The sequence below is a fragment of the Silene latifolia genome, chromosome 10, assembly GCF_048544455.1.
Source record: "Silene latifolia isolate original U9 population chromosome 10, ASM4854445v1, whole genome shotgun sequence".
In the NCBI taxonomy this organism is placed as follows: Eukaryota; Viridiplantae; Streptophyta; class Magnoliopsida; order Caryophyllales; family Caryophyllaceae; genus Silene; species Silene latifolia.
The window spans coordinates 149,412,723-149,484,811 of record NC_133535.1 but is presented as its reverse complement, the minus strand read 5'-3'; the positions used below and the strand labels follow the sequence as shown (position 1 = coordinate 149,484,811).

The 72,089-nt window shown below is 38.4% G+C and overlaps 4 protein-coding genes across 4 annotated transcripts; 1 reads left to right on the top strand and 3 right to left on the bottom strand.

The window, feature by feature from the left end:
- Positions 1 to 35,272: 35,272 nt before the first annotated feature.
- LOC141606323 (uncharacterized) lies at positions 35,273 to 37,323 on the bottom strand. Its single transcript, XM_074425408.1, has 3 exons — positions 37,211 to 37,323; positions 36,545 to 37,053; positions 35,273 to 35,878 (listed from the first exon to the last, which is right to left on the bottom strand). Exons 2-3 carry the CDS (start codon positions 37,046 to 37,048, stop codon positions 35,522 to 35,524), a joined length of 861 nt encoding a protein of 286 aa, XP_074281509.1. The 5' UTR covers positions 37,049 to 37,053; positions 37,211 to 37,323; the 3' UTR covers positions 35,273 to 35,521.
- Positions 37,324 to 38,510: 1,187 nt separating this feature from the next.
- LOC141606322 (serine carboxypeptidase-like 33) lies at positions 38,511 to 42,215 on the bottom strand. The gene is made up of 10 exons (XM_074425407.1): positions 41,756 to 42,215; positions 41,258 to 41,365; positions 40,989 to 41,084; positions 40,810 to 40,902; positions 40,365 to 40,453; positions 40,027 to 40,284; positions 39,791 to 39,957; positions 39,556 to 39,651; positions 38,908 to 39,013; positions 38,511 to 38,833 (listed from the first exon to the last, which is right to left on the bottom strand). Exons 1-10 carry the CDS (start codon positions 42,135 to 42,137, stop codon positions 38,681 to 38,683), a joined length of 1,548 nt encoding a protein of 515 aa, XP_074281508.1. The 5' UTR covers positions 42,138 to 42,215; the 3' UTR covers positions 38,511 to 38,680.
- A 2,582-nt stretch (positions 42,216 to 44,797) lies between these two features.
- On the top strand, positions 44,798 to 46,786 carry LOC141608494 (protein FAR1-RELATED SEQUENCE 5-like). Its single transcript, XM_074427840.1, has 4 exons — positions 44,798 to 44,977; positions 45,504 to 45,633; positions 45,731 to 45,791; positions 45,898 to 46,786. Exons 1-4 carry the CDS (start codon positions 44,798 to 44,800, stop codon positions 46,784 to 46,786), a joined length of 1,260 nt encoding a protein of 419 aa, XP_074283941.1.
- Positions 46,787 to 59,510: 12,724 nt separating this feature from the next.
- Positions 59,511 to 61,243, bottom strand: LOC141608493 (uncharacterized). The gene is made up of 2 exons (XM_074427839.1): positions 60,861 to 61,243; positions 59,511 to 60,774 (listed from the first exon to the last, which is right to left on the bottom strand). The coding sequence occupies exons 1-2, from the start codon at positions 61,241 to 61,243 to the stop codon at positions 59,511 to 59,513; spliced, it is 1,647 nt and encodes a 548-aa protein (XP_074283940.1).
- Between the last annotated feature and the right edge of the window lie 10,846 nt (positions 61,244 to 72,089).

Below are 72,089 nucleotides of genomic sequence, written 5' to 3'. Positions count from 1 at the left end.
GATAAAATTTATGAAATATGGAATAGAAATATCCGGAACATTCCGAACATTCGACTCTGGATTTAGCGGTTATCGAAAATGGAGACGGTTTTAGGCCCGGACTCCGAATGTACTCTAATTATCACAAACGACCGTATCGGACGTAGATGACATCTAAGAGGTAGACATTAATATTTGAGCAATCACTTGACGATAATCTTACGAACTGTCACAAATCGTTCCGCGTACCAAACATGCGGCCCAATCATCACCGGGTGGTTTGCGGGAGGTGCAAAAATGAGGTATCTACAGAGCCCCCACTTTGACTGAGGCTTGGACAAGGCGAAAGTCAAAGTATAGCCATCAGGTCAATCGAAGATTACAACCTGACGACTATGGCGACGCGAGGCGGTTCAAGGGGTCTGAACCAAGGACCTGTCGTCGGGAACATTTTAGAGTCTGTCGATTATCGGGGAGGGTCGTTTAAAGTCCATTAGACTACGTAAGGAGGCTCGTCAGCCATAAGAAGAGACCATACCTGAGACTTCTTTCTCGAGATGCTTCCGGGGGTGCGTAGGAGCTAAGGTTAAGCGTAGGAGCTAAGGGTAAGACCTAAAAGATAAGTAAGGATTGGTACTAGGGTGTGGGACCCTAAAGGAAAGCATCGGCGGGAGTGAGGCCTAAAGTAAGTTCAACTTAAGGGTAACTAAAGCTTGGGTATAGGAACTCTATTGGTTTGGGAACTTGAAGGCTTATGAACCTAAAAGGATTGGGATCCTATGGTTAAAAAAATCCTAATTTCGGGTCTACGAACCTAAGAAAGAAGGCTTTGGGTTTGGGAACTTCTGGAGAACGACACCTTTGCCCAACTCTGCGGGGAAACAAGAAATATTGTGAGTAGCAGGACACAGGCGGGAACTGCTGAGATGAAATTTGCTTTGGGTAGTCTTTGGGAAATAATTGCGAGTAGCAGGACACAGGCGGGAACTGCTGAGGGGAAATCTGCTTAGGTAGATGTCAATCCTCGTGTCTTGAGAGAGACAGTACGTCCGCTTACTCTCGCTAGAGACACGATTGAGAGTTATTCTTCTTGTCGTGAGAGGGAAAGTATATCCGCTTACTCTCGCTGGAGACATAACGAAGGTGTGTCGAATTCGGTGAGGGAACCAATGCTCGTTGCGACAAGCAGAAGGTCTTGGACGGAATAAATAATACGCAACAGTCTGCTGCGGGCTTGGAAATGCGGGCCGGAACGAAAGAAAATCGCCAAACGGACCAAAAGAATGAAAATAACATCGGGGAAGAGGCGCACCAAAGATGGGCCCACAAATAACGAATTCATAACGAATTTTTGAAAATCCGTATGGAGGGAACAAAAGGAAGAGGCGCAGCATGCGAGTCGCGTCTCTTGGGAAGAGGCGCAGCGCCCGTCGCGTCTATTCCCCAAATTGATTTTTCTGTGTAAAAACGCGAAAATCAGGAGGCTTTGTATTCATTTGCTCGAAACATAAATCACACATTTCTCTCTCAAATCTTCACCATTTCCGCCAAGGTTTGATTCAAAAGCTTGCATTAAACATGACTAATCGAGATATGTGTCTCAATCTTGCATTAATCATCCACATTCGTCCGATTTTGACCCGAAAAATCTAGGGTTTATGACCCTTTTGATCGAAAATTTGGGGCTTTTCCCCCAAATGAATTTGCCTTGTCAAATCGACATTAGAAATGGATAGTAGGTAGTGTTAGGAACATAACCATGTATTTGTTTCGAATTTTCATCAAGTTTTGAGCCTTTGAGTGAAATTTGAGACGGTTTTACAGCTGAACCGTAAATCGCTTCGAAAGTAGCCTTAGGAATGCCCATTTGTAATGAAACTTGATATTTGAGATCCTTGAATGATGGGTAAACTTTCTACCATCTCGTAATTTTGGTTTGTGACAGCTTTTTCAGGACACTTTCTAGGGCATAAACGCCGTTATAACGAAATGCTGCCGAAATTTCGGCTCGAACCCGAGACTAGGCTTCAAATTAGGCTTGACTTGACCTAAACTACCACATGAGTGGTCGAGTAGGTGGGAATATGGCCAAGGATGGCAAGAAAAGAGCGATTCCAGGGCTTCCGAAGGCTCGAAAATCCCTTAACCAAGGCTTGTCGTCACGTGACGCGGCCTAAATTTGCTTTAACGTTGCAGGTGATGAGGCTTCTACTTCTGGGAGAGCTCCCATAGAGATAGATGCTGCCACTGTCGAGGAGGCTTTGGAGCAGGCCTTCACCGCTGCGGTGATGGTTGCCGGGGACGAGGCTCACGAGGAGGAGGCCGTTGAGGAGGAGGAGGCCCCGAGACGGGCCAACGTCGGACGAGGAGGTCGTCAGCTGAGAGGAGCTCCCGCGTGGACTGAGACTTGGGAGAGCAGGCACCTGGTGTGGGCTGCAGAGGGTCACCTGTCCTACAGGACGGTGAAGAGTTTGGTAAATAGGAATTCACTACTCACTACTCATCCCTATTCATTTTTTGTCCAAATTTCTTTCAAATTTCATTCAAAACTAAAGATAGCTTTGTTTCAAATCACAATAGGAGGCCGGGAACATCAGGTCGTTCTCGGGTTACATGACAGTGATGGAGCACTACGAGCGACTGTCGGCGGAGGAGAGGGCCATGATCGAGCGTGGAGCGTTCGGTCCTTTGGTTCAGGTCTGGAGGGATATCGCGAAGAGGAAGTTGCGGGCTAACCTTAGCCTGGTCCGTGCTTTCTTGGACCGATTCTGGGATACGACTTCCACATTTCACATGCCTTTTGGTGAGGTGGGAGTCACTTTGGAGGATTACGGCATGATTTCTGGTTTGCCGTGCGGGATCGAGGAGGTGGTGTGGCCGGAGACTGCCATGAGGGCGGACTCGGCCGAGGCGAGGAGATTGATCGGCTGGAACTTAACGCCGAAGGCTGTTACAGTGCCGGGTTTGATACCCAGTTCCTACGTTCGAGACTACTTTATGGGAAGACCCGCGCCGGTGACGATTGATGGGAGGGAGACGGCTCCTCCTCCCCACACCGAGCAGCAGGGCTCGTCTCGTGGCTCGGTGGTTTCTGTCTTCGATTTACCTCGGAGACAAGGGCGAGAGGCTGTCGACGAAGCTTCTTCCCTTCCTTTCTAACCTGAGTTCCCTAGGACGTTGGGACTGGGTCACTGCTGGTTTCGCGGTCCTCATCCATTTCATGAGGGCCATGGTTCATTCGGAGTTGATAGAGAAGGGGACTTCTCCTGGTGCTGTCAGACCTGGACTACTGCTGGAGGTATGAACCTACCTTTAGACCAAAGTAAATTCCTTTTCTTTATCAAATCACGAAAGATCGTCATTGATTATTTTGCTTTGCAGGCGTGGGTGTACTCCTACTTCCCGAGTCTCGCGCCCAAGAGGACGGAGCCGCTGGAGAGGGCCTATCCCGTGGTGAGGGATTGGGTGATGTGCCGAACGAAGAGCAAGCGTTCTTCTCACAACGTCTACCGGCGGGACGTGAACGCTCTTCAGCTGAGTAGCGTGAGTATCTCACCTATATTTGCTCGTGCTTCTTATATTCGTTTAGTTGATCATAGGAATGATCCTTGCTTTATCTTGTCACAGTGGGTGCCCGGACCTTGGGCGGAGTACGCTGGAGCTCCTCCTTTTGTGGCTGAGGTCCTTCGACCTAGGAGCTCGGGCCGACTGCTGTTGAGGACGTCGATGGGTCCTGTGTGGTACTTGGGCGAGCGCTTGGCTCGTCAGTGCTCGCGGGAGGTGTTGACGGTTCCCGTCGATCCTCCCAGGACGATGTTTAGGGAGCCTTCTGAGGCTGAGAGGGAGGCGGACTTGGCTGGTGCCAGTGGCGACGACCTTCTTCTCCTTGGCGAGGACTACTCGACGTTTCTTTACGGGAAGTTGGCGTAGTGGCCAGTAGTGGTGAGTATCTTTTATTTTTCCTTTTGATTTGATTTTTTTTTTGAGAATCATGATGAAAGATCATCGATTGATGAGAACCATTTGTCTTTGTAGGAGGTCGAGGCGGCGGGCATCGAGCCCCAGAGTACCCGGAGACCCTCGAGTACACTGACGCGACCGGGAGGACGACGATCTCCGAGCTGCGTGACTTTGACGTAGCTGTGACGGATGCTGGCCTGGACGACTCACAACATCTGATTCAGAGGGTGAGCCTGTAACTTTTATAACCTTTGTGTAAGAACACATTTGATTGAGTTTGTTTAAGTGTTGAGAATTTCTTTTTAAAAATGCAGGTCGCGCCGTCTCGGTTTGTGGCGTTGTGGAGGGTGGCCAACCGGCTGCGAGCTACTGCCGTCGAGGCGCTTGTCGGCGGTCGAGGTCGTCAGGTATGAACCTTACGCTTATTTCATTTTTGATTTTTTGATTTTCTGATTTCGCTTGAAACAATTGACATGAGCCAATTTATTGTTTACAGGGTGACCGCGGGCTGGAGCAAGAGTTGACCCAGTCTCGGGAGGAGACAGCTCGCGTGTTAAGGGAGCTCAAGGTTCGGGATGCCGAGATCGCAGCTCTTGTGGCGAGAGTTGCAGAGTTGGAGGGCGCCCAACAGTAGTTTTGTGTAGCTTTTGTCGTATTTTGCACATTTGTACATTGATTTTGAACATTTTTGGACTTTGTTTGGGGCTCGAGCCCCCAGTTTGTTGTACATTTCCTTCATTTGGTATATATACGATGGCCTGAGCGCCTTTGCTGCTGGATTGTGTTGCTTGTACCTGCAAGTTAGTTTCGAACAGGTTTGGTAGGTGACGGTTTATGCCGTCATGCTGCCGAAATTTACATAGAAAAACACGCAAAGCATACATTTTTATATACACATGGCCTTAATTAGCGCAAAATGAGAGACTCAAAAGAACGCGAAAAATGCAAAAAAATGCAAAAATTTTGCCGAAAATTTGCCGGAAATGACCGGACGGTAGGGAGGGTTACCCCCTAAAAAAAAAGAAAAAAAGAAATCTATAAGTTTAGAAATGAAATTAAAGAATAGAAATCAATATATACAAGTTTAAATTGAAATGAAAATTATTTCCTAAAATGAAAATGAAATTTATTTCCTAAAATGAAAAAAAATACAAGTGTGAAATAATGGCAGAAATGTCGATGTTGCCTCGAAATGCGTGCCCGCGAAATTAGGAAACCTGAAACATGGTAATCTTCCCGTATTTACCAAAATAATAACCTGTAGGAATAGGAAATTATTCGTTATGGAATTAGGAAAGATCCAACGCGGATAATCACGTAGTGAAGCTCAGAAGAGGCGCGCAAGATGAGCGCGTCCCTTTGAAGAGGCGCGCAGTGTGCGCCTGTTCCCAGGTTGTTCCGTTCTGACGGATTTTTGGAAACAGCAATTAGTATAAATAGAAACGTCGATGGAGCTTTTATTCACACAAATCTTCCGTCTCATCTTCGTCTAAATACACAAAATTCTTCAAAATAAATTTTCTCATCATGAATACTTTGGAGATCCGCTTGAAGGAATGGACCAACGAATTTTCAAATATGGAGAAGCATGATATGGGCTCTTATAACTTTGGATCGTTGTTGAGTTTAAAACTCATCAAGGTTGTGAAACCGTTCTTGGATGCTTGCCTTGACTATTGGGACCCAAATTACCATGTTTTTTGCGTTCCCTGAAGGTGATATTTGCCCTTTTCCTGAAGAAATTGCTGCTATTGGTGGATGGGACCCCGAACATTTGCTTGCTATTCCTTCTACTTCTCAGGGGTACAAAAGCAAATTTAGAGATTTGCTCGGATTGACTAGACTTGAGGTGGACCGTCTAGTTACCTCAAAAGGTGTGAGAATGTTGGACTTCATAGATCGATTCATCAACAGGGCTGACCCCACCGTTTCTTATGTTGCTAGGCGGAGGGCATTTGGCTTTTGCTTGTTGCATGTGTATGTCTTCCAGGGGTATGTTGATGAAGACTTGAGAGGTGATCCCCGTCTTTTGGGCCTTGTTGAGCAGATGGAACTGCGTAGGAGCCCAGCTTGCTTATGCTTAGGAGAGATTATTTTGGGCTTGGATAATAGGAAATCCAACCGTGATCTGCCATTCTTGGGGAGTCCCGTCATTCTGCAGGTAAAAGACACCTTCTTTTTTTTTCGTTTTTTTTTTTTCGATGTCTAATACCTGCTTTTGGTAGGTTTGGCTTATGGAGCGGCTCCGATTGATCGAGCCCCCAGTTCATGCGCTTTCCTATCATACCCGTTCGATTGCGATGAGGACGCGGTTGTACATGGTGGACTTCACCCGGGTCTGTGATTATTGGAAGAACAAGCTGAAGAGTGATGATGGTCCCTTGATTAGGTGGGTCCTTCCGTGGTGGCACCTCAAGTCCGTCACTGGAGTGTCTTGTTTGGATCCCACTAGGTCGGTGCGCATTCCTGGATTGGAGTTTATGGTGTGCATCTTCCCGGAAAGGCTGATGAGACAAGTTGGGCTGAAATAGACGATCCCAAGGCTCGATACCGTCCCGCAGACTGCTATGGCGCTTACTATAGAGAGCCGAAGAGAGTGGGCTATCAAATGGGCCCAAAGAAACATGTGGTTCTTGAATTTCTCCGCCAATGCTTTATGGGTGTCGGATTCTTATCTGAGGTGGAGAAAGGCTACAACTCCGGAAGAGCGCGAGAAGTTGAGGAAGCGCGAGCCCATCGACTACAAGGTGCGCGAGGGAGAGCAAGAGAAAGAGAAGCATCTGACAGAGGGAGAAGAAGAAGCCGGGTTTCAAGTTGTTCATCCTTCGAAGAAACCGAAGACTACTCCTGTCGCAGAGATGGTGATTGGCAAGAATCGAAAAGCTAGGCCTCGAGAAAGACCATTGGTGATTAGGTCTGAAGTGGCGCAAGAGCGTCCGGCTCGAGGTCGTGACAAAAAGTATGACAAGAATGACAAGGGCAAGGGGAAGATGGAGGAATAGCCCGAATCTCTTTATTATTATTTGATTATTATTATTATTGTTGTTGTAATAAAAAGGTGGGGTTTTTAGAATCCTAGCCTATTCTATTTTTATTATGTAGCGTATTATTATTAGAAGAAAATGAATGAAATAAAAAGGTTAAGTGGTTATGAAACCGTTGTGATTTTCTATTTATTATTCTTGTCGAATTTCAAATGCGATGCAAATGTCCTTCTATTTAAATTTTAGATATAATGGGTTGAATCCCGTGAAGGATTGCCTACGTATTCACTTAAAAAGCGAAATCAAACCCTTGCGCGTAGTTCGAATAAATGTAAAAGAATAATTGTTCTAAGCAAGAGCTTGCAATGAACTTAGAAAAGAAGCATGAGCTTTTACTTACTCTGAAGGTGCGAATTTAGTTTATTTGATGATACGAGGATGACAAATTTGTCAAAATGCAAGAGCATAGTGACATTAGCTTATTTCAGCTTGGCCAGGGGCCGTTTATTTAGTGTCACAAGAGCGACACGTGGGTTTACGCGAGGCGCGTTTTTGTTCCTATTCTAGGCATAGTACCGTTTCAGTTGGTCAAGGTTTGTTGGGTTTGAAAACTCATTCCCGTCTAGGTCTGTGTTTCTAACCGCACCCCCAGGGAGTATGGATTTGACTAGAAATGGTCCGGCCCAATTAGGTTTGAATTTTCCCCGTGGGTCGACAGGTAAAAGAGCTCTAACCGATTTAAGCACTAAGTCTCCTTTTTTTATGTTTCTTGGCCTAACCCTTTTGTTGAAAGCTCGTTTGATGCGAGCTCGATATGTTTGGACATTATGTAAGGCGCGTAGCCTACGTTCATCCAAGAGGATGAGCTCTTCATATCTATCCCTCTTCCAATCGGCTTCCGGGATTTGACTTTCTAGTAAAATACGCAAGGATGGTATTTCTAGCTCGACTGGTTGTACCGCTTCCATGCCGTAGGTCAAATAGAAAGGAGTAGCCCCAGTGGGCGTCCTGACAGATGTACGATACCTCCATAAAGCAAAGGGTATCTTGCTTGGCCAATCTCTATAGTTGTCAATCATTTTCTTGAGGATTGTGACAACATTCTTGTTTGCCGCCTCTACCGCGCCGTTAGTCTGTGGTCTATAGGGCGAAGAGTGGTGATGCTTAATCTTGTATTTGGCTAGCAATTGCTCGGTTTCAGCTTGGAAATGTGATCCGTTATCGCTAATGATCTCGTGTGGGCAACCATACCGACAGATGATGTTGTTTTGTATAAATTTTGCCACATTTTTAGCCGTAAGACCAGTGTAGGAAGCCGCTTCTACCCATTTGGTGAAATAGTCAATCGCTACTAGAATGAAACAGTGACCTCCTGTTCCAGCTGGGGTTATCTTCCCGATTATGTCAATTCCCCATGCAGAAAATGGCCAAGGAGATGTCATTGTATAGAGCAATGAAGGAGGGACATGTTGTACATTCCCGAAGATTTGGCAGTTGTGGCAATGTCTTACGTATTTGATGCAATCGGATTCCATTGTGGTCAAATAATATCCCAAACGTGTGATTTTCTTTGCCATCATGGGCCCACTCATGTGAGGACCGCATTCTCCGTCATGGAGTTCTTCCATCACCTTTCGTGTCTGTGAATGATCGAGGCAACGTAGGACTACACCAAGAGGTGTTCTTTTGTATAATTCTTCCTGCATGAGAATGTATTGGGAAGCTAGTAGGCGTATAGCGCGTTGTCCCCTCTTGTCCATATCCGGGGGATAGGTACCATTAAGCTTAAAATTCAGGATTGCTTGGAACCAGGGTTCCTGCGCGATTTCCTCTTCATTGGTGATTTGGTGGACATAAGCCGGCTCTGACCGTCGTTCGATGCACAAAGGCATTTCCACCATGTGATCTGGCATATTAATCAATGATGCAAGTTTCGCAAGAGCGTCTGCAAATTGATTTTCCTCCCGAGGCAGGTGTAGGTAGGTTACGTGATCAAAGAATTGAGCGACTTGGTCTATCCTAGCCTGATAAGGTGCGAGGCTTTCGCTTCGGATTTTCCAAGATCCTGTAACTTGGTTAATGATTAGTGATGAATCCCCATGTACTCGGAGGTTTTTAATGCCTAAGCTCACTGTCGCTTGTAGTCCAATGAGACAAGCTTCGTATTCTGCGGCATTGTTTGTCACCTCAAAGTCGAGTTTGACAGCAATGGGTGTATGCTCGCCTTCAGGATAAATGAGCAACACTCCTATTCCGAATCCTCTTAAATTTGATGCTCCATCAAAGTATAGGTCCCAGGAGTCTACATCAGTTTGGAGTATATCCCCGTCTAGAAATGACCAAGTATCTTCAGTGAGTATCAGGGTCCATCTTGCTGAGAGTATAACCTTCAGTGGCACGTATTTGAGGTCGAATTCTGAGAGTATCAGGGTCCATCTTGCTAGACGTCCGTTGGGTTTCTCGAAGAGGTATTTGACTGGATCCATTTTGGAGTATATTTTGACGGAGTAGCTAAGCATGTAATGGCGTAGCTTCTTCGTTGCCCACACAAGAGCGAGGCATGTCTTTTCGAGTTGCGAGTATTTGCACTCGTATTCCAAGAACTTCTTACTAAGATAGTAGATAGCTCTTTCTTCACTTCCTACAGTTTGAGCCAGCATGGCACCCATGGCCGTTTTTTGATTCTTGTGAGATATAAACCAAGAGGTTGATCTCGTTGTGGTGGCATGAGCACTGGTGGTTTAGCCAATATCTCCTTGATCCGGTCGAATGCCTTTTGACAATCGTCATCCCACATAGTGTGGTCTGTTTTCTTGAGTTTCTTGAAGATAGGCTCACAAATCATCGTAAGTTTCGATATGAATCGACTTATATATTGCACCTTTCCTAGGAATCCTCTGACTTCTTTTTCTGTTTGAGGTTGTGGCATTTCGACCAGAGCTTTGATTTTGGAAGGATCTATTTCTATACCTCTTTGACTAACGACGTATCCCAGGAGTTTGCCAGATGTTACCCCGAATGTGCATTTCTGAGGATTGAGTCTCATGTTGTACTTTCATAGCCTTGCGAAGAACTTGCGAAGGTTCGCAATATGCCCCTCTCTTTCCTTGGATTTGACAATCATGTCGTCTACATATACCTCAACCTCTTTGTGCATCATGTCATGTAAGAGTGTAGTTGCGGTGCGTTGGTATGTAGCTCCGGCGTTGATCAATCCGAACGGCATTACTGTATAGCAGTAGGTTCCCCATTGGGTGACGAATGCGGTTTTATGCATATCTTCCATGACCATCTTGATTTGGTTATAACCCGCATACCCATCCATGAAAGATAGTAATGCGTGGTCCGCAGTATTGTCTACCAATATGTCGATGTGAGGTAGAGGGAAGTCATCTTTTGGACTTGCTTTGTTTAAGTCCCTAAAGTCAACACAAACGCGGATTCTCCCATCTTTCTTGGGTACGGGTACTATGTTAGCTACCCAGTCAGAATACTCGGAAACTTTAATGAACCCGGCTTTGAATTGTTTGTCAACTTCTTCCTTAATCTTTAGAGCCCATTTCGTTCTCATTCGTCGAACCTTCTGTTTCACAGGTTTGAAACCTGGCTTAATCGGAATCCTATGTTCAGCGATATCCCTGTCGATCCCTGGCATGTCTTTGTAGGACCAAGCGAAAACGTCTTTGAATTCATTTAGGAGGTCTATGAAATCGGCCCTTTCGGTGGAGCTCAAGGTAGTCCCTATCCTAAGTTCTTGGGGTTCTAGTTCGGTTCCTACGTTGATGGGTTCGGTGTCTTCTATTACTGGTCCCCCTTCCCCTTCCTGTAGTATTTCTTTGGCTACGTAGGGAGGTATTTCGATTGAGTCCGGGTCTTGGTCATCCTCGTATCATCGTAAAATGAATTGCACTTAAGATAACACAAAGAGTAAGCAGAACCTGATTTATTCATATTAAAATTTGAGTAAAGTTGAAACAAAGAAGCCAACTGATCCATGGTCAGCGGCGGCAAAGGGACAGTGGTTGGGGCATTTCCCGAACTATTGCGACTACTCTAGACTAAGCTAGGAGAAACGAAGGGAGTGGGGATGACGACAGGAGTAGACTCTCTAATGACTTCTTTAGACTCCGACTCTGAGTCCGACTCCGACTCGAACTCATCGTCTTCTGGTTCTCCTTTGAACATCTCTCCTTCTCCAGTGGTGAGCTTGAAGAGTCTTCCTTGATTGTTGGTCCATTTGATAGATTTTCTCCATCCTTTCTGCTGTTTCGCGTCGGTTTCTGTGATCAACGCGGTGGGGTTGAAGCGATCGTCTTGAAGTATCATGGTAATGATCTCATCCTGCGCGGCCCTAACGAATCGATCCTCTCCAAACAAGAGGCTAACAGCTTGTTCGTCTAAGCAAGGTGCTTGACAGGTTTTGACGGTAGGAACCGTTTATGTAGGGATGAAGTAGCAATCGTGAAAGATCTCGATTCCGGCTAACTTCCTCTCGAGGTAATGCCAAGGTTCGGGAAATCCGTGAAAGAGTTCTAGACTTCCTTCTTGAACAAAGTACCCATTTAAAGTAGGGAGATAGGGCCTCATTTGGACTCCTACGTGCTTGCGGTTTTGGACTTGGGCGAGCATTTCGAGAACCTCTTCTTTTGTAGGTTTGTACCGTAGTCCAAGTGGTATCCTCGTTGAGTTTCCTTCCTTGTATGGTGCGAAGGTATTCTTCCGAATAGGGTTCAAAGGCATTCCAGGGAAGTATCCCTGGGATTTGAGTATGTGGTTGACCACCAAGTTAGAGTAGGGATTATAGTATAAGGGTGCCAACTCACTTTCTATGACGCTTACACTTTGGAAGCCCCCAAGTTCGTATACGGGATCCGCAAGGACTTGATTGTTATTTGTTTTTCGATTATTGCCTTGATGGGTGACGAAGTGATCGTCACTACTTTGCCGTTTAGTGGGATCTTGATCTTTTGATGAAGGGTGGATGTTACCGCTTTGGAAGCATGAATCCAAGGCCTTCCCAGAAGTATGTTGAATGAAGCTTCAATGTCCACTATTTGGAAGCTAACCTTTCGTTCGATTGGTCCCGTGGCTATGGTTAGGTTGACAAGTCCTACCACCTTTCGTCGTGTACCGTCATATGTACGCACACCTTGATTGGTAGGGGTCCAATCCGACTCTTTCATGCCTAGCTTGTATGCCGTTTTGAGGGGTATGACGTTGACCGCGGAGCCATCATCCACCAAGGTCATTGGCACATTCTTCTTTAGACAAATGACAGTGATGTATAGAGCAAGGTTGTGACTAGCGCCAAAAGGTGGCAAATCTTCGTCCGAGAAAGTAATAGGATTACTTAGCTTTGGTGATTCTTGGAAGACCAAGTTGACTACATCTTCAGGAGTGGAGTTATGTGCTACATTTAGTTTGGCCAAAGCTTGCAGTAAAGCTTGGCGATGTGGGAATGAGCTTGCTACTAATTGCCGACCGAAAGATCACCTTTGTTTTGTAATTGCTTGAGCAAATGATCAGTGGAGTCATCTTCGTTGTCATTTGGTGTGATGACGTTGGTTGGACCATTTTGAGTAGTGCTTTGATATGGGCGACCCGAACGAGTTAGGTGGACCACATCTTGGTCTTCACCATTTTGGACTATTTCTTTGACTAGGGAGTTTTCAATGAGATACTCGTCATCATCATCATCGGCCCAAACCTCATTGATTGCAGCTAGTTCCCTCATTCTCATGATATCATCCTCTAGTCGTATGATTTGATCGACTAGTTTATCAACCACGGTGATTATTTCTTGCATAGTGGCATTTTGAGAGAAGATTAGTGGCACATGTTCTTCGGGTATTGCGTTGGGATTGCGTAAAGTTGTTACCATGTTTTCTAGTTCCCAAACTTGTCTATCTACACTCCTCGCCCCTGTGATGAAGTCGGAAATGGTAGGGGAGATAGTAGAGTAGAGCCCTTCATTCTCGATTGCATGAATTTCATTTTCGATGGGAGAAATGAGGTGTGAGAAATCTAAGGTAGATTCATCACTTGTGATCACTAGAACTCCAAGAGGATTCTGAGTGTTGTTGGGTTTACCTCCCGGTGGTATTGGTAGTCGACCATCTTCGATCATGTCTTGAAGCACGTTTTTCAACTTGTAGCATTTTTCTGTGTCGTGTCCCTTGCCTCTATGGTATTCACTGTACGAATTCTCGTCCCAAAACTTGGACTTCCTTTCGGGTTCGGGAGTAGGTCCAATGGGTTGGAGTTTACCTTACTTCATTAACCTCTTTAGAGCGTTGGAGTAAGTGTCCCCAAGGTTTGTGAATTTCCTTGGTGGGGAAGTTTTCTTGGATGGCTCGAGAAGGTTAACTTCATCGGTCTTACTAGTAGAGCCGTATGAACGACTTGTGGACCCTTGATATCCTCGGCCTACCGTTTTGGACAAGAGTCCTTTACGGATGTCATCTTCAATCCTTGTCCCTAGTACGGTCAAATCTTTGAAAGTCTTGATGTTTTGGTATCTCAAATGATTGGCATAGATGGGCTTGAGATTATCCACAAACTTCTCCACAAGAGTAGCCTCGTCCGGGCGTTCTACTAGTTGAGTGCTAGTCTTCCTCCACCTACTTAGGAAGTCGGTGAATCCTTCTTTGTCATTTTGGGTAAGAACCTCTAGAGTACGCATGTTGACTTGGATCTCGGCATTATCCGCATATTGCTTGGAGAACTCGATTGCGGCATCTTCCCAAGTAGCGACCTTCGTGTGATCTAAAGAGTAGAACCATTGCCTTGGGATGGTATCAAGAGATGAAGGAAAGATCCTTAAGAACATCTCGGGTTTGATGCCTTTGATAGACATGTAATCCTTGAAGGCACGAATGTGGTTCAAAGGGTTCTCGTGTCCCTTGAACTTAGGGATATCCATCATACTAAATTTAGTTGGCAATTTGGAATTGACGGCCTCATACTTGCGATTGTTCTCCCTATAAATGTCGTCACCCTTAAGGTACATCAATTGCTCCTCTAGGTATTGGAGTCTTTTCTCAGCTACAGTCATCCACATGAGAGGATTTTCATCCTTGGATTCGTTGTCAGAGTCACGTAGTACTTCACTTTCATGAGGAGGCAACCTTCCCTCTACGGCATAGATACGGCCCTCGATGAGCTCAAGGCGGTCATAGGTTTGTTCTTGAGTAGCTTGCATTTGGGCTAGCGCGGCTAGGATTCGATCATTACTATTTTGAAGTTGGTTGAAGTTTGTTTCATCACTTGATCCGGGCATCTTGGAAACTGGATAAGAGATCGGCGACGAATCAAAACACGATCGACCATTCTAACACACTTGCTAAAAAAAGGAAAAGTTTTGACTCGTGAAGTGGGTGTGTGCCACTTGTGTTGAGTGAGTTTTGAAGAAAGACAAGGTCTTTGAAAATGTGTGTCCTAGTCAACTATAGTGTAGTTGTAGGAGTGGACTCGAAGTGAGGTTTTGAAATGGGCTTGTGGCCCGAATTTTGACACGACAAATAGACAGAGTTTTGACCGGATTTTGCGCTAATTAAAAGCCCATTTCGAAATTTTGCTTGAAAGTGGGTTTTGATTTTTTTGAAAAATCGTCATGGTTTTGTTTAGAAATGGTGATCATGTAAGGTATACACATTTATACAAGCATTATAACGGGATGCTGAGTGCATTTAGAAAAAGTTTTGGTTTAAAGGGTGGGTTGCCATACCGAACCATCAAACCCGAAGTCTGTGGAGAGGCTTGTGCCAAACAAGAGTAAGGCCGATTCCTAGTCCATTTCCTCAAGTAGTGAAGGCCCTTGATACAAACAAGAGTAAGCATCATGGTATGGATGACGTCAATCGCTATCCATCCTTAGGCCCAAATAAGAATTAGGACCGTTTAGACGGGACGATTGGTCGAATGGGTTGGGTTGGGCCTAGGAAGGCCGAATAAAACGGTCTAGGAAAACCGAGTTATGAAAACCGACAATTGTCTTGTACAAACTATTCCCTAACCTTGTTCAAGTTTCACCCTTTTAGCTACACGTAAGTGTATTATCCCCAGCTGAGTCGCCAAACTGTGGACAGCGGGGGCCACGGGGGCGCTTGGGAAACAAGCGTTTGCATTTTGTATGGAGTCGCCACCAATTTTTATGGGAAATTGGAACCGTTCGAATACCTCGTGTCATGTCAAGACACAAAGTAAAGACATGAACACTAAGCAATCGTTACCCTTAGCATTCTATGTCTAGAATGACTCTCGTGGATGCCAATGAACATGGGTGTTCACATATATCTGGAGTAAGGGGTGAGGGTACGTATTAGGAAGCTCTTTTGATCGAACACCTAATCCCGCCCGCCTCGATAGCGGCCTCTACTAATGATTAGGGAAGTTATTCGTACTCGATATATCGTCGATTGTATGCATGCAATGCAACATCCAAGTTTTAATCCTAGCATGTGAGAATCGATACTAAGTCGGTTGACACGTAATTAGCAAACAATTGGGTCGAAGTAGGATTTAAGTTCATTTACATGTGAAAACATTCAAGCAATAAAAGAAATACAATAATTATGAATTACAATAATGAAAATTACATTAATTACAATGGAATAGGCGATTTATGTTGAAAATACCTTTAAAACGGACAATTTGAGAAAATGAATAAAAGAAAGAAATAAACGAACAGGAATTAGCGTGATATTACGGTTAATAGTCGATTAATACGTAAACTAATTATGCTAGGTCAAGGCAGAAACGGAGTTTAGGGACAGAACTCAGCCAGGAACAGGCGCAGCAGAGCTGCGTCCTTCGGAATAGGCGCAGCAGACACTGCGTATGTTCCTTGGCTCAGTTCTGGCTGTGAAGCCGTAATTGCAAGCCTTTAATGTTAATTGGTGAATTTAATGATCGATTGATGATATTTACTCGGATGAAAGTGATTAGCATGTTATTTAACATATGAATGGGTCGTGAAAACAGTAAAATATGAATGAGACGGAATTGAACAAATTAACATAAGATGGATTAATGACAGAAGTGAAAAATATTAATGAGTCAAACAAATTAATTGAATTAACTAAGTTAGATATGATGGTTTAATGATGAATATGCGATGAACATGTGAAATAACAGATGAAAGCTATATCAAAGATGAATTCCAGAAACCCAATATTGATGAACTGAATCTCTACAACCCGGAATTGAATTTAATGACGAAAACCCGCAAATATTGGATTATTTGGGATTTAAGTCGGATTTATGATGAATAAAACATGTTAACGATGATGATTACAATATACATGTGAATTATATGCTATCATGAAGAATTAACAAACAAACGAAACAAACAAAAAGATTTTGACGAATAACAGAGGACGAACGAAGAAGAAAGGAAGCAGGAACTGCGGCAGCCTCACGAAGAGGCGCAACAGGTACTGCGCTCCTTCGAAGAGGCGTAGCAGTTGCTGCGTCCTTTCTCGACGGTTATCTGCTGGAAATCCGTAAAAAAGAGGTTTTAAAGCATGGTTTAGAAATCGGTTTTAATGATATTTTCGACATGAACCTTACATTTGATGATACAAAAGGTAAATACAATAAATAAATAAGGATTATACACCCTCAGACTTACATGTTGACGAAACGAGAAGGACTAAGATATCGATTAGTGATGCTCGATGCGAATGCAAAGAAAGTGCCCTCGTAAGAGGAAAACGATTAATTAATTAAGTTGATTGATGTGTAGTTGGTCAAATTGGTCGGTTATGCAAACGGGGAGGCTGGTACTCAGAAGGATCCGAGCTTACGTGGTCGAAAGTTCAAGCACGTAGACGCCAAAAAGTAAGAACAAAGTCTAGAATGCAAAGGGAGAAGAGAAGGGCGGACACTCGCGTGAGAAATATGAGGAGCAAAGGCTCCTATTTATACTAATCAAGTGAAGGAATTATGTAATACCCCGTATTTTATATTGTTTATCGAGTTGAGTAATTGTCTGGTCGTATTGATATCGTAGAATCGAGTTATGCGTAAGCTTGTCAAGACGGGTTTAACTGAATGAGATCACGTAACTAATTCTTTTACCAACCACGCGGACCCATAACATTTACCCACTTACCCAATCACGCTTACCCATGACCCATTTACCATCTAACCTAAATTTAACCTAATTTTACCCTAACATTTCTAAACCTTATTCCCTCAACCGTCCACCTCTTTTCAGCGGCCCATAACTCAGCCTTCATGCAAATCGAGAGAGGGAGAGTGAGTGTGAGTGTTGGCGGCGCAGCAGGGAAGATCTAGGGGTGGTTGTCGTCGTCCGGTGGCAACCCTGGTGGCGGCTGTGGCGGCAGAAAAGGTAAGAACACAACCCTTCTCCTCTTTCTGTCGAATTATTAGCTGTTGTTTCGTGTCTTATAGGGGCGTTTATGGTGGTTGTCGAAGGGGTATATGGGTAGAGTGGTAAGGGACGAGTGAAATGGTGGTGGTTATGGTGGTTTTAGGTGGTGCTAGTGGCGGTGAGAGGTGGCAGCGACAGGGGGTGCAGCAACGGGTTTTACACACGGGTTTCAGGCGGGTTTAGATGGGTAGCTTTGGGGTGGTGCCACCGTCGACTAGGGGGAGGTCGAAAAGGCGGTGCTATGGTGTCTGTGTGCGTGGTTTGGCGGTGAGTAGAATGGTGGTTGTTTGGCAGGGGGTAGTTATTGGTTGCGGTGGTGGTGAGTCGTGGAAATGGGGTGTTTGGTGAGGCGTGGTGGTGAACCAGGCCAATTATCGGCGGACCTTGGTTCGACTCGCCGGCGGAGTCGACCCAGTGGGGGGTGGTTGTTGGTGGTGGGTCGAAGTGGGGGGGACACGGTGGTGGTTGTCACGGTGGTTAGGTGGCGTGTGGAGTCGGGAAATGGGCTGGAAACCGTGGTTGGGGCGTGTTATTTAGCGGGTTTGTTTCGTGTCCTTATTATGTGGGTTATCGTATCCTTAATTAATTAATTTGTTTCCGAGTCATTTAAATAATTAAAGACGGGTTTAAGTTGGGTTGTGAGTTGTTCAAATGTTTGAATCGGGTTTTCTTAAAACATTTAATTCGTCTAATCTTTTATTTATCATATTAGTTATTTAATTTAATTCCTAGTCGGTTAAATAATTCAAGTCGGGTTTTGTGTCGGGATTGTTAAAAGAGAAAAGTTCCTATATCGGGAAAGTTTCTATTTTTGGTAAATTTCTATTTCGGGAACGGGAATAGTTAAGTAATTGGTTATCATTTCATTATCTTTCAGAGGGCGAATTATTGTGGATTATCACTGAGCTTCCGACTATTTGACTGCAGTTCTGAGGTAGGGAAATACACTTGACTTACCATTGTTGTTAAATTGTGTTGATTGTTGTGTTCCATGTGACCAAGCTGTAATCGTTGACTTGTTCGTGGTTGTGATTATGTTATGTTTCATATACTGGAGTGCGGTGGACTCGAACTGTTCATGTTGACTATGTTATCTCATCATTTTGATAGCTGGCATGATTTCATTCATTTGTATACATATTAAGTTGCATAGATTTCGTTGAGCATTGCATATGCATTGGAGGTGGAGGATGTTGAGGTGATATGGTGTGGTGATGATGAGGTTGTGATAAGGCCCGGGCGGGTTCTGCGGCAGACTTGCCCTGGTGTCCTCAACAAGGAAGTCGCGATCGACTACGGTCGATGTATATAGTCTACCGGGGATCGGTATGGCTGGGTTGTCCGGGTTATGAGATATGAGTTATGAGATATGAGTTATGACATATGATTTGAGGTGGAGATGGAGGTGACGGAGGAGCATGCATAGCATATTCTTGTTGTTTCATTGTTTTCCCTACTCAACCTCGTGGTTGACCCTGTGTATTCGTGAACACCTGTGATGAACCATAATGGGGAGCAGATTTGACAGGTGCTAAAGATTAGCTGACTTGGGAGCTATGGGATGCGTGAGGACTTGGCCAATCTACCTAGAAGTCTAGACCACATAGAAGACTTTATCACTTAATTTATTTTCCGCTGCGGGTTGTACTTATCTTATATTAAGTATTAGTTGGATAATTTGTAATAAACACGTAATCGTTAAGTTTTAATTTAAAGTACTTTGGTATTGTTGTACTTTGTTATTCACTACCTCGGGAACCGAGATGGTAACGGTCCGGTTTATTAGGGAACGTCTTGCTAAAGGCTCCTTCATAAACCGGGGTGTTACAAAGTGGTATCAGAGCGAACGATCCTCAGGCCTAAACCAATGAACCCAATGAACGTAGGATGTGTCTAAGTAAAATGAACCCCGGGAATAAAGCGATAGGAGCTCACGGTGCGGTTAAGAAGGCGCCCTTAATACGTGCTCTTTTGCCCTCTCAGTTTTGAACCAGGCAACCCAAGAGAAAATGAGTGAATGGGGTAGTTAGAAGGAAAACCTTGGATATAAACGAGTTGATGTATACCTTGAGACCCATATATTCTACCCATTCTGCCGGACAACGTTACAGTAAGTGTTTTGTATAAATGATGACGCGACCATATGATGTCGCGGAGATGAGAATAAATTTTCGTGTCAGTTTAATAATCAATGAAGTGTTGGATTGTGGTAATCGTGAGCGTGAAAATAATTGCGAATTGATAATATTTATCTGGATGGATGTGAATGACGTGTTGATAGTGCTATTATGTCTAGTGATATACGGTTATGTGATCCCGAAGCCATGCTAGTATAGTATTGTGATAGTAATTAGAAACTCTATTGAATTGCTTGTTTCTAGTCGAAGCAATCGTGATTAGATGTAAGGGGTAGGTCGGGATGCGAAGGGACTTATATGGGATAGATGTTTACGTAAATACAAAAGTGTGAGATTTAAGTGAGGATGAGTTAGTATCGATAGTATGGTTGTAAGAGCTTGGAACATGGAAAATGAATGATTTAGTGTTGAAATCCGTTTTGTTTGATTTTTACTCTGTAATTGATCTTGCTGTCATTTCTTTTCTGTTAATCTTCTATGGATGAAAATTTTATGAGAGATAGCCTCGTGAGTTAGTGTTCATTTGGCGTTGGTTTCATGCTTAAAGGGTATACGGATTAAGAGTAATAAATGTTTTAGTGGGCTGTGGTCGGGAAGTTCCTGTGCAGTGATGTGTTGACCAACGATTTTGTAAAAATCCTCATTTAATTTGTGTAAATGATTTTTGCATAATTCCAACTCCATCGACTAGAGGTTTCGCATATGTTTTCAAATTGATAAGCCACGAAAATTCTTGATGTCTCTATATTAAATGGTAAGCTTTGCAAACTGACCCAAGTTTCGGACCAATTGCTGTCACATACTTGTTTGGACCAACTGAGTTGTAAAATTCTTTAAAAAAAATTGAATTCTTGAACTTTCGACCTCCTTCTTTTTATCACGAACTATTAACTCTCTGTATATTATGAAAAGTAATGTAACTCAAGTTCTCGTTGAACGGCTGTTTATTCGTGATTTTTGAAAGTTACAACGTGAATCGTGACCTGTAAAATGTGCGTTCTATATTAAGTTTTCATATAGTTGATTGATTAATTCATGAGTCTTAGTAATGTGAAATTATAATGTTTTATATGGTGATAGTAGCACGCATGTTCAGTAGTTATATACCTTAACAAGTGATAAAATTTAAAACTTAGTGATAACATTGTTGGCACGATTGCATGAATAAAATTTGGATAGCTTAATTGATTCCTAATCGAGGGTGGAATGTTTATACGAGCCCAATTGTTTGCATACTTTGTATACATTTGGCATGGTGTAATGTCTCCGGGTGTGCATCTTATTTTTTTTTTTTTTTTTTTTTGATTAGGTAAGAAAACTGGGGTGTGCATCTTATTTGCATAGTGGTCGGGTATATATATAAATATAAAACTATATTGTCCTATCTTGGTAAGTTGATGGTGTTAAAAGTTAATTGACTGTTCTAATATACACGCATGAATAATTATAATAATTAGGTCTAAATGTTTACACATGAATGGTAGTAATGGTTATGTCTAAATATTACCACATGTAGGATGTCATCTGAGTCCTAAGGTCCTTTATGTGAGTCTGTGTGCCTATAGTAATACCTATTGCTTTCATTGCATTAAATTATTTCGGTTGAACCTAAACCTGTAACATGATAATAAACAGTGTTGTTATTTTTGTTATTGAATATGTTCGTTATTACAATGTCGTAAAATACTAAAGTGATTCTTGCCATTGCATGAGTGTGATATAAAGGAAACTGTTTGATATAACACGACAATTGGCATATTTATATTCTCGAGTCGTTACTACCAATTATATTAAAATAAAGATTGTGATGATAACTATGTTGACAATTATAATAGGATAACCCTTTGATGATTCACATGATATGCATTGGTTTTAATGATAGTCGTTATAGTTGCATTTAATTGAGCCTACGAGTTGCCTAATTATTTAAGTCGTGCAAATCAGAGAAGTTGTCCAAGTTGCTAATCTTTTACCATAGCTAGAATCCTACAAAGTATATGATGGCAAATGTATGTTTAAACCCTTTATGCGATATCGTTGTTTTGCTGGAAATGAGTTGTACTAAGTTGCTGGACACAGTTGAACGATATGGTTGCTAAAATGTCAAACACATGTGTGATATGGAATTAATGTTGTCAGGGATCATATGTTGTTACTTTTATTAGCGAGTATGTTTCAGAATTTATATCAAACAAATTGGCTAATTCGTGTTGTATGTCTGATGAGTCAAAAGATTTTGATTACGTGTTATGTTTTCTATGGTTTTAAGGTGTTAAGTAGTGCTTATGTACCACATGTTTTAATACTCCTAGTGATTTATTAGTGGAAGGGCGGGTCAATTGTCCGTAATTGGTAATGGTTTTGACTTGGGAGAGGAATTTGGTGGAGTCAATGTTAGATTGTATGCTGGTTTACGTGTATTCTTGCGGTTGATATTCCTAAAGTGGTTGTTCCCTGGTAGATAATGCGAACTATGATGATCCTGAGTTGACCAAAACCCTGGTATTACAACAGTTACCCCGAAAACTTGTTATATAGCTTTCGCACACTTAAACCTCGAGGATGAATCCTTTGTCTTAACACCCTTGTGTCTTAATTTGTTAACTTTCCATTTTGTAGGATGGATCCCTACAATGTACACCCGCAAGACTGTTACATGTCACTTGACGATGACTTTAATGAACATTGTGAGAGACTTTGTGCTGCCATGGACATGTATGGCCAAAATGGTCACCCTGAGTACTTAACTAATACTCAGTTAAGGGCGTATACCCTTATCGATTCTATCCCTGACTCTGGCATACTAAAAGACAGCAAATGATTTTATATGAGAGAGTTGACCACCCATTGCATGAGGCTATTCCGTGACCCCAATTCTTGCGGCGGGGCGGATACCCGCCCGAGCATACCTTTGACTTTATAGCGGTGACCCGAGATATGAATTTTACGCTAATGTATCTGATGCCGAAAGTACGACGGAACCACCCATGCCAGACTTCAGGGAAGAGGTGAACCAGGAAGGGAATGACATAGAAGTCACCAGAATCAGAGGAAGCACAACCTAAGGACCGTTAGGTTAGGGCTAGTAACACCATGATCGGTCTGTTATGAAACCGTGTAAACCTTTGGCTCCTTCTTATTGTTCTTTTAGTTTGATGTTGTGTTTTAAGTCAAGCATGAGCTAAGTAACAAGTGTTACTTGTTGACAATCAGTTAATCCCATAATAAAACCTTGTTTTCGACTTTAATGTTTCTGCGCAATCTTTTATCATGTGTTCTTTTCTGTTACATGTTGTTGACAGTGTTTTGTTACATAGGAATATGAAAGTTGAGAAGAGGTTACGAGGACGTAACCATGTTTTTAGTTGGGTAGGATTGTAAAATCTTAATGTTTATGTTCCACTTGTTTATAGATTGTGGTTTTGATCAAGTGGTAGATCGTAGTTTTGACCAAGCTGATGTTTCGTTGCGTGGTACCCACACAAATGAGTCCTCTATGTTGTGTAATTAAACCGCTTTCTTTGTTATGGTGCTCGATAGTTTGCATGAGTTCATGAGTGGTGATAGGGTTGCATGAAGTAAGTTCCGGGACGTAACTTTCTTTTTAGGAGGGTAGAATGTAACATTCCGTTCCACCTGCTTGAGTTCGTGAATCCTTGTACTAGAAAGTTTGTTTGGTAGTTGAGCGAACTTCGGGACGAAGTTCATTTTAAGGGGGGAAGACTGTAATACCCCGTATTTTATATTGTTTATCGAGTTGAGTAATTGTCTGGTCGTATTGATATCGTAGAATCGAGTTATGCGTAAGCTTGTCAAGACGGGTTTAACTGAATGAGATCACGTAACTAATTCTTTTACCAACCACGCGGACCCATAACATTTACCCACTTACCCAATCACGCTTACCCATGACCCATTTACCATCTAACCTAAATTTAACCTAATTTTACCCTAACATTTCTAAACCCTATTCCCTCAACCGTCCACCTCTTTTCAGCGGCCCATAACTCAGCCTTCACGCAAATCGAGAGAGGGAGAGTGAGTGTGAGTGTTGGCGGCGCAGCAGGGAAGATCTAGGGGTGGTTGTCGTCGTCCGGTGGCAACCCTGGTGGCGGCTGTGGCGGCAGAAAAGGTAAGAACACAACCCTTCTCCTCTTTCTGTCGAATTGTTAGCTGTTGTTTCGTGTCTTATAGGGGCGTTTATGGTGGTTGTCGAAGGGGTATATGGGTAGAGTGGTAAGGGACGAGTGAAATGGTGGTGGTTATGGTGGTTTTAGGTGGTGCTAGTGGCGGTGAGAGGTGGTGGCGGCGGGGGGTGCAAAGAACGGGTTTTACACACGGGTTTCAGGCGGGTTTAGATGGGTAGCTTTGGGGTGGTGCCACCGTCGACTAGGGGGAGGTCGACAAGGCGGTGCTATGGTGTCTGTGTGCGTGGTTTGGCGGTGAGTAGAATGGTGGTTGTTTGGCAGGGGGTAGTTATTGGTTGCGGTGGTGGTGAGTCGTGGAAATGGGGTGTTTGGTGAGGCGTGGTGGTGAACCAGGCCAATTGGCGGCACTGGTTCGACTCGCCGGTGGAGTCGACCCAGTGGGGGTGGTTGTTGGTGGCTGGGTCGAAGTGGGGGACACGGCTGGTGGTTGTCACGGTGGTTAGGTGGCGTGTGGAGTCGGGAAATGGGCTGGAAACCGTGGTTGGGGCGTGTTATTTAGCGGGTTTGTTTCGTGTCCTTATTATGTGGGTTATCGTATCCTTAATTAATTAATTTGTTTCCGAGTCATTTAAATAATTAAAGACGGGTTTAAGTTGGGTTGTGAGTTGTTCAAATGTTTGAATCGGGTTTTCTTAAAACATTTAATTCGTCTAATCTTTTATTTATCATATTAGTTATTTAATTTAATTCCCGAGTCGGTTAAATAATTCAAGTCGGGTTTTGTGTCGGGATTGTTAAAAGAGAAAAGTTTCTATATCGGGAAAGTTTCTATTTTTGGTAAATTTCTATTTCGGGAACGGGAATAGTTAAGTAATTGGTTATCATTTCATTATCTTTCAGAGGGCGAATTATTGTGGATTATCACCGAGCTTGACTATTTGATCAGATTCGAGGTAGGGAAATACACTTGACTTACCATTGTTGTTAAATTGTGTTGATTGTTGTGTTCCATGTGACCAAGCTGTAATCGTTGACTTGTTCGTGGTTGTGATTATGTTATGTTTCATATACTGGAGTGCGGTGGACTGAACTGTTCATGTTGACTATGTTATCTCATCATTTTGATAGCTGGCATGATTTCATTCATTTGTATACATATTAAGTTGCATAGATTACTGTTGAGCATTGCATATGCATTGGAGGTGGAGGATGTTGAGGTGATATGGTGTGGTGATGATGAGGTTGTGATAAGGCCCGGGCGGGTTCTGCGCAGACTTGCCCTGGTGTCCTCAAATGAAGTGGCGGATCGACTACGGTCGATGTATATAGTCTACCAGGGGATCGGTATGGCTGGGTTGTCGGGTTATGAGATATGAGTTATGAGATATGAGTTATGACATATGAGTTGAGGTGGAGATGGAGGTGACGGAGGAGCATGCATAGCATATTCTTGTTGTTTCATTGTTTTCCCTACTCAACCTCGTGGTTGACCCTGTGTATTCGTGAACACCTGTGATGAACCATAATGGGGAGCAGATTTGACAGGTGCTAAAGATTAGCTGACTTGGGAGCTATGGGATGCGTGAGGACTTGGCCAATCTACCTAGAAGTCTAGACCACATAGAAGACTTTATCACTTAATTTATTTTCCGCTGCGGGTTGTACTTATCTTATATTAAGTATTAGTTGGATAATTTGTAATAAACACGTAATCGTTAAGTTTTAATTTAAAGTACTTTGGTATTGTTGTACTTTGTTATTCACTACCTCGGGAACCGAGATGGTAACGGTCCGGTTTATTAGGGAACGTCTTGCTAAAGGCTCCTTCATAAACCGGGGTGTTACAAATTAGGGTTTCGGAGACTCTTTGGAAGTGAATCTCGGAAAGATATGAAAAAGATACGAGAAACATGCAGAAAAGGGCCTGGGAAGAGGCGCAGCAGCCACCGCGTCTCTTGGAAGAGGCGCAAAGCACTCCGCGTCTGTTCCCAAGTGGTTTCCTCCTGCAGAAGAAAGATCTCCGTGTTTGAGTTTTGGTAGGACGGAAATAATTTGGTTTTCCTTAATATCTTATGTGAATATTACGGGAAATTGCTTACTAAAAGATAAAATTTATGAAATATGGAATAGAAATATCCGGAACATTCCAGAACATTCTGACTCGGGATTTAGCGGTTATCAGAAAATGGAGACGGTTTTAGGCCCGGACTCCGAATGTACTCTAATTACTGTCAAAACGACCGTATCGGGACGTAGATGACATCTAAGAGGTAGACATTAATATTTGAGCAATCACTTGACGATAATCTTACGAACTGTCACAAATCGTTCCGCGTACCAAACATGCGGCCCAATCATCACCGGGTGGTTTGCGGGAGGTGCAGAAATGAGGTATCTACACTTTTCAATTGCATTTGGTTCAAAAAACGAGACACACAGCATTTTGTGTCATTTTGTAGTATTAAAGTATGTACCAATATCAATGTTCATTGTCGAACAATTTTTATTTTTGCCAAAAAAACTCAATTTGTAATTTTTTTTTTTAAAATAATAATTAAAATATCTTTTTTTTTTCTCTACAAATAGTAATATTGATATATATCACACTTTATGAAGATAAATTTTTAATAAAACGTCTTAACTTTTTTCATATAATAAAACCAAAGTCGATAAATTATCGAGTAGAAAATCCGGACAAATTATGAAAGTAGATTTTTAATATAAAAAATGTGTGAGTATGTTAAAGTAAGAGATATAAATGATGAAAGAGAGTGAGATGAGGAATAAGGGTAAATTATGGTTGGAGAAGTGTTTTGTTTGTAAAGTGAAATTTTTTTTTTAAGAGAAAAAAACGTTTTAACCTTTTTTTCTATGATAAAACTGAAGTCGATTAATTATCGAGTTGAAAACCCGAACAAATTACGAAAATAAATTTTAATGTAATAAATGTGTGGGGTATGTTAAAGTAAGAGAGATAAATGATGAAAGAGAGTGATGAGGAATAAGTGTAAATTATTGTTGGAGAAGTGTTTTGGTTGTAAATTGAAAAGTTGAGAAATAATGAGGTGGATGAGTGAGAAGTGATAAGAGAGAGTGAGATGAGGAGGTGAGAAAATCATGGTTGGAGAAAATCATGGTTGGAGATGAGAGTGAGATAGGACCAAAGGCAGCAGCAAAAAGTACTTTAGAGCTTGCTTGGACAAAAGAGGAAAGCTTGAAAGCGATGTCTGCATCTTTTTCCAAAACCGTATTCTTTGTGACCACCCGATTTGGTGATGTCTTTTGCATCTGACTTACACCCTTTCAAGATTAATTATCCTAGGCAAAAAGGCTCTAAACTCATCATAGAAGAGTCTTAGGCCGGAAAAAGGCATGTGTTCTTAGACGGAATTAGAGTCGGACCTCATTTTAGGAGATGGCCCAAAACCGTGGAAAATGGAGCTTGGTGTTGTTTCCAATTTCACTTTAATCCCTCCCTCTTTAAAAGGACTTGCCCTCAAGTCCTTCAAATCATCATTCTCAATCTCCTCATAGCTGGACTCAAGTCCCCGACATCAAATATGACTTGAATTCCCAAGAGATCAATCTTGTACTTGTTGGACCCAATTTGCTTGATTACTTTGAAGAGACTTTCCTCACTTGCCATGAACTTGTTTTTCCCTTTCTTGAGGACGCTTTGCTTGCTGATTTGAACCCACACAAGGTCCCCGGGCCTGAATATGTGAGCTTGTTTAGGAACCATAGACATTTCCTTGCATTTCATGGCCTTAGCATGGATGAGAGGTTCTCTTTCAACTCGTTTCTTGTCTCCTTTCCATTCCTCAATAATTTGGCTCGAAATTTTGCATTTGGGCAGCCTCATTGTCGTGGCCATTGCCACTAGCCTTGCACTCGAATTCAAATGGCTAGTTTAACTTGGAATATAGAATGTAGTAGGCTCACATTGCAAGCCTTCAAAGAAACCCTTGGTTTGAACTTTCCATTTGAGTAATGTTTGGACCTTTGACTCCTTAGTCTCATCTTTGACATGGTCAGTCCCTAGAATGCTTTCCTCGTGGTTTCCTTTGCCCTCATTGACCAATAATACTTTCTTGGGTGGTTCAAACATAGACTCGGGTGGTAGGGGTGCTAGCACAACTTTCTTTGAACCAAGCTTGAAAGTATATATGTTGTCTTGACCATTGTGCATTGAATCTCTATCAAACTCTCATGGCCTACCAAGTAGAAGATGGCAAACATCCTTAGGTAGAACATCACAATGAATCTCATTAACATAGTTCTTGCCAATGGAGAAGGACACTAGGCATTGCTTATCCACCTTAATTTCAGCTCCTTTGTTAAGCCACCTCAACTTGTAAGGATTACACTACTACAAATCCAGGCAACTACAACGCCCCTTTAACAACGATTATTCACGAAAATCACAATAGACGTTGTTGAATGTATGGCGCGAATTTTACTAAAATCAATTACAACGGGTATGGTTATAAAAACCGTTGTTATTAGTTTTAACAACGGATCACACATGCACAACCGTTGTTAATAATTTGGCGCAAAGTTAGTGAAAAGTAATCACAACGGTTATTTTTGAAACCCGTTGTTAAAACTTATTTAACAACGGGTGTTTTTTACAACCGTTGTTAAAACATATTTCACAACGGTTGTTGTTTAATAACCGTTGTCAATACCTTCCATACTATAAACCACACAAACAGAAGTCTGATGCAGCCACAAAACACAACCCTTAATACACAAACACAAACACAGCAGACAAACAAATACAAAACACACACTCTCTTTCTCTCTTTCTCTCTTTCTCATCGTCGCTTTATCTTCTCGCCGTCACTGTTGATTTCATCGTCTATTACGTTCTTTATTTACCAGGTAAATCTCGCCGTCACTGTTAGTTTCATCGTCATTATTTTCTTTTTCTATTTACTCGTATTTCTTTTGCATGTATGTGTTTTTATCGACCATTATGTTATTTGTTTAAGTATTGTTCGCATAATTAGTTAGCAAAACTATGAAGAAGCAAGATGAAGAAGCAAGATAAACATAATTTATATATATATATATATATATATATATATATATATATATATATATATATATATATATATATATATATATATATATATATATATATATATATATATATATATATTTATAAATACATAAATTAAAAAAAAATTACATATATAAAAATGCAATTCTTATATTTTCATAGAGGATCTTATTCTGCTCTATCGTATCCGTCCTCTCCTCCTTGGCTATTTGGAGGTTCCGTTCGCCAGATTGCTATATCGTCATATAGCCGCAATCGCATTTCTTTGCTCCGTCAAGCCATCTTCTTTGGCGTGCTTGATGCGGATCGAGCATCCGCAAGGTAGCTCTGAAACTTTCCTCAATATGGAGGAACCGGCGGATGAAGTTTTTGTTGTTCTCGATCATGGTAAGAGTCTTAAGGATGAAATCATTCATTTTGTTGGAGTTTTTGGAGTTTGTTTTGAAAGATTAAGTAGAGTTTGTTTTAGCGGTTAGGGTTTGGAGATGAATATATTGAGATAATGGAAATGTTAGTTGAGATAATGCAATGTATTTATACTAAGCAATGTGTGGGTTGAGTTGTTTTTTAATTAATATATATGTTAGGAAGTTGTGCCATAATCATCATCATATCTCTCAATAATGCTGCTTCAAATCTTATTACTAACCCTTCTCATTCCATATTATCCGTTCATATGTACAGTGATGTCAGTAATAATGCATGCATCGGAATTCTAACGGGCCGTAATTATGCATGCATCTAGTAATATTTAATTTAATTTTTTTTTTATTTTTTAAGAACAAACAACAACGGTTATTTACAAACAACCCGTTGTCTTTAGTTATAACAACGGTTTTGTATATTAAAACCCGTTGTTATAACTTTCCCCCCAAAATTGAGTCACACTTTCCACAACGGGTTTTCATACTTAAAACCGTTGTTAATAGTTTTAACAACGGTTTCCTTAAGAAAACCAACCGTTGTTAAAACCTTTTACAACGGACGCTTTAACAACGTCCGCTTTTTTATATAACAACGGTTTTTTACCGTTGTTATAGCCTGTATTTGTAGTAGTGTTAGGATGGTCTTGTGTAGACAAACAGAGCTTTTCAATAAGAGTATTAGAAGCCATATTAGTACAACTTCCTCCATTAATGATAAGGTTGTAAACTTTCCCTTGAATGGTGCACCTAGAAGAGTTGTTGTCTTTGGTTTACGTCCATAGGTTGGGTACTCAATGCTCTCCAAATGACCAAACTCTCTCCCTTATCTAGTTCTACAACCATGTCAGCCTCCTCTTGCATCTTAGGCTCCTTACCATCATCACAAACAAGTATTTCTTTCTCACCCCAATGCACTACCTCAAATGTGCTAAGGGCTCTCTTGGTTGGACACTCTTTAGCATAATGACCGAATCCTTGACATTGGTAACATTTTTTCAGAGATGTGGTGTTTTTGGGTGGAACCATGGGTGCTTTGCCTTTGTTAAGAGCAGGTGTTTTGTTTTGAGGGGTGGGTTCATGGACGTTGGGTTTGGCGGCAGCTTGGGAGGGGGCTGTTTTGGCTGGTGGTTTTGCGGTAATTGCTTTCCCTTCCCCAATTTCTCAACCCTCAATGATACATTCACGACCTCCTCAAAAAAACAACACTTGATGCATTCTTACTCGACTAACAATCTTAAAATCCAAACCCTCAATAAACGTAGCAATCTTTTGTTCGGGTTTCTCATTTAATTCACATTGCAAGGTTAATTGCTCAAAGTCTCTAAGGTAAGACTCAATGGGTTGTTGGTCTTGTTTAAGCTGAGTAAGCCTAATAAACATGTCTTGAGTGTAGTCTCTAGGCACAAACTTATCCTTAAGCTTTTTTTTTCAACTTAGACCATGACTTAATAGCCTCTTTACCATCCTCTGATTTTTCAAGTTTTCGTACCAAAAAGAAGCATAGCCTTTGAGTTTCAAGATTGCAACTTTGAAAGATTTGCTATCCGAATAATCTTTAAACTCAAAAACTCTTTCAATGGTTCTAAGCCAATCTAACAAATCCTCGGGGTTTAGTCTGTCGTAAAAATAAGGAATTTCTACCTTAACATCACTACTACAAATCCAGGCAACTACAACGCCCCTTTAACAACGATTATTCACGAAAATCACAATAGACGTTGTGGAACGTATGGCGCGAATTTTACTAAAATTAATTATAACGGGTACGGTTATAAACACCGTTGTTATTAGTTTTAACAACGGGTAACACATGCGGAACCGTTGTTAATAATTTGGCGCAAAATTGGCGCAAAGTTAGTGATAAGTAATCACAACGGTTACTTTTGTAACCCGTTGTTAAAACATATTTGACAACGGGTGTTTTTTACAAACGTTGTTAAAACATATTTGACAACGGATGTTGATTTACAACCGTTGTTAAAACATATTTGACAACGGTTGTTGTTTAATAACCGTTGTCAATACCTTACATACTATAAACCACACAAATGTAAGTCTCTGCTGACCACAAAACACAAACCTTAATACACAAACACAAACACAGCAGACAAACACAAACACAAAACACACACTTTCTCATCGTCTCTTTCTCTCTCTCTCTCCCCCTCTCTCTCTCTCTCTCTCTCTCTCTCTCTCTCTCTCTCTCTCTCTCTCTCATCGTCCCTTTATCTTCTCGCCGTCACTGTTGATTTCATCGTCTCTTACGTTATGTAATTATCAGGTAAATCTGGCCGTCACTGTTAGTTTCATCGTCATTATTTTCTTTTTCTAATTATTTCATTTGCATGTATGTGTTTTTATCGACCATTATGTTATTTGTTTAAGTATTGTTCGCATAATTAGTTAGTAAAACAAAAAAGAAGCAAGATGAAGAAGCAAGATAAACATAATTAATATATATATATATATATATATTTATAAATACATAAATTAAAAAAAAAAATTACATTAATAAAAATGCAATTCTTATATTTTCATAGAGAATCTTATTCTCCTCTATCATATCCGTCCTCTCCTCCTTGGCTATTTGGAGGTTCCGTTCAGCAGTTGCTATATCGTCATATAGCCGCAATCGTCGCCGCTCCGTCAAGCCATCTTCTTTGGCGTCCTTCAGTACGGATCGAGCATCCGCAAGGTAGCTCCTAAAACTTTCCTCAATATGGAGCAACCGGCGGATGAAACTGTTGTTGTTCTCGATCATAGTTAGAGTCTTAAGGATGATATCATTCATTTTGTTGGAGTTTGGAGTTTGTTTTGAAAGATTAAGTAGGGTTAATTTATTTGGAGTTTGTTTTAGCAGTTAGGGTTTGGAGATGTATATATTGAGAAAATGGAAATGTTAGTTGAGATAATGCAATGTATTTATACTAAGCAATGTGTTGGTTGAGTTGTTTTTTAATTAATATATATGTTAGGAAGTTGTGCCATAATCATCATCATTTCTCTCAATGTTGCTTCAAATCTTATTACTAACCCTTCTCATTCCATATTGTCCGTTTATATGCACAGTGATGGCTGTAATAATGCATGCATCGGAATTATAACGGTCCGTAATTATGCATGCATCTAGTAACATCTAATTTTTTTTTTTTTTTTTTTAAGAACAAACAACAACGGTTATTTTAAACAACCCGTTGTCTTTAGTTATAACAACGGTTTTGTATATTACAACCCGTTGTTATAACTTTCCCCCCAAAATTGAGTCACACTTTCCACAACGGGTTTTTATACTTAAAACCGTTGTTAATATTTTTAACAACGGTTTCCTTAAGAAAACCAACCGTTGTTAAAACCTTTTACTACGGACGCATTAACAACGTCCGCTTTTTTATATAACAACGGTTTTTAACTGTTGTTATAGCCTGTATCTGTAGTAGTGCATCCTTGTTGTGCTCTTTTTGGAAAGCCTCTGCCATGGAACCCTCCAAATCCGAGTAAAGCTCTTCATCTTGGACCCCTTGTTCATCTCGGCCTCTCCCTCTTCCCCAAGTAGCACGACCTCTTCCCCTGCCCCATGGTGGTTGTCCTCTTCCTCTTGGTGGTGTTGGAATGTTAGCCATAATAGCATTGAAGGAATCCAACATCAAGTCACATTTTTCAAAAAGTTGAGTGACTTGTGTTTCAATTCCGGTAAGCCTCTTCTTACTCATTGTTTGTGTTGTGTTGTGTTTTGAATGAACTTACAAAGAAAAGACTCTTCCAAGACTTAACACACGGTGGAATGCGTTAAAAACCTGGCTCTGATACCACTTTGGAGTGTAATCTTGTGGTATTGTCACGATTTAGAGCAACACTTATGACCAAGAATTACACCTTAATTTAGACTCAACAATGGACTCGATTTGGACACTTAAATGTACTGTTTTTTTTTTTTTTTTTGACAGCAACAAATAGCATAGCTTACAGAAGAGCTTCCTGAGTAAGATTATGAGCTATCCTATTCACTCCCCTAGGACAGAAACTAAGAGAGCAACAATGAAAATGAGACGCAATAGACTTAATATCATGGATAATGCAACTAGTAGATGCAATCGTCTTCTCCGCTCCAGCGACCTGCATAACCAAGTTAAGACAATCTGTAACCAATGGACTGTTTTAAGGACCAACAAACAACACAAGGACAAATTTAAAAGCTAACAAACGACTCAACCAAAACAAGGCACGAAGCAGCCTGTTTTGGACGAAAATAAGACCCTAATTAACTTGATTAATTTGGATGAAAGCAATGGAAATAAGATTGTAATTTAAATGCTTATGAACTAAACATTCAAATAACAATTTCCGCAATGACTTAAAGTAACGAAAACGGAAACCTTGGGATAAGAATAGTCTTTGTACGATAAATTGTTTAGTTTAGAATATTTTAGGGTTTTTTTTTTTACCTAAGCAACCTTTTAATTTTTTTTTTTTTTTATAATAAATTGTCAATTTAGAAAAATTTACAAGATGTGGATGAATAGTATGTTAAAACAAATATTGTTTAATAATGGAAGATATAACTAATTTTAATTATAATACTACAACTAACAAAGTTCCTTAATAATAGATTCCTTCATATGTCTAAATTATATTGGTAGTGTATATGAGATTTATACACTAAGTGTAACCGTAACATCTCCCAGATTTCAGTTGACAAAACCTAGACCGCTAGCAGCTCAGAAAGGGCAAATTAAGCTTACTAGCAAACATACCTGTATGTCTGCCACTCTGGCCTGTTGGAGGAGGGTTTTTCTCCATTTCCTAAAAAGAAATGGAGAGGCCATTTTCTTTCGGTGGTCCATATCGTATTATGCATCATCGAACGGCTCAAAATTAATGGGTAAAAATAAAGGGATAATGATGTTTGGTGGAAAAAATATTATTAAATAGGTTTAAGAGAGAGGAAATGAAGAGGATCCATTTTGTGTTGAAAGATTCTTCTGCATATGACGAATAGCATGGGTCATAAGTCATAACTCATAAAGTCAGAAGTCACTCATAACCTAGGTTGCACAGACACTCCTCCTAATCGGTGTTCCCTTGTCGGACACCCGTGTCGGACACGACACTCGTCGGACACACGTCAAAACGTGTCAGACACCTGTAAAGCAGTGTCCAACTTTCATCTTTTATTTGGGCACGTGTCCGACGCGTGTACATGGTATTTTGAGCCGTGTTCATGGTATTTGGACACACCTTCAAATGGAAAGTTGAATTTAAGGTAAATGACGTGAATTGTTATATGGTTGAATTTGGTGGGCAAATGATGTTCTTTAGACAAGTAATGAGATGTCGAAATAGATTGATTATAAGTTGGTTTTTGGTTTTAGAAATGAGAATAAGTTATATTTAACGTCAAATTTTACCTTCATTTATTTAAATTTAATATCAAACACTTTTTCAAAAATAAAATCACATATATATAACTACAAAATATATATTTTATTAAATTTAAATAACTTGTCTCGTGTCCTAAATTTCATGGGATGTCGTGTCACGTGGCCGTGTCGTGTCCGTGTCCGTTTTGGTGCTACCTAGCTCATAACCCCCTAAAAAGGTCCTTCTCTAACTCTCTTTATTCCATACTCCTTCCCATCCAGATCAATGGTTATAGTTGTTTTATCACACTTGTCGAGACACGTTTTGTAACGTACATATCTTTAGTTAAACATTATTAAAAATTATTAAAATTTGATATTCTCATAGCATTCATGACGATAAATCAAACAAGATCTCACATGACTATATTTTGTGTTATTGATTAAGAATAATATCAAAGATTCTCTACGACCGTAAATAGTGCCAAAAAACAACTGTAACCTTTGTTCTGGTGGGAGGAAGTATTTCTCAACAACTCAACCCGTATAAGTTAACCATAAAAGAAGAAATAAAAAAGATGAAAAAATAGAACATTATACTGCGCGCAGTGGAAGAACGCGTGGATTAGTCGGGACTATCACTTGAGAAACGAAAATTTTCAAGGTTTAGTAAAAATTGTTCAAAATTTTCAAATTTTTTTCCTAGTTTACTCTATTTCATTACTGTCAGTCTGTCACCATAAGTTTTCACAATTATTTCTGATGTATGATTATTTATAGCCAGGAAAATGTGTGACAATAGGTAGATACAAAAATTATCTGCATCAAATAAACCAAAACCACATTTCCAACTAGCCATTTAAAACAACTGCATCCCAAAATCAATCAGTAATACGGAGACCCGTGTTGTAATCTCGGGGATCAGGGGTTGGAACCCTTGTTATATTTACATACAAACACCTTTAGCATATCGAAATTTGGTACGCTGGCACAACTAAACGGCCTTCACCATCGGAAACAGACGCGACAGTCTGTCTAGCCATCTAAAAAAACTGCATCCCAGAATCAATCAGTAATATCGGGACCCTGTGTTGTAACTTCGGGCATTAGGGGTTGGAACCCTTGTATCGGAGCCTTGCATTCTTCCACGTTCAAGTGATTCAGGGCGCCTGTAGGGATCATACTGACCACTACCATACTGCCTCTGAGGTTCAACAGGGACTGAACCTGGAGGTCCGTATCCACGATGACCACGGCTCATATCGGCAGGTGCACTGTTATTTGGAGGAGTCCCAACTCCAGCAAGTTGGTACTGCTGTAATCTTGCCTGTGATTCTTTGCGGAATAGCTCTTCTCGCCTAGTTGCATGTCGAGTTCGCAAAGCTGCCACCTTTTCCTGATATTGATTATTGATTTCAATGATTTTCTGAAACACGACACATAATATGAGAAACAAACAAGTTAAAAAAAATAGCAAGCGGAAATCAGTCAGTAACTATACAATTACACACCAGACAGTACTCCAGACATTCAGCAGGGAAGAGCATTTGCGCAAAAAAAAAGAAAGAGAACTCGACCAAAACCAAACCAACCATCAGGCACCACTGAGTGAGTCAAATAAACAGGCGTATCATGTATACTGTATAACAAGTAAAGGTCGTGGAGCGTGACAAGAAATCTTGCTCAATGAACTTGACAGTATCGACTTTCAGAGCAAGTCCAGGTAAAATAAAAACCAGAAGAAATCTTGCTCAATGAACCACTTAAGATGACGGGTTTAACACGATACTCAGTAGGTTTCATGGTCATATACCAGAAGCAGTGCTCCAAACTATCAACTGAAGCAGCATACGTTCTATTTAACCGTTTCGCCGCCTTCCATCGTTTTGGGGTACATTATCCAAATCCTAATATATTTTCCTAACATTCTCATGTGAATACAATTATGCATGATATTCCAAGCCCCAAACATCAGATTATACTCAATTCCTAGACTTGAAATCAAATCCAAACAGCATTAAAATACGAAATTAATAAATAATAATTCATGTTAACATTATTTAAAACGATTGTGAGTGTCGTGTTAACTAACCTCCTTGTGACGAGCATGTTCAGCATCCTCAGTCTCGTCCTGTTCCTTAGTTAATTTAATAATATCATCTCGGAATCTCCGCTCGACATCATCAAGAGTACGTGGCACACCAGCATTTTCTTCGTATCCAATTTCCATATCTTGCTCCACCTGAGAACTGACTCTTCCCGACTCTTGGTTTGGGCCCGGAATCGGATCCGAATAAAAGGATTTGTTCACGTAGCCACCCTGCCCATCACTGTAAAGATGAGGCGACATTTGCTGTGCATCTCTATCCCACTGCCACTGCTCATCCGATTTTGCGAATGTATCACCGCCGCCGCCGTAATTGTTCTGTTGCATTCCCTGCTCAGACATCCGCTGCCTTTCAGATGCATCACCGGCGCCGCCGCCGTAATTGTTCTGTTGTATTCCCTGCCCAGATATCGGCTGCCTTTCGGATACACCGTACGGTTTCGGGTTCGGGTTCGGGTTTGTATCAACATAAGCAGACCCTCTTTTCATTTTTTCTGAATTAATTAATTAATTACGATTGGGAAAATTAGTGCAATAATGGGATTAAAAATCGATGTATTAATTCAATCAATTAAAATAAAATCAAAATAAAATAATTACAGAAATTGGAAAAGGAAGAGTAATAAAAGTGAGTGTAGCCGATTAACATACCTTGTCCACTCTCTAGTAGATTAATACACAAGAATTTGTGAAGAAAGAATGGGTTACGACTTACGAGAGTGAATTACTCCTCAAAAACCCTAGACTGGATCAGTCAGTGGTCTGAACCAGAGATTAGACCGAATCCGACCATATGGACCGGACTAGGTCGGACCGTATTTTATTTAGTCTAGAACACGTTCTACCTATTTATTTTACCTATTTATTTTAGTTTGGTTTTCGGTCCGACCTTGAATCAAATTGAATGAACCGTGGACCAGACTACGGACCGAACTTATATAACAAAAAAATTCTTTAAAATTGTAACTATGTTGATTTTATTTATTACTTTGTTTTCATTATCGGTATATATAATACGTATGTAAATCTAACAAGAAGATATTGTTGCTTATTTTTATCGTTACAAACTTCTTGAATTCTAATTTTAATATACTACCGCATGTCGATCACAATTAAATTTGGTTCAATTCGATCTAGTCCACTAGTATTTCTGGTCCAGTTCACTACAAAGAAAAATAAAGGGAAAGTAACGGATTTTTCCATCACAGATGTGCTTTTCCTGTCAGAAAATTCTGTCAGTTTAAATCGTCACAAAGAACGGACCGATATTCCATCAGAAAGTTATATCTCTGACGGAAGCCTCCCGGTCAAACAGGTCTAGTGGTGTCCCGGGTGTACCGTAAGGTATAACCTCCTCATCCTTGAGGTCCCGGGTTCGACGCCCTAGACGGGAGCACTGAGGTATTGCACGGTGGCCCTTTGGGGTCTGTTAAACGGGGTGCCGGCTTTCCGTGCTGTCGCGTATTCCCAAGGTTTGGGCTAACCGGACTCTCCTTATGATCTCTGGTGTAATGACACTCGTCATAGTTCTGACTAGGCGGATCCAATAAGGTTTGAAAGGAAGGTCATTTTCCATTGCTTGCAAAAAAAAAAAAAAAAAGAAGTCAACGGCAAAAAAAAGTCAACAAAATCAAGGGTTTATGACGGATAATCGGTCAGACGTGTCAACAGAAGTCAACATATCTAACAGATAATCCCTCAGAAAAGTCTAACATCCGTCCACAATCCTGTCAAACCTTCTTAGTGTATGACTTTAATCCGATTGATTTTGTGTCATACAGTATAACTTAAATATTTTTTATGTAAGTTGTATTATAGGTAGATGAGCTGCGCACTTGCGCGCCTGTGCAGATTATAAAACGACTAAGTGCGATTCTGCACAAGTTATGGTAATGATTATCTAGGCCGGAAATGAGGCCACTGTATAAAAGAAACCATGGAAGAAGGCAAATCACACAAAATGTGCTGTAGTATAGATCAACAGTGTTATAATTTACAAGCTGCATTTCAGCATTTGTATCTCTCCAATTTTAGTCCTCCACCTCTTCTTTACGTTTTTATTCGTTCGTAATAAAACATACTTTAGGCACTCCCACATATTTTACAAATATCAACAAACATTTAATTTCCTCTGTGTGAAAGTAATTCTTCCCCGGTTAAGAAAGAATGAATAAGAGCAAGGGCTTCACTAGGCTTGTTAAGAGGTACCAAGTGACCTGCGCCTCGCACCGTCACAAATGTTAGCCCGTCGTACTCAACTATCCTGCCTCCTACCTGCAACTCTCACCAAGTCACTGTCTCTGAAATTTGAAGTTTGTTATATCATGGAGAGGAATGGCGGAAGGTACCTGATTGTTGTGGAACCAAGTTCGCCAAGGCGTCTTCACTGGTAACCCGAGTGATTCGACACAGTATCTACTTCCGATGGCTGGCACTCGACCATCAACGTCTCCACTGTTATAAGAAACATGACATTTGATCGCGTCACAGAAAAAAAAAAAAAAAATACTCCGTAAATAAATGAGAGATATTCTCTCGTATGTCCTTGAACTTTTTCGTTTTCTAAGGTATACCCCTCGTTTTTCACAAAAAAAAACTTTCACCGACAATAATTTTCTGTTACGAGTTCATAAAACGGTAATTTTTTTTCAAACCAATTATCTCGTCAAGGCCTTGAATTTGAAAAAAAAAATTCACCGCTTTTTGAACTCGTAGCCGGTAGTTGTGGTTGGTCAAAGCTTTTTTAACGAATAAGCGTTGACCGACCATAATTTCCAACTACAAGTTGAGCAATCGGTGAATTCTTTTTCAAACTGAAGACCTCTCAAAACAGTCAATTTGAATAAAAAAGTTTATCATATTGTGAACCTGTAGCCAAGTTATTGACGGTCAAAGTTTTTTTTGCAAGAAAAGATGCGTATATCTTAGAAAACGAAAAAGTTCAGGGGTACACGAGAGAATATCCCTAAATGAAATATTCGAAAAAAATTGGAGACCTGTAAATCCAAATTTTGAGGCCTCCTTGTATCAGCTTCTTATAGATAGGTAGAACTGATGCAACTGTGACATGATAGGTGTTCAAAATTGAATCTCTACAAGGAAAATCGAGTATAATGAATAAGCTCTGGACGTACCAATAAGTTTAGTTTAGTTCAGTTTAGTTTTCTAATTTGAGATTTGAGCTGACAAAATCAAGACCGACAGCAGATCGATAGGGCGAATTAAGCTTACTTGCAAACTTGCCATTTAATACTAGCATTTGCATTTCCTGTGTTGATATTTGCATGAAGTGTGCTTTGTACGTCTGGTTTATTGAAGTACTTTTCAGCGTACGACGAGTAGCATGGATCATAACCTTCTGAAAAGATCCTTGGTCTCTTTAATCCATACTTCCCAGCCTGCAAAAGTTAACATTAACATATAATCTTAAACTGCGCGCAGTGGAGTAACGCAGGGGTAAACATTACCTCGTTATAATATGCTGAGATTGATGATGTTCTGTTCAGTAAGCAGATCGGGGCATATATGTTGTAAATATCAATCTCTTTGTATATTCCAAAGACCACATTCATGGCTATGTTGCATTCATTAGACCAGACTAACTCCTTGAAATCACATACTTCTTTCGCCTTGTTATACTGTTCGTTTGATATAACAGAATGGCTCCAAGCATGCTCTAACAACCCTTTCGAGTCATAGTAATCATCTGTTAATGGGTTCCCCACCTGCAATTTAATGCAGTAGTATGAACTATGAAGTGCCTTGGATTAACATTTACTAGCGCGTTTAATTAGAGATTACGTACTATGAAGCCTTTGAGATTGATTTTTGTATAGTTGGTCTGATCCTTATTCCGGTCCAAGATGCGTTCTGCCAGTTGAGGTATATAGTGACCTGTAACAAAAGTTAAAAAACAACTCCCAATAGATTAGAAGGTACTGAACTTTCAGAATGCATGCTACGAAATTGCTTGCAAGGTTTAAATGATTATGATTTGTGCTTCGACGACCTGATCTCAGGGTGATCAAAACTGAAACCGATATTTAGCATCATGCTTTGAAGATCACCACGATTACATTTTACTAAATTCTAGAAATCTCGGTAACAATTATTGAGATTAGGCCGCTAATAGGAATAATTATAATAGTTGAGCCTCAACCAGGAATAATTATAATAGTTGGGCCTGATGGTTGAGGCCCAACTATTATAATTATTCCTATAAGCCGCGACTATGTAATCTGTAGTCAGACCTGCATAACTTTCTCCCACCAAGAAGAAATCTTGGTTCGTGTAGTTTGGATATCGTCTCAGCCAATTTACCACGAAGTTATACGCATCCTCAGCTTCATAAACATTAAACATTTAGAAGTTACATGTATAGGAGAGATATAAGGCAAGAATATCGAAAGGGTGATCATAATAAAATTACCTACAAAGTCATCATTCAAACTGTTGAGATCTGTGGATGTGTTGGTGTAAGAGAACCCTACTCCAACAGGGGACTCCACAAATAGCACATTCGCCTCTTCGTAACATAACACAAAGCACAATAAGATGAGTCGATGAGGAAAAAAATCTCGCCAAGTGCCAAAGATTCACTATTCTTCGTCTTTGAAGGAAGACGATATATGGCAAAAATATGAGTATGTATGTAGCTCACTAACTAAAGATTAGGACAATGATGGATATGATGATGACCTTGAATCCAAGTGAAGTTATTGAAGATCAAACCGTCACCATTTTCATCGACTTTAAGAGGGCCTATTTCCACTGCAGCTCCATATCCTATTGATGAGCAACCAGGTCCTACAAAAAGAAACATATTCATGGCAAGCTTGTTAATTTCTACTGTGAAATAACAGTTGATCGTGTCAAGAAACCATCTCAACTAAAAGCTTAAGCTGATGGTTGAAGTTCCTTGATTCGTTTTTGATGAGCAACCAGGTCCTACAAAAGGAATACATATTCATGGCAAGCTTGGTTTAAAGGGAGCTCACAAGGACAATTTAAATGCTGACGAGATTTGAACCCAGGTCATGAGCAAATGAGCACCACCTCTCATGACTTTACCAACTAAGCTAGTTGACATCTACACAACATACATGACACAATTACTTTTTTAATAAGTGACATGTTTTGTTTCTTGTTTATATCTAAACTAGTTGACATCTGTACGACTGCTCGATGTATACATACCTCCATTGAGCCAAAGGAGGAGAGGTTTAGTAGAAGGTTGAGAAAGGGCTTGAAAGAACCAAAAGAAAAGAGCTCTCCCATTAATTTGGTTAACATTAATGTAACCTGAAAACTGTGAGATTGTTGGGTTTGTAGGTTGACCAGGTAAACTTAGTACTCTATCTACTTCTTCCAAAGCTGATAATTTTTGTATAACTTTTGTACTACTAGCAATGCAAAATGCAAGCAATACTAAAAATGATATAAATTCATTTCTTGTTTTATTCATCTTGTGAACAATGCATTTGTTTGTGATACTTTTTTTTACAAGATATGATGGAGAGAATTTTGTGATCATATATATAGCTTTAGAAGTCACATTCTTGCGGTGCGCCATATTCATGCCATGACTCTCATGAGAGAATGAGCATTAGACTTAGGCCAATTAATTAATTATTGCTCCTATCCTCCCACAAATTTGGTGACACGAGTAATATTATCACGACGTTGTAAAACCTGTTATTTTATTGAAATAAAGTAAAATGACTCACTAAATTGTTATAATATATGCTGGAAATTCACTTGTGAGATTTTGGAGACTCCTAGGATTCAAACTTGAGCTCTTAGGGTTATCTGGCTTTGATATCAGGTGAAGAAATTAACCGCTTATAACATTGTCATCTTAGGTCATTTAGAAACAACCTCTTTTATGTTGATAATATAAAAGGGTAAGACTCTGTATAAGACCGCATCTTTATCTTGCAATTTGCTAGAGTACTTGAGGCACTGAGCTAATGTTGTTGTCTCAAAGACTCCCGTTTATTGTTAGCCATATTATATTATATTTGGAGCCGAGTAGATGTCGGCTAATAAAATTATCTGGGGTGATATTTATGATTTGGATTCTTAAAAGCCTTTTGAACACATTATTTAAGATTATGGAATACAAGTGTTCTCATAACCCATAGTTTAGGAACGCACAATATCCCCATTATCTAATGTGGTACACCAAAGATAAAAATGGCCAAAGTATGGTGTACAGATGTTGATTGTTGAGCACTGAGTAGCCATCAGTTTCCTAAGTGGATGAAATCCAAGGTCGGCTTTAAAAAGTAACTTTGAGTGGCATGAAGTAAAGTGGTAACACTTACATGGTCACAAAGTTTTAAGTGTAGGGAATATGTTGTGCACTTTGAGAATGATAGGTTGGTCAGTTTTGTATTTGTATGGAAGCAATGAGTTATTGATCAATGCATGCCTACTTAAGCAAATAAAGCAAGACAGGTGAGCTCCATATATACTTGGTGCCTTATATGGAGAAATCACTACCAAGGGTAAATGGCTTTGACATGAGAATTTAAGAAGCTTTGAAAAAAAAATTCAATTGTTCACAATTATTTATCCAGTATATCGAATATGTCTTAGTCTAGTGATTAAGACGGAAGTATTGTAAATAATAGGTCTCAGGTTTGAATCTCACATCCCATCTATTGTAATGCGACTAAGTCCATCCACAATTTAGCCAATTAAAATTATTAACGAAATTATCTAATTTGGCTTTATTTGAGTTAATTATGCAATAAATGAAATGTGAATATATTAAATACTTTTTAACATTTTTTTATATAAGCCGTCATGAGTTCATGATATTACAATATCAGGGGCGGGAGATCTCGAACATGGATCCTATTGTTCGTCTTTATCTCTTTCTTTACCACTAAGTTAAATTTTCTTTGGTGATTACTTGATAACATGATATGATGATAGCTATAATTCCATATTTCCATAGGAACCAGTGGCGGATCTTAAGTGTCGTGGGCCTGGGCCTGGCCCACCCTGGAATTTTTATAATGTAAAAGTAATTACTTGAATGTTGATGATAAGAAGTGTGCTTCAGTGGTTTTCGAAGTGTCCTCTTGCCGCGTAGACTGAAGTTCGAATCCCATATCCTACATTAATTCTCTTTTTATTTTTAATATTATAATTTTTATATGTAAAAGCTACGAACTTTGATTTTCGGCCCACCTTGATATTTTGCTCAAGGTCCGCCACTGATAGGAACCATGTGTATTGTTGTAGTGGCTTGGGCTAGCGAGCCATATGTTTTTACATCTAACAAACAATTTAATAATTAGAATAAGAATGATACGGAGTACCATAAGACAACAAGCACATTCGAAAACTTGATGATTTTCAAGGCTCTTGAGTTGGTCGGATATGATTGATGTATCTAAGGTCTCTTAATCAAAATTTCAAGTCTTGTCAGTTTATAGTTCACCAGGAGTCCCCTGATTAAAAACTTTTTAAGAATTCATGTAACTTTGTAGCGAAATCTCACACGTCACACTAGTAAGAGAAAACTTATCTCATCGCTCTCATGATGGTTATTGTCAAATGGTATATATGTACAATAATTAAGAACCCCCTAAATTACCTAAGCTTACATTCTTACCCATGGTTACAAACTCACAATTAATAAATTGCGAGTTTTAATTAGAACAAAAATATGAACAATCATTTAACACACTCTTAGCATGCTATTAGCAAATTAGCGGAGGATATTATCCTTCCAAAAATACCTTGTCGTAGGCCCAGTCCATATCCACTCGAATATTTAGATGATTACTCAATAATTATCGAACTATGTAACACCCAACTACTGCACAACTTATCGTTTCAAGCTTGGATCATTAATTGGCTAAATTTTTCTCCAAACATAAAAATTTCATAGCTTCTACCCCTATGTTCATCCGCATTTTGTGGAAAATTTGGTGTTCCAGGAATAACAAACTTTTTAGCAGAGATAAAATGGATTATTATGCTATCTTTAAACAAATGAACCTCGATTGCGGACTACAACATCTTGGTTGAAGAAAGTAAAACATCCTTCAATGGTCTTCCCAATGGATGAAGAGATGATGAATGAAATGGAAAAAATTAGAAATCATTTCCCTAGCCTATTAATTGGCTCGATTTTATGTGATGGGCATTTTCGTTTGAAATGTGATGCCTCCTGGAAATCAAGCCTTCATGCCTCGACTGGATGGATCCTCGTCAACAACAATGGTACTATCATTCATTATGTCTTCTAAATTATGGGCAAAGACTCCTCTGCAAGCGGCAATAGTTCTCAAGAGTGCCATTTCACAGGCCCTTGTAATGGGCTATCGACATATTAATGCCACCTCAGACTGTCTGAATTTTGTACTTCAGATTAATGGCATAGGAGGTATCGATCATGAAGTGAATCAGCAATCTTTATGTTTCTTGTCACTTTTTCTTTAAGTCACCATCCTAGGAAGCTCAATAAATCGCTCATACTATAACCAAGCAAGCTATATAACTAGCAATCTTTTACTCACTATAAATAACAAAAAAAAAAAAACTATGCCCAAATTACATTTCAAGCATAATCTCTTGCTCGATAATAACAAGTCACATATTTGAATCATACTTTTCTATCATATCATATATCATATATCATATATTGTATTACGCAAATTCTTGTTTAGAACAGTTGTAAACACGACAATAGTGAAACGAACTCGGATACTGGTTATTTAAACCCAAATAACAAGTGAAATGGGTTGATTTAATTAGGCATATGTTAAAAAAAATATAATTTCCACGAAAATAGCAACTAAATAATACACATACCTTATTTACAATATTCTCTTTTGACTTTGTATTATCCCACGTTACATTTTATCAGTTTCGTCTTCTACTTCTGCCATCCCTTTGTTTTCATCCATTTTTTTTCCTGTGAAAGATGATTAATGGCAATGATGATACAATACCCGCACTCCATAACGACGATATTGTCAGCCCATCTGTAGATGAAAATGCTAATCCTGGTTCTATTATTTTGAAAGATGGATCAATTCTTTCTTTAAAAGAAGGTAATGAACGTTTTTTGTAGTCCTAATTTCGTCCCATTTCATTGATAATTTAACAATTTCATTGAACGACTATTGTATGAATGTTTTTTGTTACCAGATTTTGATAATTTACCAATTTCATTGAAGCAACTTGTAGTACACTCATATCGTCCCATTTCGTTCATTTTTTTCTTTTGTCTGCTATTTATCAGATTTTGATACCTCTGGTTCTCTCATCGGATTGAAGGCTATAAAGTGGGAATAGTTACTCACTCTGTACAATAGACATGCTGAAGCAACGGGTTTTGGTACCAGAAAAGGCACTCGTCGTATCGAAAAAAATGTCGAGTATGAGAGATATTTTGTCTGTAACTGTCATGGTGAGCATGCTAATGGCCGAGCATTGAATTCTGATGGGACACCCTCTTCGTCAGGTACCCGAACGAAGAAAGTCAACATTACTAGATCTGTTTGCAAGACTTCCATTCGGACACAAGTCAACAATGAAGGGCTTTGGGAAATTTTAAACCATATCCTTGATCATAACCATAGCTTAATGCCCCCTCAATGGCAACATAACCATAGGTCGGAGAGGAAAATAACCGCTAAAGAGGGTGAGGTGATTGAAATGATGACCGAAGCCTTGGTTCGCCCATTTGTCCAATATCGTGTTTTAGCTACTATTTCTGGAGGCGAGGAGTTTGTTGGACATACAAAGAGAGACCATATCAATTACGCTAATAGGATTAAGATGCGTGCTATTGAAGGCGGTGATGTATCAACCTTGGTTGACTTGTTGACCAAATGTCAATCTGAAGACCCAGGTTTCTTCTATCGTTTGAAATTTGGTGCCGACGGAAGATTGTGCCACGTGTTCTGGCGTGACTCGATGATGAAGGAGGATTACTTATTGTATCATGATGTGCTTATCTTTGACACCACTTACCGTACAAATAAATATAACTTGATTTGCGGTCCGTTAATTGGGATTAATAACCATTGGTCGAACATTATGTTCGGGTTTGCATTCATATCGAATGAACAAGATGAATCATTTGAGTGGTTGTTTAATGCCTTCAAGGAATCAATGGGAGAAGATGTCCTTCCTGTAACTATTTTTACCGATCAAGACCTTGCGATGACAAATGCAATTAAAGAGGTAAATAACACTTAACTGGTCATATATTCTTAGGTAAATGGTTACATTTTATAATTCAGCTGTAAATAGTAGCATATTCTCACGTAAAATGGTTACCCTCATAAGTAAGTTATAAATAGTTACATAATATTAGGAAAATGGCTACAATTAACTCAACATGTGCATATTTTGTAATGAAATATTTATATGGGACCAACATTGGTCACATTCTGTTGTTTGTGACCACTCTGATGAAATTAGTGGCCATTTTTTGGTTCTGAATTAAATCCTTTTTTTGTATCTTATTAAGATCAGAATGTGACCAACTTTAAGCTATGTGTAGGTTTTGATTAACTACTATATATAGAATTGTGTTAATTTGTGTTGTTTGTGACCATTCACGCTAAATTAGTGGCTATTATGTGCTTAAAAAATATGGCTGATGTTTCATTACTTTAACCTGTTATAGTACAGTTACTTTATGTACTTAAATGGTCACATATTCATAGTAAAATGGATACATTCTATAATTATGTTATTAATAGTTACCCCATGATCAAATGTTATCACTCAATTGCTAGGTTTATCCAACTTCAAGGCATAGGTTATGTCAATGGCATATCCAACAGAATTTGTTTCACACTATGGTTCACTGAAGCATAATCGATCATTCCAGAGCGTATTCAATAAATGTCTTAATGGTTGTTACAGCGAGGCAAAATTTGAAGATACATGGAGGAAAATGATATCAGACTACGGACTACATGATAGTGATTGGTTTGAACGTCTATATACTTTAAGGGAAAAATGGTGCACCGCATTAAATAAGGAATACTTTTCAGCGGGTATATTATCGTCGTAACGAGTGAAAGCACCAATCATGCTTTGGGGTTCCAAGCAACTAAGACTACTTCCCTTACTGAATTCTTTCACATATTTGAGTCAACAGTCAGAAGATGGAGGTCGGAAGAGGAACGAAATGAATTTAATAATATCCATGCCAAGCCCACATCTGTGTTTCCTATGGTTGACTTATTAGATCATGCATCCCAAGTTTACACACTGAATTTGTTCAGGGCATTTGAGAAGGAATTTGGTATCGCAATCGGTACAAGGGCCATAGAATGTACAACTGAAGATCGTATTAAGTCATACCTTGTGTATCCATCGGGTAGTGATGAAAATTTGCACCATGTCACCTTTGATTCTTCTAACTTACTTATTGACTGCACATGTCGTAAATTTCAGGAAAGCGGAATGTTATGCTTCTACTCCATCCGCATCTTACACCTCCGGTCTGTTTCCGAAATTCCCGACCGATACATTTCAATGAGGTGGACCAAGTTTGCCAAGAAGGAAGTGTGGGACAGACTTCTTCCTAATGATAGGCGGAGAAGTGGCATTAATGAGGCAGTTAATTGGCGGCGTCAATCGCTTACCATGTTCAACAATCTGATAACAAAATGTCAGAGTGTACCCGAAGCGAGGTCGTTATTGGACCATGCTTATTCAAGAGCTCTAGAAGAAGTCCAATCTTTTTTCAACAGTAGAAGAGCGTCACAATGTCCAACAAATAGTGCTCCACGCACAGGTCCTACGATTCTTGATCCTAAACGAGCAATTACGAAGGGGCGTAAACAAAGGAAGAAAAGCGGGATACAAAAACGAAAGTCAAACCGTTCCGCTAAAACAAATGAGGTCGAACTGCCATACACTCCCATTCCTAGGCTCTTATAAGCAAAATATGTTTTTACTCTCTCTTAGTTGGAACAATGCATTTTTGTTTTAATTGAATTTTTGAAGGTAGCTAGTCATTATGCTTACCAAATAAATATACATTGTTTTTCTAATTAAATTGTCGCATAATTAATTTTTCGACCTACAAGTTCCCGATATTTGGTCACAATTTGTTTCATGATATGTTGCTACTAACAAGCTATAAATAGCAAATACATGGCTACAAATAGTAGACAAACGGCCACAAAAGAAAATAACTAATTCAATTAAAAAATACAAATAGTTTAAAATTGGTCACTAAGTATAAATGAATGGTCACAAACATTAAAAAACTACTCTTCAACAAATGTTCCTAAATTTGGTCACAATTTAATCTTAATAAGCTACAAAAACAGAAAAATTCAGTTTGGGGGCACTAATTGTTGGAGTTAGTGTCCTCCACAATAGTGCGTTTACATAATAAATCTCATTAATAGAATATCATCAGATATTTAATTATTTGATCCTCGTCAGTTGATTAACGTAAATCGATAACGGTTGGCTGACTAGAGTTTGACGTTATTGTCGTGAGACGGCGGTGATCAACTGACCCCTTTCGGTCACACCTAAAGGAACGAACCCCAATTGACAACTAATTAATTGTATGAGATATAATTTAATTAGTCCCCTTATTTATAGACTAAAAGGTTAGTCGATTATTTTTAGAGAGATTTTGAGTTGCGAACTCGAGGAGCGGCAGTTATTATTTAACTATGCGATAATTAAATAATATATTTTATGAGACGGGTTTTAGTTAATTAATTGTTAATTCACTAAAATTGTACTAATTGATTAATGTGATTAATATTAGTACGTAAATAATATGTGTAGTGATACACATATATTTACGGAGTGATTTGGACGAATTAATTATGAAAGTATTTAAACATGAAACGATGTTTAAAATAAAATTACACGTATTTGTGTGACAAATATAAGAACCAACATGGACCCGTAAATGGGCAAGTGGACCGTGTAAAATAAAGTTGTGGATGATTAGGAACATAATCATTTCACCTTACTTTATATTCTTCCATAAGTTATCTTATAATGATTTTGCATGTGTTGTAAGATTGATAAAAAAATAAGAAATTCACTCTTACACACTACCTCCTACCACCCGCCACTTTCCCTCTATTTACTCCATCTAATGTTCATTTTCTACACTACTTCACTCATGTGGTTTTGCATGTGAATAATTTTTGGTTTATCTCTCTAAAATAAGTATCATTTCTTACTAAGATTGTTAGTATACAAAATATATTATTACTAAGATTGTTAGTAATATTAACATATTATTAAGGGTTAGTTTTACAAATATCTAGTTAGTATTTGTGAGATAATTTGTGGGTGTAGTTCTTGGGTGCAACTTGAAGGAGACTTTCTTTTTGAAGGTTTTTCAAGGAGGATCATCCATATATTTTTAGCTCAAGAACAAACTAGTAAGGTGATTTAGTTTGTGCCCATTTTACCATAAAATCAATGTAAGGAAATTGTTTTTCCTTAAACTTTCATTTTTATGCTTTTATATTTGCATGCATGTTACATAGATCACCTAAATGATAAATTATGAGATAATTTAATTTTTATTAGATAGTCTAATATGGATCTATGATCTTTCAAGTGGTATCAGAGTTTAGGCTTGTAATTTGCATGTTGATTTTAAGCATATTAATAAATTATGAGATAATTTATAAAAACTCAAAAAAATGTGTTAGAAGAGGTTTTAGCATGAAATTTTTGGGGCATGTATATCTACTGATCTTAAAAGATTTGTGGTTAAGTTTGGTGATTTATGAAATTATTTTGCTATTTTTAATGATTTTTGGTAGAAAACCGAGTCAAAATGCCGTATTTTAGTTAAAAATTGACTAAAAATAGTTAAAAGATGATTCGGGCCATGAAATTTTTATGGTGTTTCATTAATGTTTTCTACTGATTGTATGCAAAAGGATGAAGGTTGGTTCGAATTTTTTGCATGTTTATTGATTTTATGAGATAAAAGTCGATAAAAGTGATATTAATTAATCATAATTTCGAAACAATTGATTCCGCCCTTGATAAATTTATGTACATTTAAAAATATTATTTAAATGTTAAAAGTAAATTTTAAAATGTGTTTTCACCTTGTTTTGATGTTTATTGGTTTTAGTGGTTAAAAACCGATAAATATCGATCTTTTTCTTCATAAATTTTATCCGGATTTTTGGGGCAATTTTTCTGACATTTTAGTGCTCTTGGGAGTGTTCCATAATACTCAAAATTTTTGTTTCAATTTTTGGGTAATTTTTCAATTATTTTGGATTTTTACTTAAAAATTATGATTTTACCGATTAAATTAGCAAAATATCACCAAATCAAACTAATTATTTATCATAAAATTAGTGAGGACTAATTTTGAGGTTCAAAACAGTTTGGACAATTAGTTTGGACTTAAATGAGATTTAAGAGTTCATTATTGATTTTTACATGTTAAAAATCGATTAAATCCACAAAAACCGAGATGGATACCAACGATTGATAGAAAGGGCGATTTTGGCATCATTTTAAAGCATTTTAAGCATATTTATTTAAGTTGAATGAATGATTGTCATTTATTTAAATTATTTATCTTGTTGTACCTAGTATGGCCTAGTTTATTTTAATCGTTATTACCCGAAATGAATGGGAATATCGATTTGTTTGTAATTAAATACGATCTCGTATCGTCGGTTTGTAATTAATTAATAGTTTTATTTATTTTATTAATTAATGTATAATAGGAATAGTTATGTAATTCAATTGTAATAGTTATTCTTACCGGTGTTTCCAAATGACGGATTACATCGAGACGGAGTCTATTTTTGGAAGGTGTTCCAAATCCCACAAGAAGGAGCCACTTTTGGAATGAAGAGGCAAGGGACCAAGGAGTTGGTTTCCGAAATGTAATAGACTAGTTTTTATTAACTAGGTGGTCATACTAGGATTTATTCATATGCTTACTTGTTTGCTTGTTTTATTTTTCGCGCATGCCAAAATCGCCATTCACATGCATTTTATTTTCGCGGTTGTCAATTCACGTCATTTACATTCACCGACTTAGTTCACTTATAGGGAATTTGTGACTAAATTGACAAGATCTCTCACATAACTAAAATTGAGATTAGCCTTACCAATTAGTAACACCTATGAATCTCTTGTTCATTAGAGCCACGCTCGCACAAGCGGGGTGTTCTCTTTTTACCTTGAGTAAGTAGGGTGGTAAACGGTCATCACACGCTAAAATTGGTTGGACTCAACGGGATATAAGACGGTCTTGTGTTCCGGGGCTAGTAGATGGATTTAAGGAAATTCGTCGACCAAGAGTTCTAGAGGTAGAATTAGTCAACGTGACTTACCGAATTTACACAATTATGGGATGTTTCGCCCAAGCGATGCTCATTTTTGTTTAATATTTGGGTCTTGGAATCATTTATATAATTTAGTGGGAGATCATTATATAAATGTTAAAACTTGTTAAAGATGTTTCACAAGTAAAATTAAAGCATTGAATGTTAATTTTTCCTATTTTTCGTTCATTCTCATAAATGTATGACATCGCGCACTTCATTCCTCCTTTCTCTATTTATTGTTATACTTGTTTCATTCTTTCATAGAAAGCGGTTTCTTTGAAAGAATTAATGATTGGTAACATGAATTACCAATTCACCTACATTAGCTTACAACGATTTTTGCGATTATTATACAACTTAATTAATGTCCATACATATTAAAAAGGGGTTTCATGTTGCAAACTCATATTATGAGTTTAAAAGGAAGTCACATTTTATCAAGAGAGTCTTGATTTCGGAAGTGACACCTCCGTCATGATGATGACATATTAGTTTTAATTACTCAAGTGTAATTCAAAAGTTTGCGAAAAGAGTTTTCAAAAACACTTATAATACTCCAATATGATACCGTCAAATGGCTCACTTCGAGAAAGGCCAAATCGATTGTTTACGCGCTAAAGAGTTTAGGCATATGATAACAATTGAACGGTTAGGTAGTCCAATTTCGCAAGAAGTTGAGATTTTGCCACATGTTACACTCACTTTATAGTAATTCACTCTTACTAAGTGTATAAAATATCACGAATGACATGAAGAGAGGTCTTCATGAGATTCATTTTTGCTTGATTGAAGCAAAGAGGAATGTGAAAGTGAGTGGGAGTTAAGAAGTATCAACCCTAGATGTATGCGATAGAACAAAGTTGAAAGAGACATCTACTCAATGGATAGGCTAGTTCCACTATCTTGGTACGAGATACCAAGTACAGGTCATTTCTTTGTAAAGAAGTTTACACGAATTGATAAAACGTAAGACGTCTAGCATAAGACATTTTTGTATCAAAATAGAGCTAGAGTAGCAATGATTTCGATAAGGACAAATGTACCTAAATTTGGTTTTAAAAGAATGTAATCATCTATGTTCATACATAGAAGGCATCACTTATGTGATTTAAAATAAAATGTTGTACCTACTCCTATGATAACGTGGTGGTTGGTTTAGACTTTAGACCACTTAAGTTAGAGGAATTTTACATTCTTCACGAAAACTAAATGTTATACTATCTTGTAGATTTTAAAGTCTCTAATCTGGTGAACCCAATTGATCAAACATCAAGTAAATTCGTTTCAACGAGTAAACGAAAAGCACATTGAACAACCATTTGATTGTGAGTCTTATGGTGTGTGTGCATATATTATGTTTTTCTTTTGCAGAAAAGAAACACAATAGTGAGGTGATTGACCATATACATACGGATGTGTAAGGTCAATAGTTGGTTATATATATATACTTCGTTACTTTTACCGTAATGTTAAGTAGATATGAAAACCTCGTATCTATTTAATAAGACATAAAAGTGATTTTTGAAACTTGGAATATTTTCAAAATGAAGTAGTAAACCAAAAGCACTTCAAGATCATAATGTTGATCGGAAATTTCAAAGTAATGACTTTGAAGGTCAAATGGGTAATATCAAGTAATGACCTTAATAATCACTAGGAAGATTGTGAACCAGTTCACATAATACCTTCTCCTTGGGACACCATAGAGTATAGTGTAGTCAAGTATATAAACCGAACTTTATGAGATATACACTACTACAAGAACCCTTTACTACATCGGAGTTTTAGGGTCATGGACATGGGATAGTGCTCCGATGTAGAGTTCGGTCATGTCCTTATGGTAGTAATGCACATCGGATTTACAACCGATGTCCATTTTTGGATGGACATCGGATTTCTTATATATCCCATGTCCATTATTGTTGATACACATCAGATTTTACTCATAATCCCATGTCCTTTACTTGGATGGACATCGGATTTCTTATATATCCCATGTCCATTATTATTGATCCACATCAGATTTTACTCATAATCCCATGTCCTTTACAATCTTGTACATCAGTTACTTTCCAAATCCGATGTCCTTTAGTACCCATACACATCAGAGTTTTTTCAAAACTTCATGTGTTTTAGAAACGGTTTACATCCAATTTCTTTGAACCGATGTCCATTATTTTGTCAATTTTTTAAAAAAAAAAATTGGAAATGGTACTTCTAATGCAAATGAACTGTTAATCCAAAACAGAGGCCATTCATAAATGGCAAACCATATTCCATTCATAGATGGCTTACCCAAATTGGAGGCCATTCAACCAAACATATCAAATTCATACCAAATTTTGACAAACGTTGTTCGTCATACATTGTTTGAATTCAAGCGACTAATTTAAACAATCCAACAAAGGTTTTAATACGTTTCTTACGACAACAAAACATGGCCTTCAAGATCCCGAGACAAACAGAGTTTTTTAATCAAACTAATAGATTACTACTACAACTAGGCATTGGAAAATAGTTCGCCCACAAGTCCCGAACTTCATCGATTTCATCTTGTGAATATGCCATTTTGTCTTGAAAAACCTGAAAATCATGCACATGACGACGTCTTATATAATACCACAAATACTAAACAAATTTGAAGCTCAATAATGGGATTTTATGGTAGTAAAACTTGGCAAGGCGACAACAAGTGCCATCATAGGCTATCATAGTTCTTGTTGATAAGGCAAGGGGGTAAACATTACTTGAAAACATTATACAAGAGTTTTAAAATTTGGGTAATCCGACCTCATCGATAGCTTTCGTCGGGTCCGAACGAGTCACAATTTCCAGATGTACCTCATTATGTAGTACCCGCATTCTCGTATCACCTTCTTGACGAGCACACTAAAACAAAGCATGTCGGCAAATTAAAGCAACCATTTTTTGCTATTTAAACGTAATAAAACAAGTAGACATCTGATATAGTAATGAACTTACATTAATTTTCAGCCATTGCGGTGTTTGAGAACTCTTTCTTGCCCCACCGTTGTAGCCGTACACTCGTATAGCTCTATATAAGGTTTCCAATAAATAATTGTCAGCGAATATAGTTCGAAATGGACATTCAGCGAACATTGTGCATGCATAATAACTATCAAGTTCAACTTACGTATTAATGTAGGTTCTTAACTTTGAAGGCACCGAATTTCCGTTGAATCAAACCAAAGTACTTGATTACGATCAACAACGTCAAATACAAGGAGCATCCAATGATCCCTGTGAATAATTTGTAATTTATTACATAATAATCAATAATCAAACTGTTGATACATTTTTTAATACGAGGCGGTAAGGTTTGAGTACTTACTTAGCACCATATGGAGCGAAGTAAATTTTTTTTTCAAGGCTTGCATCCTTGTAGAGATAAGTGTTATTGCATCATCTTGAGCATGGCCTAATAATGAAGTCACTTCTGGACATAAGAACCCATACGTTTTGATGTCACAGACGCTAAACAAGTACCTATAACAATAAACATACAAGTATAACCAAAATTGTAAGATAAAATCAATGACCAATGTCAAACTAAATATATGAGATGCAATTTTAAATCCGGAGTCATTACATACCCAAGAAAAGTCTGAATGACTGGAAGGGAAAGCTTCTCCATGTTCAATAGTGCAGTAATGTCGTCCTTGGCTAGGCGCAGCCTTCGCTTAGATCCTAAGACATCCTCGGTCAAGTAGACATCAGTTACTTGAGTATCGCCCATCATATCGACTACCTTGGACATTAATCGTCGGACTCAAATTTTTGGTCCAAAAGAGTTTTCAAGTTGTTGTTTGATCTTGCCACCGATCGATCAATTGTTCTACTCTTACCACTTTCTACCTTTTTTGACTTAGGACTCTCAATTGTCTTTCGCTTTTTGCATTTTGAGTTTGTGTCGACTTTGCCTCTCTCTCGCCTCACGTTTCTTCCGAGATTCTGAAGAAAAATGGAGAAGCTATAATTACCACTTTCATATCTTTGAAATACTTATGCAATTTTCAATTAAGTATGACTTTCATACCTGGCAGCGCAAAGTGATTAAATTCTTGACCAAAGAAGAAATGAACAATTGCATCACCAACAAAGTAGCAAAATCATCGGTTAGTACAGGTAATGGTATGTCGTCCATATCTTCCATGATAACGTAAACGCATACCCTTAAATTTTCTACTCCAATTGGTTTACCGTGGCATCGATGCCTTCTCGGTGGTCTTGAATACTCGTCCATTTGCCACCTTCTTCAAGTCAGCATTATCTTGCACAGATAGCTCGCACTCAAATCCCTGAGGAACAATAATGACAAACAATGAGCATTACTACAATATTAACTACTCTAAGCGGTGCGGGTGACTTGTTTCTTATTTATTTACCTTCTCGGGTATATCATCAAATGATGGGGCGGGATTATCAAGAAATTCATCAGGCACACTGTTATCAATGTACTCGACCTCATCAACATCTTTTTCATTATGGACGGAGTAACTGATATTCTCGTTACTCCGTTTCTCTCCCATCATTTCCATTTTCTTATAAACATCGGCCTGTACTTTTTCAGTGATCTGCTTGGTCAGCACAGAGAAACTCCGGCGATAATCCTCCTCACTTTTTTGCTGCAGCTTTTAAGGGCATGTGCCAAAGTATTGCTTATGCCCCACTCGACCCCCAACACCTCTTACACGACCATAATGCTCAGCAGTTCCAAGTACCTTAGTTAATTCATCAACCTTCCCACTCGGTACAAATTCCTTTTTCTTGACCATTTCCTTCACCAGTTTCTGATTGGAAGTTATGAGCCACAACAAATTTAATTTCAGGCAATATATATAACATTAATAAATCAAGTATAGTCAGAAAGTGTGACACTCACATATTCTTCAACTTTTTTTTTAGTCTCCGGATTTAGACATTCACCATCTTTCCCTATTCTTCCCTCTATCCACAAGTCACCCCGTTTTATCACAGTTGGGGTTTCATCAGATAATTCTCCCGACTCATCGTTGCCCGCTTCTTCTTTTTCCTTTTCTTTCTCTTTCAATTTTGCTTCCAATTTCTGCCTTGTTTTCCGATAACCCCACGAGACATTCGTGGGGGTACTTGTTCTTCTTCCGCCTATCGGAAAGTCGCCGTCCCGATAGCCTCGCAAAAAATATGTTACTTAAAAGCATGATAGTTATTTTCGTAAGTAAATTAAAATATATACTTGAATGGTGACTACTCACTAGAAATTCTTGATCAAGCGCGACTCCTTAAACCCTCCGCCATACCTCGTTTTTAAGTAAGGATATTTCTTTTACCGGATCGGCCTCAACAGCAACTTTCGACCTTTAGGGGTTTTCGAACACGTAAAGCGCAGTCAACTTTGCCTTAAAGTTGGTCCATGTAGTATTTGCAATGCCGATAACTTGCTTCAACTTTGTCTCTGGAATGTCAAAGATCGTCTACAAATACAAAATTGGTAAATAACTTGTACGATCAAAGTTTTTATAGCTACATATTTGTTAAGATGAGTCATTAGCAAGGACTTGATCTTACCAAAACATCTTCCCAAATCTTCACCTTAAGGTCCTCTTCAACATCCTTCCATGTTTTAATAGTGATTGGCACTTTCGCGCGTCCAAGTAGACCAACATAGCTAGTATACTTAGCACCATTCTTTCCAATAGGCTCACCATCGTCATCAAAATCTCTTGTCGACTTTATACCTTGATCACGTAATAATGTCAACTCCTTCATAAGGACTACGCTCTTGGTTTTTCTCTTAGAAACTGAACTAGTAGATGGTAAAGAAGACATGATGACCTGCATCAACATTTATGGTAAAGGGAACAGAGGGGCATAAAATAATTAATAAAAACAAGCTAATATAATAGAGTACTGAGAATACATACGTAATTATTGGGGAAACAATAAAAACAAGTTAAGAATTTAGAGATTAAAATGCTGATGAAATTGTCTTAAGAATAGAACATAAGCAAGACTATTAATATTGATAGTAAAAGAAACTACCTCTTTGTTTTAATCCAAAGAATAATCAAGATTGCAGTTATGAGATAGTCTTTAAAAAAACATAAGTAGGTAAATTACAGATTGTAACAATAACTAGCTAATCGTCAACCCATAACCCTTCTTGATGATCATCTCGTAGATAAAAGTCATCTACGTCTTTAGTACTTGTAGAAGTAGGCAATCCAGAAGAAAAAGGGGGCAATTCGTCATCAACTTCATCCATGATTTCCTTACCCAGAAATTTCTTCTTACCATGAAGAACAACCGACCACTTTCCATGCGCTGGATCTGTAACATAAAATATTTGTCTTGCCTGATTAGCCATAATGAATGGCTCTGATTTGTAGCCTTCACGTGAAAAATCAACCAGCGTGAAGCCCATTTCATCAACTCGAACACCCTTACTATGTTCAACCCACATACAACGAAAAACAGGTATCCTAAACTGAACATAGTCTAGCTCCCAAATTTCTTTAATGACACCAAAATATGGCTGAGCATCATAAGCAGGTCTACTATCTTTAGCACTAGCAACACTCATTGACATAGCCATCAAAGCTATTCCACTATTTTGCATAGTACTTCTATCATCTTGATCCTTAGTGTAAAACGAATACCCATTGATGTCATAACCTTGATAAGTTAACACATGCATCCAAGGTCCATGGGCTAACCACCTTACCTCATCGATTACTTTCTCACGGTCGTTTATCACTCAATATCTACTTCATTTGTGAACCATTTTACGAATGACCGATTATGCTCCATGGTTAACCACCTTTCTCCTTTATCCGGATTTTACGCACTTAGAAGGGTTTGATGCTTCTCTAAATATGGATGCACATCGACCATGTGTTGGAGAATATAAAAGTGTGCCTGAGCAAGGGTTTCGGATTAACAAAGTGACTACATTTCTTCCCAGGGTACCTTGTCCCTCTATTCTTCCTTCATGTCGAGACGTTGGAAGCCCAATAGACTCAACATCGGACATGTAGTCATTGGCAAAGTCCAGCGCCTCTTCCGCCACATACCCTTGAATCATACATCCTTCTGGCCTGTTTTGGTTTCTTACATAGCCGGCTAAGGGTTTCATATATCGCTCAAATGGATACATATTTCTTAAAAAACTGGTCCACAAATCTTAATTTCCCTCACTAAATGTACAATTAGGTGCTGCATTATATCGAAGAAGGAAGGGGGAAAAAACATCTCAAGTTGACACATAGTAGTAATAACATCTCGTTGTAAAGAATTCAATGTATCTGAGTCAACGACTTTGCTAAATATTGCATTGAAAAAATAGCAAAGTCTAATAATAGCTCCCCGAACAGGAGTAGGCAGAACTCCACGAAGCGCTACTGGAAGCAATTGTTGCATTAAAGTGTGACAATCATGTGATTTCAAGCCTACAAGTTTTAACTCTGACAAAGACACAAGATTTTTTATGTTGGATGAATAGCCTTGCGGTACCTTCACCCCATGTAAACATTCACATACACTTCTTTTTTCAGTTCGTGACAAAGTAAAACAAGCTGGGGGTAAATAGGTTCTTGAACCTCTAAGTTGTGGTGCTAATTCTGGTCGTATCTTTTGAGCAACCATATTTGTCTAGCTTTGAGACCATCTTTGGTTTTACCAGTGATGTTGAGGAGTGTGCCAATAATGCTATCACACACATTTTTCTCCACGTGCATGACATCAATACAATGTCTCACGGACAAATGTTTCCAATATGGTAAATCCCAAAATATAGACTTCTTTTTGTATAAGGTCCCATTATTTGTCCTCTTATATGGTTTTCCAAAATTATTTTCAATGTTTTTGACTTTTTCATAAACCTCTTTCCCACTTAAAATTTTTGGAGGGTTTCTAAGTTCTTGTTTCCCATTAAATGGCTTCATTTTTTTTCTATAAGGGTGTGAGCGGTGGAGCATTCTTCGGTTACACAGGTAAACATTCTTTCCACCATGAACTAAACGATCAGAAATCGTATCCTCCTCACAAACTGGGCACGCTTTAGCACCTTTCACAGTATAACCCGATAGGTTGCCATAAGCCGGGAAATCATTAATGGTGCAAAATATCATGGCACGTAGATTAAACGTCTCACGACGATAAGCATCATATACCTCTACCCCTTCATCCCATAATAACTTCAAGTCATCAATCAAAGGTTCTAGGTAAACATCTATATCATTTCCAGGTTGCCTAGGCCCCGAAATCAGTAGTGACATCATTAGATATTTACGCTTCATGCATAACCAAGGAGGCAGATTATAAATTGTTAGCAAAACAGGCCATGTACTCCACTGACTACTTAGATTACCAAACGGATTCATACCATCAGTACATAGCCCAAGCCTTAAATTTCTATCCTCAGATCCAAATTCAGGAAACAAATGATCAATGGTTTTCCACTGTGTTGAATCAGCAGGATGGCGAATTTTGTCATCTGAAATTCTACCATCAGCGTGCCATATTAAGTTCTTCGCATCTTTTAAATTTGAAAACATTCTTTTAAATCTAGGGATAATGGGAAGATACCACAAAACTTTAACAGGGACCCCTATATTTTTTTGGGAATTTTTTTTTGGCAACTTGTAACGTGAAGCACCACACTTTGGACATTTGTCTAAATCTTTATAATCTTTTCGAAACAAAATGCAGTCGTTACGACATGCATGTATCTTAACATAATCAACTCCCATTGGACACAAAATTTTCTTAGCATCATAGGTACGTCTAGGGAGTTCATTGCCATCGGGTAAAATCTTCCCCAACAATTCAAGCAAACTTGTGAAACTTTTATCACTCCATCCATTTTTCGCCTTTAAACTATATAATTTTAAAGTTGCAGATAGGCGTGTGAAACTTGAACCAGGATATACGGGTTTCATTGCATCACCAAATGCCTATCAAACCTCTCAATTTCAGTTGGGTCTTCAGTGGATTGCTTTAAATCATTAATAAGATCGTCTACTCGATCGTAATTTTCATCAAAATCATCTCCCTCAAAGTTGCTATCATCCTCTAAATTACTACACATAGTAGGCAACACATCCTCCCCATGCCAAATCCACCTTGTATAACTTTTGTCAATACCATTACATAAGAGGTGACTTTTCAATTCTACAAAGACATCTACATACTCATTATTTCCACATTTAACACATGGACAAAAAATCTGTTCCACATTTCTCGCATTATTGATAGCATGACTAACAAAATCCTCTACCCCTTTTCTATATATAGGATCCAACCGATCAACCAACATCCATTCGCGATCCATATTCCTAATCTCCATAATTAACAATCCACCTTGGTTATTTTGAGGATTCACTGCAAAAAGTATACGATATTATTGTACAGTTCGGGACGAGTAATTAAAAAATCAGTACCTAAACAGCTACATACTTAACATCTACCCCATAACTAACAATCCACTAAAGACCCAAATACATACTGCAAGTATAATCAGGATCCCAAATTTGTTTCTTATTCTACCTTTCACTCACTCAACCTCCGTCCTGCCTCTACACTCAACGTAGTCTCAGAGATTACTAACTAAACACAACGATTGTAGACATAGTATAGAATAAAAAAAACAACCTAATTCACACTGTTACATTTGTTATTCGTTATTAAGCAAGCAAATCAAAATCTTACAATATTAACCAGGAATGCATGCAGTAAATAGGTATTAGGAAAAACCCCCAATTTGATTATCAAAACAACAATTTATTATGAGCCCATAATTCATTATTCAAACAAAACTGGAAATAGAACAAATAAAATAACACAATACAGTAAAACAATCAAATTAACCCTAAATTAAAAACATTAAGAAGAAAAATACCTAATCTGAGATGATGGTAAGACGATGATCTTGCCGCCGACAATACGCCTTTGATGATGGTTCTTTGATGAAGACGATGAAGAATAATGACGGAGTGAATGAATGAATGAATATATGAATGAATGAATGCAGAACGAAGGTGGAGTGATTAATTAGGTTAGGTTTTTATTATTAAGGAAACAAAATGACGAATAAGTAGGAGGTGCATGGGGGGGTTAATTATATTAGATTAGGGGAATTTGTGGAGTCAGTTTTTTTGCGCGCAAAATGGAGATTGGGTTAACATCAGACTTATGTAAGCCCGATGTAATTGTCCACTAAATAGACATGAGTTCTATTAGAAACGACATGTCCATTAATGTCAGAAATAATGGGCATGGGTTTAAAAACACACCCGATGTACATAGGTTTATATGAACATCGGTTTTTTGAAAAAATATGATGTGCATAATTATTACATCAGATTTTTAAAAAATCAGATGTCCACCCACTGATGTCCTTGACAGGTTTTGTAGTAGTGATAGTTTGAGGTTTTTCGCAATTTTTGTAAGCTATTTTTTCACTAAAAGTTCAAAACCCGACTATAATAGCCTAAATGACTCCATATGAGATATGGATAGGGAGAGTTCCTAACTTGTCTTTTTATACATTTGGGACCATAAATGTTTATGTTCAGAACCAATTTATGTATTTGTGAGGGTTATCCAAAATTGAACCACTTGGTTTTTACTCCTCCAAAACGAAAACAAAGAGTTTGTGGCTCGTAATGCTGTCTTTCTAGAAAAATTTTCATTTTCTGGAAGACAGAGTGGGAGAAATTTTGAACTTACGGAAGTCCAAGACCCACAAACTGAGTACAATGCAAGAAGATGTTGTTTATTGAGGCTTAATGGTGAGTACAATGCAAGAAGACGTTCTTTATTGTGGCTCAGTGGTTATAAGGAGATAATTTTACGGTAATATTGCGTTACTTTTCAAAAGTGACGAATCTTAAACCATCATCAAAGGCTTTTCTATAGTATGAACTCTATGTGATGGCATGTCACCATGCAATTCGAATTGATCTCCTTACACACGATGCGATAAAGAAAGAAACACGAGATGTTTTCGAGACTTGATTTAAGGTGAATACCTTGGTTGGTTACCTTGATCTTATCATAAAGGTTACATAAGATGTTTAAAATTTGGGCTTGTTATAGAGAGTTTGTGACAACCCAAATGCTTTTATCAATTCGTATGGTCTTAGCAATATAGCCTCTCATGAGGATGAGTTTAGGCAAAAGGATAACGAAACTTTCTCCTTGAATGTATCTTATGAAGGGAGAAGTTTTGTTGATGTTGTCAATGCTAAGAAGCCTAGCATGCTTGGAAGATCCCTTTTGTGATCTATATACGTCAAAGAGTTGGAACCTTGGGTTCAATCATGTAGTCTATCAAAACGGTATTACTCGAGTGTCGAGATAACATGATGATACATGAAGTTTAGTGGGAGCTAAAGTGAGTTTCTTAGTCTAAAATATGTGCTTGACATATTATTGACTAGAAATGTAGCTAAGGTGATATTTCTTAGTCTAAAATATGTGTTTGACATATTAGTGACTAGAAATATTCTCGGGTAAATACTTGAGAGTAGCATGGCGCATATTAAATATCCGGATCTAATGAGATAGATCTCTATGGATACTAGCATCTTATTCAAGAGACTTATGTGATAAGATTCTTGACTCGTTCAAGTTGTTGAACAAATTAATATGATCTTTTTGCTTCTGCTGCAGGATCTATTAAATATGCTAAAAGCTGCTCTCGTCGGGACTTATCATATTGAGAATATGAGAAGTCATTACCAATCATTTCCTAGTGAGTGTCACTAGATAATTATCAAGAGCAACCTTGAGTACTTGAGAAGCACTGAGGATTTACTCTTGTAGTTTGGAGGAATTTGTGAATTTCGTGTACAAGGATTACACGGAAACATTCCTATGCTTATAAGATGTTGTGGGCCTCGTTAAGGAATGGTTAGCATATAAGAATGCTATGTGCATAAAGAATAATATTTATAAGAAGTTATACATATATGTATAAGAAGTTATACATGTATAAAGCAAACATGTATGAGGAGTCATACATAAAAGATGTCATATGAAAGATGTGTATGTATAAGTTGTTGGATTCATTAATCTCATTAATTTACATATTCATATATGAAATAATTTATTTAGTCATAAAATAAATGCTAGATCTTATGCATGCAAACTAAAACAAGATAAGAGAAGAAATCGTCTTTCTTACTATGGGATATCGGATTAAAGGGCACCAACAAATTCACCTATTTGTTAGTTCTTGAGCTTCCTTATTATGGATGAACAAAGGTCCAAATTAGAACCTCTCCCAAAAGTGAATACCCAAGGAAACCTCTTAATAACTAATATTATTTTGTACTAGAAATAATACAAGTCTTACTTAAAATTTGACACAAAATAAATTTTGTTCTCTCTTGTATTTTTCGGCCAAGAGAGGAAAGATTTATGAGGATTTGTATTTCTCTAAGTTTTCACAAGGTGTAGAGAGAGTTAATAATTTCTTACACTAGAAATTATATGATGAGAAGTGAATGAATAATTAGAGAATAACCTCTGGCTTCTTTTTGGTGGAAAAACCGGTTGGAGGGAGTAATTAGGGCCAATACATGAGCTTGTGTTCTTCTCAAGATAAACTAGGCATGCAAGGCTAAGAGTATAGGTAATCATTGTGCTTTCTTATTTAAAATAAACAACACAATTAGACTCCAATACTCCCTCCATTTCGGCACACATATAAAATGGGAGGTCTATTTTATTTTTGTCATTTGTCAATTGTAACATATGTGACATGTTACTTGACATGTGAAATTGTAATGTATTTTTAACATATTAAAAATCAACATACTTCATAAAATATGTCATATACAAAATTGACTAGTAATTCGTAATTACTTGTACCAAAATGGTTTATCAAATTATAAATTATAACGTCTTGTATTTATAATAAATTATTCACTCAATTTCAATTTCAATTGTTTCGTAAACAATAATTTTATCTAAGTAATAAAACAATTCGATTCTTAGACCGTATTCAATTTAATCGAATTATAATAAGATACGTTAATCTTACTCACAAATCATCCGTCAATTTTAAGTAATTTAATTAACTCGTATCGACATACGATTAATAAAATAATCAATTAAGAGTATTTCCCTATAGGTATGACCTAAGGGGATCAACTGATCACCACCGTCGCACGACAGTAATGTCAAACTCTAGACAACCAATCATTACCGATATGTGTGGACCAGTTGACTGTAATATATTACATCTCACATGTATTCTTAAAATGAGATTTTAAACATGTGATCATTATGATCAACAGTTATGATCGCATTATTATCGGAGGACACATATTCCAACAGTCTCCCACTTGTCCTCGACAAGTGGGCGTCACCAATTCTTTTGTCCTATTACTATCTCCCACTCAATGCAAGGTGTCTTTCAGGTCGTACTTGCAAGTGATCATATCGAGAGTGGTTTCCTCGATCTGGAGAATAACTGATTGACCGGAATTATCTACCATAGATACCTTCCGAGCGTGGCCACGCATTTCCAATTCATTACTCCTCGAGTGACCCTGAGATATTGTTATAACCCTGACAAGGGGTGGACAATTCCTATCGCACTCATTCTCTTCGACTAGCCACAGCCATCATAACCCAAAATATGCCCATTTGACCCCATTTACAAAGGTCGTAGTAACATAAATCAAAGTTAATCTGAAACTGTGCCACCTTGGGCGAACAGTCTTTAGTCAAAAGAATCAACTCATTAGAATATTATAGTAGCTCTCGCCACGACCAGGCTATATAAATTTGCCAGAACTCTATAAGCGGTCATTAGCCCGACAAAGTGTTCCTAACAGTCTGCCTATGTGATCGACTAGTCATCTCACATGACTCCATGGCACTTGAACTTGCCATCAATCGCATCACACTCTAGTCACTTTGAGACGTCACCTCATGTAAGTGACTATGGGCGAATACAATGCTAATCCGTGTTCATTTTAACGGGGTTCAATTGTCTCTACAACCCGTTTGGATGTAACAAAGTATAAGGTGAGTTAATAATAACTCAAACGACAAATGTGGACATCACATTCGGGTAGTCAATACAATATTACCACCTTGTGATGTATATTGTAAGTGTGTAAACACTAGTCGTTTGCAACATGAGTTTAACACACCATGTGTCCATGTGTTCAAATCTTGAATTGCATTTTCCTCTATTTTCATGTTTGTCTCACATAGCATGAATCTCACCAAGTACGTATCTAGTTTCCCAAACTAGGTTTAGGTTCTTTATTTTGAGAGAACTTTCTTGTTGTTTATCTCATAACAAACGAATTATAGTGGACGACATAACTTGCACTAGTCAAGTGTTCTTCCAACTCATAATGTACCAGGTATATGTTTTGTAGGATCTTGCAACAATTGTCAAGATGATTAGCCTAGCACTTCTCATAAGTCCAAGCAAATTTTAAAAATACTAGTTTTGAGCAACTTCTTACTATAACCAAATATCTTTTCAAACTTCTTATTTCTCCTTTTAGATTAAATAGCTTAGGATTTTCATAAATAACTTCAATATGTGCAACTTCTTGTCACATAACAGAGTTTTCTATCAAACACTAGAATAGCTCATTAGTTCTCCTCGAGAATTCATGACGATTCTTCTATGGCTTACCAATGACTTATCATGCTCTTAAGCATATGATTCAATATAGGACATGTGCATGATTATTCTAATGGCGGAAACATTAGTGATCTTTAATCATGTGATCAACCATTCTTAGGTTCAATGAATGACCATGACTGCTTATGGTAATTCCATTTTCATCGATATGAACAACCTACATTTCATGTTGATTTGATGTGCATATTTCAATGCCTATCCAACATCCCATGATGTGATTGGATTCGTCTTAGTCCATTTTCATCCAGAATTGAAAACTCAAATACTTCCTTGTGAAAGATAATACTAGCTTGTCATTCTCAATGAGTAATGAGTTATAAATTTTACAAGATGATTGCTCCCACTAAATTTCATGTCTTCACATGATAATTTCAAACTCCCACTCAATTCCACATGTTTCATTATTGACTACTCAATCGAAACATTTCAAGAATTGAAATACATTTTGCTTTGCCAAGTTATTAAGATAAAACCATATATGTTCCCAACATATCTTTTCAAAATACCTATTTTGAAAAGGTCTCAATCTTAACCTTATGGAAAGAGATTTTAATATCTAACTCATTTATTTTTATAATGATGCGTAGCAATGTCATTATTTAAAAGTGAAATCACATTTAATATACGTCCTTCTCAAAATACCCTTTTCGGAAGGAGGTTTAACCATTTTATTTTCATAATGAGGTTAAGTAATGACACTAGCGTGGTTAACAATTAACTTAGCTCTTGTAGATATCGGCATATCTTTCTTTGCAACTTTTAATCATAAATCTCATTTATATTCAAGGATGCAACTTTGTTTCATTTAGGCTCTTAAATAAATATCAATATTGAAACTCTATTTATATCTAGGTCATAAACTAGCAAAATCTCTTGTTGAGACTTTTCTTTAGTCATTTTCTTTCAAAAACTTTCTTTTGGTCTCCTCGTGTAGTTATCTTAAGAACATATTCTTTTGATTACTTCACTTGGTCTCTTTTGTCATGTAGATCTAATCTATTCGAGACCATAGATCTCATCTATTTATGTATACTATCTATTTTGGTATACAAATCATTCTTTCTTTCGTAGATCTCATTTACTCAAGCATACAAATTATTCTTTGTGTCTTCATTTTTCTCCCACTCTTTCTTTAGAATAAATACACTAGATATTCAAAGATAGCTTATGAGACACAAATAATGATTTTGAAGTAGAAGGAGGACTATCTCATAGATTGACTAATAGATTTTAGATTTGATGAGTGTACTTGGTAATTGACATTCCTTTAGGAGAGTTTTTCAACTCAACATCACTTTATAATTGATCATACACAAGCCTCAAGCTTGTGGACATATAATGAATCCCATCATTATAATTGTCTATTGGATCACTTTAAGTAGATGATCATATGTTTCTATGTGCAAGCATATAAAGACGAATTTTTAGAACAAACAAATACGATAAAAGGGGTGACTTGGGTTGCAAGCCAAGTCACCATAATCCAAAATACAACCATTGTTTAAAAGGATCAACCATTCCCATGTCGAACACGGAAATCAAAATAGTTCTAAAATTCATAACATTAAAATAAAGACAATAATAAAAGCCAAGCTTCATTGGTAGCTACTCCTAGTGTAAAACCCGCGAATTTCCCATTTTGACATTTAAAATTTATTAAACCATTTGAATTACTTTATTAAATATTTTTGAATTATTCAATTTAACTAATTTTATGTCAAACACGATTTCTATAAACGTATTGTATAAAAGCTCATTTTTATAAAAATACGTATTATTAAATTATATTCTTGAGACATAATTTATATAAGAATAAATGTATACGTATTTTGGTCGGATAATAATAGTGACAATAATAATGACCGTAATAATAATAATTCTCGTCTCAATTTTCGTCTAGCTATAGACCGTCAAATTTCACTTTGTACCTGCTTTAATCCGGACCAACCAGAAATCGACAACATGCTCACCTACCCTCTTACACTTTACCTTTATATATTATTACATATTATTGTATATTATTATAATTACTACTATTATATAATATTCTTATTATTATTAAATATTATGGTGGTTGTTGTCCATTTGCCCCACACCTGCGTACTCCCTCCTTTCCTCGCCTCCTTTTTCTTCTTCCCTGCACAAAAACAAAACAACAACAGCAGCGAACAACAGAGCACCGTACAACCCATTTTCGCAAGCTTCAAACCCATATTTCTCCTCCGTCTCTCAACCAAAATGCATAATTTTCACACCATTCTCTTCCTCTTTCCTTCCTTATTCTTTCAAGGTAAGAAATTACTGTTTTTGTGGTGATTTCAGTTTGACCCGTCTCATGAAAGTTCTGATTTTTAGCTCTTTTATCTCGTTTTCTTTCCTCTAGCTTAAGAAACTGAAGACCCGGTGAGAGGCTTATACTTTTTAGACGTTTTCTCGGAGTTTTAAAAGGCAAAAAGGTAACGGTGATAGGTTACTCGACAAACATGTCGAAAGTTCCGTCTTACTTGTCGTTCTCTGGTTCTTGGTTAATAAAGTTTAATTCTTTACTCCTTTTATCGTTTGTATAGTGTATTTGTCTCGAATGGGTGTCTGAAATGGTGGTATCGTCCCTTGTTCCTCTGACCGTGGTATTAATGGCCGCGGGACTGGTGTCGTACGATGGTGGTAGTCGAAATAGGGGCTGTGGGTGACCTGTTACGGTCTCTGTTGGGTCGGGTTTTATGGTTCTGCAGGTTTGTCCCTCCATGACCATGCTTGGCACATTTTGGGTCGTTGTTTTGTGACCCCGTTTTGTCTGTCGTGGGTGGCTTACATATTATGCATCAACGACGGATTTGGGTCATATTAATGATAACAATTCCGTCTAAATTTCCGTTTCCAAATGGTTGGCTGTGACGGGTTTATGAGATCCCACAACGGGACTGTTTTGAGTCGTGTTGGTGACGGTCTTGTTTATATTCGGTAATCTCGTGTTGAATGGTTTCCTATAGACTGTGTCGGGTACCGTTTCGGTGGCTGTTCACAGGTGGTTTGGGCAGGCCGCGGAGTAGTGGTCAGGTTTGATTTTGTTGGCGAGCTGATGGCTGGCCGTGGGTGGGTGCTTGGGTCACGGTTGGCTGTCTGTTGGGGTGTAGTTTACATGCCTGTCATGTATAATTGTTTATGGGTGTATTATAAGTTACAACACCCCTTTATTTCCTTGTCTTTCTTCTTTTTTTCCTTGCTGATGGTTACTTAGTTGTCTTATTTGTTGGGTTGGACACTCACGAATTATTGGGCTTTGCTTGTTCCAATTATTGGGCTTAATATGCTTAACTTCTTGGATCTCCTATGACTTGTTAGCTGGAATTTCCTCGATTTAATGGTTGGACTTTATTTGATTCATTTATTGGTTTATTCGAATAGTTTAACTTCCGTCTCATATTTTATATAACGTAATTAGTTAATATCGTTCGTTTACTTATTTGTTCTTTTGGGCTTGTCACATGATTTATTTATTGGGCTCATGAATGGGTCACTTGGACTTGGCCACATTTTATCCCGTATATTTCATATAACGTAAATTATTCATTATCATTTATTATATTTTATTTAACCGGCATGTTAAATTAGAGAATGGAATATCTATTAATATAAGACAAGTATGAGTTATTATTACAGTTATTTGTGAAGAGTCATATTCTTGATAATGCCTTGTGTTGTTCTGTTGTGAGAGTCTCGGTCCTATCGGATACTAAGGGTGGGCTATAAGCCCTCTAGTTGCGATATGATCGTTGGGATTAATGTTCCCATCCGTACTTATGGTGAGATGTAAGCCATGAGTATGAATGTGACATTTATGATCCCGTGTCATATGATGTTTGCATTATCATTCAGTGTGACATTTTACATTGTGTGACAACTTGACATTCCTTATTTACCCTTTCGGACCTTTGGTTACGGATATGTGTGCCATGTTTCCGGATTGGGTTATCCTTCCGCCTCTTCGGACCTGTGGTTACGGACTGTGTGCCATGTTTCCGATTTAGGGTTACTCGACCTTTGGTTACGGACTGTGTGCCATGTTTCGAGTCTTGGATGCGGATAGGTCGCCGCATGTCGAATCGAGTGACGTCCATCCCGAGAGTCTGGATCCAGGTTTAGACTAGGACCGTATTATGATCGTCGTCCTACCAGGAGGAGTGGAGTCTAGGATATAGTCTTGTCTGTGGTATCTCGGACATGCTTTAAAGGTAGCCTCTGAGCCGGATACTCCGTCTACACTTTGTGTCGGTTTTACACTTGTGGAGTCGTGTCAATATGAGTTGGTTGACTTGGTTGTTCTATGCCCTTGATTGCATGTTTATTGTAATATATCATGCCTATTCCATTAAGAAAGTATCATGCCTATCTCATCATGACTATCAATTATATCCTCTTGTTCTTTATTGTTCATATATGATGCATGATTAATATGTTTAATTAAGTGGTTGTTTACTTGCATTTCGACATATTGTGGCTGGGAGAACCTTGAGTTACTCCCCACTGGCTGCGGCGTTCATGTTTACATGAATGACAGGTGGTGAAGATGCTTACGTGGGGAAGACGTGTGGTCTAGCGAGAACTAAACCCTTGGACCTTAGTTTCTAGTTTAGAAACCCCTTATCTGTTTATTCGTGAGATATCTTTTCCCCGCTTTCTAGACTTGGGTTGTAATAACCTAAATTTGTCTATTATTGTTTTTGTTTCATTTCGTTTTTGGCACCCGCGTGTTAACCTTTAACTAGTAATTTAAATGTTTTTAAAATCTCATAAATTTCCGCTTTAATTTATTAGTTATATTTTCTGCTTTATCGCGGGGTGTGACTGTTGGTATCAGAGCATATGTTGCTCCCGACGCATGCACGTGTACCCCAAATTTAAACTCGAACTTGACCTTGAATAACGAATGAGAGATGGGTAGACTTAAGGACCTAAGGTGGTAGTCTGTAGTGTGTTTGCTCTTTGTTAGGTTCTAACATGTTTGCTGATTGTCATTTAATAATTGTTATGCTCGTGGATCAATGACTGTAAACTTACCAATGTGGTGATCAAGATTTGATGCCTATTGCCAGAAATTGAAGTGTTCCGGGTGTAATTCCAGAGCAAGTATAGTTACCAATTGTTCCGGGTGTAATTCCAGAGCAGGTATAGTTACCACCCGTGGCTTGTTGAATGATGTCTTGAGTTGGATTCTCCTTTGGTCTTAATCGTTCCTCTCGGCCTCTCCTGCAACAATGAACGAACTGAGGGCTTGGCTTTGTGCCAAGCGTACTCACTCCGACGCTCAAGTCAGTAAACTTAAAGGATAAGTCGTTACTTGGCTGAATGTATATTGTAGAGAGATAAGGAAGATATTACCAGATGAATAGTGTATTTAGGTTTAGTTGTGTATATGTTCAGATGCTTTCCTCAATGAAGGTTGAGGAGTATTTATAGGCTTTCACCTTTTGTCACGTAGTGGCCAAGTGGCCAAGTGGCTAGCAGGTGGAAAGAC

Coding starts and splice junctions, on each gene's coding strand:
- LOC141606323 (XM_074425408.1), bottom strand. CDS start 37,048: ATGAAAAGAGGGTCTGCTTATGTTGATACAAACCCGAACCCGAACCCG. Junction 35,879..36,544: donor AACATGCTCGTCACAAGGAG/GTTAGTTAACAC, acceptor GTCGTGTTTCAG/AAAATCATTGAAATCAATAA.
- LOC141606322 (XM_074425407.1), bottom strand. CDS start 42,137: ATGAATATGGCGCACCGCAAGAATGTGACTTCTAAAGCTATATATATG. Junction 40,903..40,988: donor TTTGAATGATGACTTTGTAG/GTAATTTTATTA, acceptor ATGTTTATGAAG/CTGAGGATGCGTATAACTTC. Junction 39,958..40,026: donor TCTCAGCATATTATAACGAG/GTAATGTTTACC, acceptor TAACTTTTGCAG/GCTGGGAAGTATGGATTAAA.
- LOC141608494 (XM_074427840.1), top strand. CDS start 44,798: ATGGTACTATCATTCATTATGTCTTCTAAATTATGGGCAAAGACTCCT. Junction 44,978..45,503: donor TAGGAGGTATCGATCATGAA/GTGAATCAGCAA, acceptor TTCCTGTGAAAG/ATGATTAATGGCAATGATGA. Junction 45,792..45,897: donor CACTCATATCGTCCCATTTC/GTTCATTTTTTT, acceptor TCTGTACAATAG/ACATGCTGAAGCAACGGGTT.
- LOC141608493 (XM_074427839.1), bottom strand. CDS start 61,243: ATGGAGATTAGGAATATGGATCGCGAATGGATGTTGGTTGATCGGTTG. Junction 60,775..60,860: donor GACCCAACTGAAATTGAGAG/GTTTGATAGGCA, acceptor AAAATTATATAG/TTTAAAGGCGAAAAATGGAT.